This window comes from Arachis hypogaea, chromosome 16 (genome assembly GCF_003086295.3).
Source record: "Arachis hypogaea cultivar Tifrunner chromosome 16, arahy.Tifrunner.gnm2.J5K5, whole genome shotgun sequence".
NCBI lineage: Eukaryota > Viridiplantae > Streptophyta > Magnoliopsida > Fabales > Fabaceae > Arachis > Arachis hypogaea.
In genome coordinates, this window is record NC_092051.1 from 16,864,685 (window position 1) to 16,932,690 (window position 68,006).

At 32.5% G+C, this 68,006-nt stretch overlaps 4 protein-coding genes and 1 long non-coding RNA gene across 12 annotated transcripts; 2 read left to right on the forward strand and 3 right to left on the reverse strand.

The window, feature by feature from the left end:
- The first annotated feature begins 1,232 nt into the window (after nt 1-1,232).
- Nucleotides 1,233-1,892, forward strand: LOC140180018 (secreted RxLR effector protein 161-like). The gene has a single exon (XM_072220401.1). The coding sequence runs from the start codon at nt 1,233-1,235 to the stop codon at nt 1,890-1,892; it is 660 nt and encodes a 219-aa protein (XP_072076502.1).
- Nucleotides 1,893-7,516: 5,624 nt separating this feature from the next.
- Nucleotides 7,517-13,335, forward strand: LOC112758103 (uncharacterized). 7 transcript variants are annotated; one of them, XR_011873474.1, is made up of 8 exons: nt 7,519-8,197; nt 8,263-8,325; nt 9,258-9,356; nt 9,463-9,577; nt 11,897-11,935; nt 12,025-12,132; nt 12,777-12,864; nt 12,965-13,335. XR_011873474.1 is itself a non-coding variant. In XM_025806684.3 (7 exons), the coding sequence occupies exons 3-7, from the start codon at nt 9,266-9,268 to the stop codon at nt 13,018-13,020; spliced, it is 441 nt and encodes a 146-aa protein (XP_025662469.1). In that variant the 5' UTR covers nt 7,517-8,197; nt 8,263-8,325; nt 9,258-9,265; the 3' UTR covers nt 13,021-13,335. The 7 variants fall into 7 exon arrangements, 2 of the variants coding, with proteins under 2 accessions (XP_025662469.1, XP_072075380.1); XR_011873473.1 differs by having other exon boundaries at nt 12,777-12,852; XR_011873477.1 differs by having other exon boundaries at nt 12,030-12,132.
- A 60-nt stretch (nt 13,336-13,395) lies between these two features.
- LOC140179686 (uncharacterized) lies at nt 13,396-14,983 on the reverse strand. Its single transcript, XR_011873479.1, has 2 exons — nt 14,853-14,983; nt 13,396-14,253 (listed from the first exon to the last, which is right to left on the reverse strand). It is a non-coding gene; the product is annotated as an uncharacterized lncRNA (long non-coding RNA).
- A 1,735-nt stretch (nt 14,984-16,718) lies between these two features.
- On the reverse strand, nt 16,719-17,426 carry LOC112758104 (rapid alkalinization factor). Its single transcript, XM_025806685.3, has one exon. It carries the CDS (start codon nt 17,285-17,287, stop codon nt 16,895-16,897), a length of 393 nt encoding a protein of 130 aa, XP_025662470.1. The 5' UTR covers nt 17,288-17,426; the 3' UTR covers nt 16,719-16,894.
- Nucleotides 17,427-65,313: 47,887 nt separating this feature from the next.
- Nucleotides 65,314-66,916, reverse strand: LOC112758902 (uncharacterized). Of its 2 annotated transcripts, none has more exons than XM_025807689.3 (3): nt 66,612-66,916; nt 66,438-66,513; nt 65,314-66,309 (listed from the first exon to the last, which is right to left on the reverse strand). In XM_025807689.3, the coding sequence occupies exons 1-3, from the start codon at nt 66,720-66,722 to the stop codon at nt 65,462-65,464; spliced, it is 1,035 nt and encodes a 344-aa protein (XP_025663474.1). In that variant the 5' UTR covers nt 66,723-66,916; the 3' UTR covers nt 65,314-65,461. The 2 variants fall into 2 exon arrangements, with proteins under 2 accessions (XP_025663474.1, XP_072076013.1); XM_072219912.1 differs by having other exon boundaries at nt 66,438-66,498; nt 66,612-66,817.
- Between the last annotated feature and the right edge of the window lie 1,090 nt (nt 66,917-68,006).

A 68,006-nucleotide genomic window follows, 5' to 3' on the forward strand; every position in this document is an offset into this window, starting at 1 on the left:
TACTTTTGCATGTTGAGGTCATATGTTAATTCAATCACCATTGGAGATTTGGAAATCTTTGGAAGAAAAGTACAATACTAAACGACAAGTAACAGATAAGTTTATTATGATAAAATATATCAAATTTATTATGAATGATACTATGCCTGTTATGGATCAAATTCATGAATTACAAATCCTTGTAAGTAGACTTCATGATCTATAAATGGTGATCCCTGAATCACTGCAAGGTGAAGAATATTTTTTTTTCTTCTAATGAATTTGATCACTTTTGTGAATTACATAATATTGTGCATCAATCTTCCGCTCCATATACTCTGCAACAAAATGTTTTGGCGAAAAGGAAAAATCGTACCTTAGTGGATATGGTTAATTCAATGTTACTAAATGCAAAATTGGCTTACAATTTGTGGGTGAAGCATTATTGACATCATGTCATATCCATAATAAGATACCATCAAGACATAGAAAGGTTTCTCCTTATGAAATTTGGAAAGGAAAGAAACATAATTAAATTATCTTAAAGTGTGGGGGTGTTTAGCCTTTTATCGAGTTCCTGATCAAAAGAGAACCAAATTGGGGCCAAGAGCCATAAAAGGCACTTTTATAGTATATGCTCAAAATTCTAAAGCATATAAATATTAGACTTAGTGTCTAATGTATTTGTTGAATTAAGAGAGGTAGAATTTATTGAAAATAAATTTATCAATTATTCAACTTCTAATTTAGAATATCCCCAAAATGATACTAACGTTTCACAAAAAATATATATGGAGCAACTGGAAAGCTATGTGCTACCCGAAAATAAAAAGAAAGTTTTCAAATTAATTAAGTCTTTGTATGGATTAAAACAAGCGCCTAAACAATGGCATGAGAAGTTTGATTCAATGGTGTTATCAAATGGCTTCTCACATAATAGTGCGGATAAATGTATTTACTCAAAATTTACTAAAGATTATGGAGTAATCATTTGTTTATATGTTGATGATATGTTAATCATCGGAACAAATTTAGAAGGAATTCGTATAACGAAAGAGTATCTAACTTCTAAATTCAAGATAAAGGATTTGAATGAAGTTGATATAATATTACGTATAAAGGTGCATAAGAATGAAGTTGGCTTTACTTTAAGTCAATCTCATTATATCAAAAAGGTATTGGAAAAGTTTGATCATCTCACAATTAAAGAATCCAATACACCGTATGATCCTAATCATAAATTAGAAGGAAACATGGGAAGACCTATAGCACAATTAGAATATGCTAGTGCTATAGGAAGTTTAATGTATGCAATGCATTGTACTAGACCTGATGTAGCATTTGCTGTGTGCAAATTATCAAGGTTTACAGGAAAGCCTAGCAATCAACATTGGAAAGCTATAACAAGAGTTTTTGGTTATCTCAAGAAAACCATAAACTTGGGATTACATTATAGTGATTATCCCGCAGTTTTAAAAGGTTATTCCAACGCAAGTTGGATTACAAATCTTAGTGACAACAAATTCACTTTAGGATGGATTTTCACCATAGGTGGTGGAGCAATAAGTTGGGCCTCAAAGAAACAAACATGTATTACACATTCTATTATGGAGGCTGAGTTTGTAGCTTTATCAGTCGCAGGTAAAAAAGCAGAATGGTTAAGAAATCTATTATATGATATAAAGCTGTGGCCACAGCAGACGACAGCCATTTCAATATTCTGTCATAGTGAATCAACCATGTCTCGAACATATAATAAGGTTTATAATGGAAAGTCTAGACATATATGTTTGAGACATGAATTTGTGAGGCAACTAATAGATGATGGTGTAATTACCATTACTTATGTAAGATCTCAAGGAAATTTAGCAGACCCTTTGACTAAAGGTTTGTCAAGGGATAAAATCAAATAAACTACTGCTAAAATGAGATTAAAACCTATTATTGCTAAATGATGGGAACCCAACCTTATTCTAGTAGACCACTAGTTTCAAGGTTTAATGGGTAATAACAAGTTATTTAGCAATTGGAGCACTAAGGTATATGATTTAGTGCTATTTACAATAAATTAGGAGGGTGAGTTTAAACTCTTAATGGAATGATAATATTATCTATCAAAAGATTCCACCTACATGAATATAAGAGTGGTGCCGCTCTAATCGAGAATTTTAGAGGTTTTATTCTCGTAAATATTCATGAAACCAAGATGAGCACAAGGCCATATAAGTGCTTAAAATTGTAAACTCTTGAACTTGGAGGGTATAAGTAATGTGTGTGATTTTTGGTACTAGCATATGGAGTATAGGTTTAATCGATTAGACACCTATTACTTCGTTAGAACTTTAAAATTTACACTAAAAGAATGTTTAATCTTAGTGACACATTCTTTATACATATACTTGTATGACATTTAAATTTTGTAAATAGTGGGGAATTGAAGGGCATTTACAAATTTTATTAATCAATAATATTAATATTATTGATATTATTATTAATATTAATAAACGGTTACTAACCGTTTAGTACCATTTGGTTGAAGGGACACAATCTTTTAAGGATTGTGTATGTTCAAAATATTGTGCCCATTGGCTAAAGGGACACTACTCTTTAAGGATTGTGTATGTTCAAAAAATATTGTGTCTATTGGCTAAAGGGACACAACTCTTTAAGAATTGTGTATGTTCAAAATATTGTATCTATTGGCAATAGAAAAGACACAACCATTTGTATACGTAACTAATCATAATTACTACGTGCAATATGTATAAATAAGTCTTTATCCACTATTTCAGAAATAAAAAAGTACTAAGTGTACAATTTACTCAACTATTAAGAGATTTTCTTTGTTCAAGAGAGTTGGAAATTTCTTACTATTGCTAATTAAGAAATTCTTAGGTTTCATTGTATCCTGGGAGAGTATTGTCATCAACCTTATAGCAACTAAGTGTGGGGACAAATATCTCTCTAAAGAAAGCAATCTAATCGTGTCTTGAAATCACTACACAAATATAAGATTTGGCATTTTCTCATACTAATATACCCAACATCTATTTGATTCGTAGCCCAAAGGGAAAAGCCATGAACATAAAAAAAAAATGAGATGAACTTGAATAAACCCCTGACCAAAAAAAAAAAAAACACCTAGAATAAACCGTGTAAAAGTCATTATTAAAAACAACAGTGCAAAAGTAAAATAATTTCTCTAGTTATTGTAAGGTGCTTGTTATGGTACTTATATATAGTTATTTAATTTATTCAAAAATAATAAATATTAATAATCAATTTAAAAAATATATAATAAATAATTTTTAAATATTTAAAATTTATCATAAAAAGTAAGTTCGGTAAATTCCACACCAAACTTATAAACACTAAATAATTTGTCTTATTTTATTTAGTCATCCGTTTCTTCTTTATGCTTATTTTATTTAGCCATATGAATATTTTAGTATGGAATAGAATTATAAGTTTTAATAAGATTTTTTAATATAATTTTATTAAAAAGAATTGAAAAGACGCATTATTTCTAATATGCCAAAGTGTGAGCAAAAACAAAAATACAATAAAATGAATATGAATTTCTACTTCATTCTATCAGAAATTTTAAAATGTGAAAAAAACAAATTTTTTTGTCAAATAGATTGGATCGTCTCTAATCTTAAATATCATTGAAACATTAAATAATTTTTTTCTGTTTATTTTTCTCATTTTCTAATAGTTTATTGTTCATACCTAGACTTACCGAATATAAACTCACTCTGCATTTTTATTAGCGGACAAGTTATATTCAAAAATGGACCATGCAAAATCGGCCCAACAATGGCAAAACCAGCCTACATATCCTCATCCACAAAGTCGAACTGACTTAGATACATGTCCTCAAATCCGTATCAACCAAATTTGGAGAACACATTAATGCTACCTTAGTACTGTGGTTATCACCACTACAGGAATAATCACCCATGATTTCATAAGTCATCTTCAAAATATAATTAAAGTTTACTTTGTTACTCTACAAAATACCCTAACATTCAGATCTTTTTTTCAATTCATTCTCACTTTAAACCTGTTTAAATTTTGCTGACTTAGCCATCGAAATTTTTTGCAGGTGCTCCCACTGTCTATTCGAAAAAACTACCATTCCAGATTTTAGATAATACCTTAGAATGCTTACCTATATACATGGACAATGCTCTTTGCATGATGTAGCAAATGCAACAGAGTAATTCCAAATTATAATTGAAGTAAGTATTAAATTCAATAAAATTGCATCCATTAATTTTGTAGAGTAAACAATCAAATTGGTCTCTGAAAGATCACGTAATCTCTATTTTGCTCCCCAATTTTTTTTGAATAAAAATCATTCCTAAAAAATTTTAAGTTAGTCACATTAGTCATTCCGTCAATTCCATCGCTAATGCCGTTAACGGAAGCTGACGTGGAACGTTAAGATCTATGTCAACACACCCTCATATATCCCAATTATTTGCCAGCACAATAACTTTATGAAATTTCGTCAAATTAATCCCTATCTAATAAACCCTAACGAGTATCTAATAAATCCTAATCCTATCATAGTGCACATATACCCCTTACGTTGGAGTGAAGTTGCAGAGGTTCAGAGATTAATATTAGAGGTTGCCAGTATGATGGGTGGTGGAAACGGAGGTTGTCGTCATGGGGCGTCTTCTCACTCACTTGGTAATTATGGGTTCAGCTCGTTTATGCAAAGAAAGAAGAAGAATAAAGATCTAATATGTCATTGTGAGCTGAAGACATTGATTAAGAAATCTATTACTTTAGAGAACCCAGATAAATTTTCATGCATATCCAAGATACCGGGGAGTTGTTCTTATGAATTCCTTCATCTTCAATATTCTTACTAGTTGTGGGGGTTTCCAATCATAATAGTCCTTAAATTTCTGCAGAAGGACAGCCATTGTAACTTCCTCAAGTAGGTTAATGAAGATGAATATGATGGAGAAAATGGAGATGCAAAAACTAATGCAAAAGTTGAGAGCAATCATGATGAGTGAAAAGTGAACATTGCATGGAGAACAGGTAGTTTGGAAGTAGAAGTCAGGTTTATAAGAATGCTAATAACCTTTATGTTCATGAGGTTGATAATTATGATTTTAGTTGTGGATTAATTTGTATATTTTGTATTTTCAAGTAATAATGCTATAAAAATTTTAACTTTAATTAGGTATATAATGTGCTATGTACAAGAACGAATAGATACGTCTGATTTTATTCAATTTAGCAATGAATTGAGCAACTTGTTTATTAAATTTACTTTTAGCAAGATTATCCTTTAAATATTATAAGCTGCTTAATTGAACTTAAAAATAGGTATTAAAATTAACACTGTATGAAATCAGTTAACACATTACACAACTCTAATAAATTGCACAAGATTCCTATGATATATAGATAAATTAGATATTTCCATATAGTAAAATTGAAACAACAACATTGTTTGATTGTAATTATTTGATCCATATCCAAAATGTTAACCATATTGGTCTATATTACTATCAATATCTTAATCAAAGGGCTAAACCAAGAAAATAGTCTTAACAATAAAACCAACCACAATATTTTTAACGACAATAAGAGAGTCCTATACAAAAAAATGTTACTAGTCCTAATTACATAATGTTCAAAAATCAACATCAAGTAACTTTATCTTTCTTCCTAGGATGCTTGAATTCTGGAATAGGAATAAAAGTTATAAAGTCAACAAATTTTTTGACAGTGACAGAACTAATTCCCCTAATGATTTCAGTAGAAAGAGGAGCTGTTAATGCTGCAACAACTTTAGGGAAGCCATTTTCTCTGGCTCTTCCCTTCATAACTTTCAGTTTTTGGGGCCTTTCAACATTTTCTTACATAATCTCAGCAATAATTTTATCCAATATTTAGCAACATTTTCAGTTACAAAATTAAACAACAGTCCTCAAAAGATAACACAAATAATAAAAGTCCTTAAAAAACTTTTCAATAATCAAATTGGTCTTTACCTTCTGTATGTCCGAAATAAAATTCCATTTAAACTCTTAGTAGTCTCCAAGATTATATTGCAAATGTTTCTAGAAGCATTTTCAGTTGTCTTTATTCTCCACATCTATGATAGCATGTGCAATCACGAGTATGTGATTGTTGGCATCTTGGCCATATGTAGTGAGAATCTGTCCTTCATGCAAAGTCTTTAGAAAGGCACCACCTAAGCCTACTAGTGGTCTACATCCCGCCCTAAACCCTTTTTTACAAGCATCGAGGCAAACATAAAGTTGCTTAAACTGTGGGGTCCTCAGGCATAGAAATGACACCAACCTTAACACTAGAGCTAAGATTAGCTGTGAGCAACTCATGTGCATAATCCCAAATTCTTTCTTATTGTGCTATCTCATTACCCTGCATAATTTTTCTAGTTGTTTTCAAAGCCCTTGTAATACATGTATTGTTCAGTCTAATGTTGCACTTCCTAACATACCAAGCATACACATCCCTATGTTTCATTGTAGGATGCATTCTAAGCTTAGGATACAGCTTGTCAGCTTATTCACAGTCCACTCTTAGGTGACAGTCCTATTTTTTCGCTTTTTTCCACATGTATGGTTGTCTACGAGAGTCTTAATCTGCCATGATCCATCATGTTTGTTGACTGCATAATATACTAACCAAGGACAATCTTCACTCTTACAAACGGCCATACATCTAACTTTGTCATTCTTAATGAATGTTGTACTTCTACCCTATTGTTTTGTATAGTCCCTAGTGGCAGCCATAAAGTCATGTTTGCTCTTGAAAATCATACTAACCTCAAACTTCAAATCTCCAAATCTTGTTTTGTCATTGTATCTTTGAAACACACGTGGCTCCTCGTTGTCAGAGTCCAACATCTTGTCCGATTCTTTCGAGTGCCACGAGTTAGCATCAGATCTACCTTGATGATCCTCCATATTCACCTTCTGACAATTAAACATGGTATAATAAATTAACAAAGTATAATAACAACACAAACTTAGATTCAGTAAAGTGAACTAATTATAATTAACTACCATTATAATTAACAAATATGTGCTACTATTAAACAAATTCATAATATTAAAAAACAACAAATCGTCAAATGTTAACAGGAGTCTTTACCTGAATTAGTGCTCTCATCAAATTCAAGGTCCTCATAATTAGAGTTATTGGTATCAATTTCTTTATTCCGATCTCCCAATGAAGTAGATCCTTATTTTCCTGTGAAATTATCACTACAAGAAAAATATCCATTCAGCCACTTTTTTAAGCTACATTTGAAAATCGTAGTCTATTCTATGAATAGGTTACGCTTTTCTCTATGTTGCCTTTTTATAAGAGAAAAAGATACACAATTATAGCATCATTTAAAAAATGTAGCCTTAAGTATTATAGAAATCACTTATAAAACGTAGTCGTAGATTGATATCTATGAGTTCACTTTTCGTATAAAAAAAAACACTTTTAAAAAATAACTTATTTATTATGTTTTAGGTGCCTTTTAAAAGTGGTGCTAATGTATGTATGGCAAATCCCTAACACTTATTAAATTTTTTGTTCCCCTTTCAATTTCCTCCAGAAGAACACACCCACAAGCCACTTGGCGCACAGCAAACCCTCTTCCCTCCAGAAGCACACCCTTTCGCCATTCTCACCTTCGCGCATAACCCTCACCTTCGCCAACCCTTTCGCGCACAACACACCCTCAAATAAACACAGCAAAAATTTGCCCTCACCCAGTCACCCTCACTCCCGCGACATACACCCTCATCCTCACTCCACCCACACACGAAAGAGGGAAGAAATCTGAAAGGGGGAGAACGGGAAGAAGAAGAGAAGTGAGGGAAGGAAGGAAAGGACGACGCCGGCTAGGGCTCCGCCGCCGTCGTTGTCGAGCGCCAGTGAGAGAGAGAGAGAGCTCGAGGAAAAGAGAAAACACGATGGAGGAGAGAAGAAGGGGGTGCTCGGTCGCCACCGAAGCTCCATCGCCGTTGCTAGGGCTTGTTGCCATCGCCGTTCTGCCACCGTCGGGCTGCTGTGCTGCCGCGAGGAGCTCGAAGGGATTTCTCGCCACCGTCGTGCTATGTCGCCAAGCTGTTGCGTTGCCGCTCATCTCTTCTTCACCGTCGCCGCTCATCTCTTCTTCACCGTCGCCGCTCATCACCATCGTCGTATCCTCTGTCACCAGGTAAACATTTTCTGTTCTGTATCCTCCCTTTCTCGCTCATTCTCTAACTCGCTCTCACTTTTCAGTTCGAAAGTGGGTATGGTTTTGATAATGATGATGAACTGCAACGGCTAATTAAGATAGAGAAGGTATGTATCAATTTTCAATTGTTTCTGTGAATTTTTTTTGGGGGGGGGGGTTTGGGTTCGAATTTTAGGTTTTCAATTAGTTTAGCATCTTAAGGAAAAATTAGTGAAAAGAACAGGTTTCACACTGAAATATCTTGATTTATGTCTTGGTTCATACGCATTCCTTGAACATAGTGGTTGCTTTCAATTTCTAGCTTCAAGCTATATTCCTCTCTGATGCTTTTCAAATGCTTTTTTTGGTTATTTTTCATAGATGCTTTGAATTTTAGTGATAATAGCCAATTAAAATGTGTCAAAAAAATAACAGCAAATGGTAAAAAGGGAAAAACTTGGTCCTAGAATGTATAATACTGTTATTTGATGAAGCACACTGGAAATAGGAGTTTTATTAGCCAAGTTTTGAGTCAATTACATTACATATGGATAAAAACAGCTGTATAAATTCTTATGTAGCTTCTCCTTCTTGTTGCAATTAAACGGCCATTCCTTACAAAAAGAATTGTAATGTATTATTATTTAATTACGTATCCAGAGAAAATAATAATTGTGCAGGAATTCCGTTAAAATTAAAGGGTTACTATAAAACTAATGAGTGTAAATGAATAAAGTAGGAAGAATTGGACGGAAATATTTATCTGTGCTGCTGCAGTCTCTAGCCTGTTATCCACTCTCCTAAAATTATTTGATTCTGAGTACTCAGCCCCTTGCTAATTAATAACATGGTAGGGTAGGGTTCCACTGCAACTTTCCTCTTATTCCCCCCTGTATTGTCGTTTCTTTTAAATACTATATATAGTTAGTTAGTCCTTTATGGAAGACATGCATAACTTCCACCAAAGCTTCCAGAAATTTGATTCCTTGCCTATGACTACTACTATAGTACTAATTGTCAAGCATTTTTTGTGTTATTGTTAATTTCTTTTTCTCCAAAGCGAGCTTGATGCAGCTGCCACCAAGCTGCAGAAGGTTTATAGGAGTTACCGTACCAGAAGAAACTTGGCAGATTGTGCTGTGGTGGTGGAGGAACTATGGTTAGTTTTTCATGAAAACATGCCTTTTTTTGTTGGTGCGCCCTAGGTGTTTGATTAAATTTCTATCTTATACATGTAAATAATTAAATGTTTTTGAATGATGAAGGTGGAAGGCATTGGATTTTGCTGCTCTTAAAAGGAGTTCAGTTTCGTTCTTTGATGTGGAGAAACAAAAATCTGCTGTGTCAAGGTGGGCAAGGGCAAGAACAAGAGCAGCTAAGGTATGTGTCTTTCCAATTCATCATGATTAAATTCCAAAATAAAAACCAGGCTGCAGCTAACCCAACCAACAACACTAACTTCATCTAGTTCTCTTCTTAATCTTAATTAATTTGATGTGATGTTTCCTTATTATATATAGTTCTACGTTCCTAGTAATCTTAGTGGAAAGTAATTAGCTGAAGTTGCTGATTTTTTGTTGAAAAGTGGTAGTTAATTACTGCACTCACCTAACTATATCAGCTTATAACTTTCGAGAGGTAAAATATCTATATAAAGGTATTGATGCTTTATTTGAATGTATTGATTTTTGTTTATATATATAAAGACTTGTTTTTGTTTTTGAATGTTGGATGATCTGTTTTGTTATGGTAAGAAATATGCATGCTGAGATAGAGATAGGAAGCCTGCGCGTTTTGTTAATAATGTTGTTGGTTTGATTTATGAGCTTATTGATTGTGTGCTCCTTCGGGTGATTTTTGCACTTGAGCTGTTTGATGAAATGCGCAATAGGCTTATACATGTAAAATCCAAGTATGTTAGAGTGCAGAATTTGTTGAAAGGCTAAAAGCCAAGTTTCATGATTGAATTAATTGATGATACATGCTAATGATTATTTGAGATGATGCTGGTCTATTTGTTATATATGATGCAGTAAATTGATGATAATATATGTGAATTGTTTGAGTGATTTGTGGCTGGATTGCTATGTTGAGTAATGCAGAAATTGTTGATTTCATATGAGTATGCTTAAATGTGAAAAGTGACAAAAAATGGTGATTTATTAATCCTGAGCACTTGGGGCTGATTTAATCTTTCCAACAAGTTACAATAGGTAAAAGAAAGTTAGAATGCAAGGTTAGAGTGAGTGAAAAGCCAGGAATCAATTTTTGACCTCTCAAAACCCGAGGTTACATGTTGCAGAATTATGCAGTTTCGGCAGCAATTTGTGAACAAAACTGGGAGCAATCTAGACACTCAAAATGAGTGAAATTATTTTTTTATGAAACCTTAAGATGTCTAGATTATTTCCCTAAAATTTCAGAATTTTCCGATGTGTGGTTTGGGAGATATGATTTTTAGAAAATGGTCATTTTCTGCAGAAACAATGCTGTACGAATTCTGGAACAGCAACTTCAAAACCACATATCTCAATACTCTGAAACTCTTTGGAGGTGAAACCAAAGAGGAATGAAATATTAAGATGTCTAGTATTTTATGTCCAAATTTCAGGACAATTAAAATTTTATAGAGAAAGTTGTGTCTTCTGAAAGCAGGGCTGTTCACTGCTGCGACAGCACCCTTTTCTTAAAACAAAACCATATTTCGAGAGGCATAACTTTTTCTAGAGAAGTGAAAATGCTCTGGAACTTGAACTGGGTGAAAGATGGGTAAGTCTGGTTCAACCACACCAAACTTTAGGAGAATCCAACCAAAGATGGATTTTATATGATTTTTCTAAATTGGTTACTGCTTGCTGTTTTTCTGAAGTGTACTAAATCAGTAGCCGGTTTTTTAAAAATCATATAAAATTAAATTCTTAGAACGCAGTTGCAAAACCAAAACCAAAGTACACTTTAGGATTCCTATTTAAAATAAATAATAATATATTAGGATTTCTTTTGTCCCCTTTTTTTATATGTATAATATATTAGGTATATGTATAATATGTTATGCCTCTTATATTTGCATATGGTTAAGTTAATTGCTATGGCTGAAAATCATGTTGTGGGGCTTTATTGACACTTTAACACTTGAAGTTGTGTTGTTATGGCTGAAAATTGTTTGTGCAATTCTGGTTGTTGTAATTCTAGTTTTGTGCACTTCTCTTTGCTAGAATTCCTGTTTTTTTGCACTTTTGAATTTGTGCCTGGATTTGTGCATCTGTTTATCTTTGTCTATTGCCCGTTTATCTATTTATCTTTTCTCCTCTGCTTTCTCGCAAGACCCTTCATCATAGCCTATCATCCTGGTGCTAGCTTCTGTTCCTGATGTTGCCATCACTAATCCAGTGTGTTGATACATGTGTAAAATTCCCCCTGTATTTGTGATTCTCTTATAGCATTGTATTCAGTTTTGTTTTGAATTTTGAAATAGAAAACTAATTATGATATTATGTATTATTCTTGACATTTCTTTTTGTTCAATAATTTTCTGTTTCATGATGAGTTCTCACACTTGAAATAATTAGTGCTAAATTAAGACTTGAAATATGTTGCATTTGACTACTTCCTACTACAATACTTGTTATTTGTTATAGTGCGTATTCTTGATTTGTATGTGTTGAATTATGAAATTGAAGTGATCAATGTGACTAACAGGATTTGTTAAATGGCATTTGTGCTTCCAAGAAAAGCAAGGTTCGATTTAAAATAAATGACATTTGTGCTTCCAAGCTTCATTTGCAATTGCATTTTGCCATAGCCATTGCTTACTCTCCTTTATTTAGTGAAGCTTTCTTGGCCCAAGACATTGGTCAATAAGTGGTTCAATATCAAGTGCAAAACTGATAACTTTCAAGCAGATGATGACGTTGATGATGATGTCCTTTATCAAGGTAATTGACCAATTTTTCACATGGCTTCAATGCAATCTAGGACTCTAGAATTGGGATTCTTAGCTTTCATTTAAAAAGATTGTTTTTTATTTACTTTTTAAATGGCTAGACTAGTTAACTATACATATATCTTTTCAATAATACAACCTCAATTCTGTTTAGCTTTTGTGAGCAATGTTCTTTTCTTTTCTTTTCTTTGTTTATTTGATTTACCCTTAGTTATGTTGTTTTCCAGCTTCCATGGTTTTTCCTACCATTATTGGTATCCCCAAAAAATTTTTTTGTTTTGTTTTGTTGTGTTGTGTTTGATTGAGTGACATGATTAAATAACAGTGGAAAGAGCACAGTTTTATTTACTTTATGATTTTTCCTTTTGCATTTGGGATATTGGTGCAAAATTGATATATCTGTCTCAATTCATTTTTAATTTTACAATTTAGGTTGATGATTCTCACTTTACTCTTTGAAACAACGCCGTTTTCCCCTTTTGCACTAGAAATTAAGCTGATTGGCATGATTTTGTGAACTTAGCATTCAGCTTTAATGAGAATAATAAAAAAGCAACAAGTTTGTTTTCTTGTATTTTTAATCTTTAATCTGATACTTGCAATTGGAACACGTGCTTCATTTGTTGCTCTTGCCAGGCAGACTTTTCAGAATTCATTTGGTTCTATGATTTTGTTTTCTTCATGTGTCGCGAGAATGGTCAAAAGAATATTTGTAAGTAGCCCGGTAATTTTCTTCAACATAATCTTGTATTGATTGCGTATAGTGGTGAATCAGTATGCAAAATCCTTACATGCTTCTCTTTTTGAATTATGATAATCTGCAGCTGTAAGCAGGGCAGTAACTGCTTGGAAATTAGTTCTTGTTGGGAATGAATACTGATACAATTGTTAAGGCCAAGAGTTTTCTTGATGGTGATGAAGATCAGCATGAAAAAGATGTGTTTGAGAATAATTTGAAGGCATTTCAGAACATTTTTTAGTCATTATGCCAAGATTAGAAGATTAACGATTTTCTGTTTGTTAAATTCTTTTCGGATATAGAGTGCAAACTTTGCATTTTAATTGATATGTGATACAAGTTTCATGTGACTTAAATTATCTTAAGTTATATTTTGATTGTTAATTGCTTCTTAAGATTATGGCTTTGAATTGTGTAAGGATAATTTTTGTTATTTAAAAAAATTATTTAGTATAATTATGTGTTTAATTTTATTTTATAATATTTAACTCATTTAATTAAAAATGTAAAACTATATATGTAATAATATTATTAAATATTGTGTTGTATAAAAAATTATTAGAATATTATATATATATATAGAAAATTAAAAAAAAATAATGAGAGACCTAAGGCTACACTTATATAGAGCAGTTATGATTATACAGAAAATAAAAAAAAAATAATAATAAGGGATCTAGGGCTACACTTATATAGAGTAGCGTAGTCTACTCGGGTAAAATTGGAAGTTGAAAAGCGTAGCCTTTGGTCCTGCTTGAAAAACGCACTCTATTTCCAAACGTCAAAAGCATAGCCTTTGAGAATAGGCAACGGTCAAATAGGAATCACCCCAAAAAGCGTAGTCGTAGCTCAAAAAGCGTAGCCGTAGTCTAAGGCATAATTTTTTTTCACTTTTGACTACACTTTTCAAGTGTACCTGAATGAGTGTTTTTCTTGTAGGATATCCTTCTTGAAATTTGAAGGCTTGCCAATTTCTACACTGCTGTCACTGTCACCCTTACCGTTTTCGTTTTCCACACTTTTTTCAGGCTGGTATAGACTGTCTTTAGCATTCTTATACGAGTCATAAGAATCAGTATCAATATCTAGTATGGTTGCATTAACATATTTTTCAGATTTTGTTGTAGTGCCTTTCTTGACCTTCTTTTTGTTTTTTCCACAAGTTGGGATGTTGGAGGGCTTTAGGACATCTTTGCAAGGCTTTGGCTTGGGCTGAAAAGTAAGCTTTGGTTTGAATCGAGAGGAATTACTTTTTGAATTGGTAGTGGATTGTGGAATGGGATGTAAAATGACTTTTTGGGGGATTCTTTTCTTTTTATCAGTTTTAAACTTTTCACCATGGTGAAACACAAATATCATTGGAGATCCTTCCATCTATAAAATAAAAAAATAAAAATGTTAGCATCTATGTGTTATTAATAATAAATGTTAGTTATTGATTATAGAAAACAAATTACAAACTATTATTATGCATTTAAAAGATAGTATGGAGTCATGCAGAGACATATCATGCTATCCTGCAAAGCTAGTAAGCATATGAACAATAGAAAAATAGTCAATGGATGAAGAGATGCTGGAAAACAATACATTCCATCAAAATTCTTTGAGAAGAATGCAAAAACAAACAACTATGTTTTAAAAAACTAAGCTTAATACATGCTTAACTCCACCGATGACAGTACGTAAATCTTAACTAAATTCAAAAAATAACAAGCATAAACCATATTACCTACAAAATCGACCCTGAACATATTCAAAAGAGTTCACTCACCACAATAAACACATTACTCTCAATATATATATAAAAAAAACAGAGATACATGCTCCTTTGCTAACCGAAACACTAAGGCACAAATAACACTAGAACAAAATTGAACAACATTCCATTTAACTTAAAACAATCATCAAAATCTCATTCTCTCTTGCAATCAATGATAGGATATAGATTACACACAAAAAAAAAAGTTTTTTACATTCAAATAACGTCGGTCGTCTTCCACGGAGCGTCGTTGCTGTGTTCAAAGAGCCACAAAGAACAGGGTTTTTTTTTTTACTAAGAGTAAAGGAAGTGTGGTTGAAGTTGAGGGATTGACGTTTTGTCTTCGTTGCTAGAAATACAATGCCATTTCGGTTTCAACTCTCAAACACTTAAAACGACGTCGTTTAATATGCTAAGGTGTACCCCTAACATTCCAGGTCAACTTCCGACATTAACGATAGAATTGACAAAAGACTAACATGACTAATTTAAAATTTTTTACGGATAATTTTGATTAAAATTTTTTTTAAAAAACCAAAATAAAAATTAGGTGATCTTTGAGAAATAAATTTGATCATTGCCCAATTTTGAGCCCTCATGCTGATGGATTTGCATCCACAAAAAGTTAACGTGTGTCTCTAGAATGATAATGTTCGTGTCGGTGGAGTTTGCTAAATGACGAAGATTCCCTTTGATTCCAAACCGTGTTAGGTTATACGAATTACTGTACATGGTTGGTAAGTTGTAAGTAAGGGTCAGTAATGAATATTACTACCAAATTAAAATCATCGACCTTCCAAACTAAGGAATTTCAGGGTTTTGGTTGAACACTTGAACCCCCAATAAAAATCACATCATTTTGTGAAATTATTTGCAAGCAACTGCGTTGAAAGGCAATCTAGCCATCTAGGTCTTAATACTTAACATCTGCTTCGAATTCTAGAAAAAAGATTCCGATATAATTTGTGGGGCCATTATGTGTAAAACTATTACTTGGCCGGGGGACCACTCTTAGCTCTTTAATTTGGACTGTATAATTGGTACTTAAAATGTGATGGAACCCATCGTTAACAACCACAACCACTAAAACATAAGATAAAAGATGAGGGGAATTATTAATTAATTTGAAGGGGGAAAATAAGATAAATAAATCCTTCTGCCGGCAACTTGTTCACCCCTCGGATTCATCTCTCTAGTCATTCATTCTTCCATTTTAAACCCTATTTGAAATCTGGTAAATTTAAAAATTTTACTAACAAAATTTATATAGAATTTATAAGAATTTGGAATTATTCTAAAAAGTTTTGAAAAGAGTTAAAGCGTCCTAAAACATTTTAAACTTTTCTTAAATTCTATCTGAATTCCGGTAAAAGTAACACTTTAAAATTTGCATCCTAACCAAAGTCACCAAAGAGAAATCGAATTTAAAATCCCCAAAAACTTTAAGCTCGTTTAGTTTGTTCTTGCCTTTGTCTATTCATCCACTAGACACGAGTTAGGTAACGTTTATTCGTTTAGTAACGTTCAATTTTGAACAATTGGCCACACCGAACAAAAATCTCAGAAACACAGGCATTGGCAAAATTCAATTCCCAAGAATAAGAGATTATCACAAGGAAAGCAAAGCATTTAGCATTCTCCTCTCTCTCTCTCTCTCTCTCTCTCTCTCTCTCTGTGGGTCTGGGATACCACCGAGTAGGCGCGTACAGCAAAGCATTAACCACAAACCAAAGGTTACCAAAAATTATTTGAATTTCCCATCTTGCAATATTCGAGATATAGAAGAACCGCAAAAACAATATAGAAAAATAAAAGGATAATAAGGAAATTATTGAATATTGAAATGGTGAAAGAGCTGACATTCAATTATTCGTCACCATTCCAACACATAAACGGACAGGCTAGCACGTAGCTGGCCATAACAGAACCAAGGTGAAACGCAACGTCTCAATTCTAAAAGGGTAATTCCGCAACAACAAAACTATTCCTTTTTATTTTATTTTATTTTTTTACATAAAAGGTTCAAAAACTCAAAAATCAAAATCCAAATCCTCGCAACAACACCACCACCACCAACAAATAAACAATGTAATATTAATATAATAATAATGAACACAGTATATTCATCAAGTGTCACAGATGTGGCTCGCAAATCTGATTAATTAACATAAAATTCCTGAACTCTCCAAGTATAACAATGAAATATATGTAGTTTTATATATATGAAATGAAATGGAGAAATTAAATAATTTTAATTTAGCTCCTGCACCTTGTGATGGCGCTGCAGCCACGATTGTAAGGGTTGGCCTGAGCACCAGGGCGGCAATTGTAGTAGGAAGCGCCACGGCGAGAGCAAGGGACAGTGTTCCTCTGGAGCGCACCGTAGCTGATGTACTTGGTGGTGGCTAAGATGCGCCGGTTGATCTCAGAGTCCAAGTCAAACTCTTCTTCACCTGCTTCCATGCACTGTGCTATGGAGCCCTTGCAGGAGGAGCCTGAACCTTTCTTGGAAGCTACCCATCCTCCAACCATTCCCATGGGGTTGTAGTGGTCCCCTGCATCCGCTGTCGTTGTTGTCGGCGATGAAGCCATCACCACCAAGATGCTCGCACAAATCACGAGGACCACACACGAATTGAATCTCGCCATTGAGCTTGCTGTGATGATGTTGTTGTTGTTGTTGTTGTTGTTGTTGGCGGTGGTGGTGGCTGAATGAGAGAGAGAGAGAGAGAGAGAGAGGGAGGAGGCACAGGCAGAACGAGGAACAAGTTTAAAAATGAAAAAGACCTTATATTATGTGATAAAACAACGACACTCTAACAACTTGAATTTACCAATATGCCACTCACACTAACGCGTACACTCAATATCCAACCTGCTACATTATAGATTATACTAGTATTTTTATTTCAATTTTTGTCCAAATGAGAAAAAACGTGTTTTACTATATGTTTTGGGGAAGTTCTACGGTGCTTATCACACAAATAAGCATGATATACTGATCTTAGGTGTCAGTCACTGAAGATTGAAGGTAATTTTTTTAAAATAAAAATAAAAAAATTAAATTAAAGAAAAATATTTTAAAAAAGTTAGTCAAACATACATTACGTCAACCTGTAAAATTTTAATTTGAGACCAATTTTTTTAAATGAAAAAAAAATATTTAATTATAACAAAAAAATTTCAAATTCTAAAATATCTCTCGAACAGAAACTAACTATTACGTCTATATGCAGAATTTTTTTAATAAAAAAATTATTTATTACATTATTTTAATAATTTTATCATATTAATATAATTTTTAATGAATTTTATTTTATTTTAATTAAAATAATAATGTATTATAATAATACAAATTCTGGGAATATTTTTTTAAATAAATAAATTAAATATTTTATTTATTAAAATATATTATTTAGGAGAGATTTATTAATTTATGTAATATTAGTTATTTTTTTTAAGTTATTTTATTTTGTGTCAAAAATATAAAAATTAATAAAATATTTTTTTTAAAAAAAATATGTGTTCAAAGACTAATAGATTTTTAATTGTGGATATTTTTAACTTGCATTGTAAAAAGTTATTTCATTAATTTTAATATTTTTAAATTAGTAAAAATTTAATTAAAATTAAAAATAATATAAAAATTTAATTAAAAAATTATAATAACTTAATTATAAATTTAATAAAATTATAAATATTAAAAAATAATTAAATATTTTAATAAATATTAAATTAATGTATATTTTTATAAATAAAATTATTTTAATTTCAGCTTTTATTCAAATATAACTAATAATTTATCTATTTTTTATTTTATAATGAGGCCATAAATGCATCAATTCCAATAAAATTAAAAATGTTACAGATTGACGTGATGTATGATTGTATTTCTCATTAATGTACTTATATTAGAACGTTTTCTTTTATTTTAATTTTTTTCATTTTAAAAACAAAATTGCCTTCAATCCTCACTGATTAACACGTAAGGTCAGTATATTATGCTTATTTTTGCTATAAACACCATAGAATTCTCCTATATTTTGAGGATAAAGTACTTACATAAATCAAATAAATATTAATATTATATAAAAGTCTCAGAATAAAAAATGATATATATAAATTAAATTTATTGAATTCGAATTAAATTTTGTAATACTAAATCGAATTAAAAAAATATGAATTAATAGTGTTTCATAAATTTATATAAATCGAAGTAACTGAATTTGAATTAGTCATTATATATAGTGTTAAATCAAATCAATTTGTATCGATTTGCAATGAATCTTAGGAAATTGAATAGAATCATTTTGATTTACAATCAACTAGTAAATCGAATATAACGAATTTGATTTATAAGCAATGATAGTTTTTAATTCTGGTCCACTACAGAAGGTCGATTAAGAAAAAATGTGATCTGGAATAAAATTTATTGATAAGAATTTGCTGAGCGTTTTTCTCAAACCTTCTACAAGTTTTAGCAAGTTTCAGAATATTATAATCGAAAAACTTGAACCGCATGATATGAAACGGTGGAGAAGTTATTTTATAGAATTTTGATTTTCGTGTTACGTGATGGTATGAAATATGATTCTTTGTCATAGACAGTGACAAAGATTTGCAAATTCTATTCCATTGTCGTCGCCAACTTTCCGAAGTGAGGTCCCCTGAACTATTGGCCAAGCTTGTAGATGTGGGCTGTAGTTCAGGAAATTCGAACTGGAGTCGTCAATCATCAGCAATGCCAGCCGACTCCAGTTCGAGGCTGCTTGGTACCTTATCATTTGTGCCTGTGATTGTACCTGAGGCAATTCTAGTTGCATCTCTGTCCTTCGCAGTTGATCTAAACCACAATCATCACGGAGAAGTATGTGATAATTGACCCTTTGGTGAGCCTGCTATTGCCATAGCTGGTACTCTCGTTATGGTCCCGATCTTCGAAGAGGGTGGAGCACCAGATGGTGTCGAGGATGTACTGCGGGATGATGATAATGATGATATGGAGCCCGCCAAGATTGCTAATGATAATGATGATGACATCACAAGGAGTACTCCAACCGGGGGTGGTGGAGCATCTAGTTCTGGAACTCATTAGTACCCGCCTTTGGACTTGGATGCCATGACACAGCAGGAGTTACCGGGAGTACCTTTTGGATTTGGGGCCAGAGATGTACAGGATATAGGAGCTCTGTCTGAGTTCCAAGTTGGACAGCAGTTTTAGGATAAAGAGGAGGTTATGTTAAGCGTGAAAACTTATAACATCCGCCACGGGATTGAATACAGAGTGATGGAATCCAATCATCGCAAGTACCACGGGAAGTGTAAGAATTTTGGCAACGAGTGCACATGGTTGATTCGGATCAGTCTTCGCTAGTGCAGGGTATTTAAGAGGTAAAATAGTACAATGAACTTCATACTTGTCTGGCCACCACAATATGCAATGATCACAGGATACTTAATTACCATGTTATATTGGCTTTCATATTGCCTAAGATTAGAGCTAATACTGCCATGTCAATCAAGGTACTGCAGAATGTGACAGAGGCACATATGAATTTTAAACTGACTTATAGGAGGGTTTGGTTGGCTAAGCAAAAGGTTGTGGCATAAATTTATGGAGATTGGGAAGAGCCATAAAATGGGTTGTCGCGATGGGTGCTGAGTGTGCAGATCACGATGTCAGGTAGTGTCGTAGTGTTGAGGACGAGTCCTATGCGAGTTGGTGGGCAAGTTGATAAGTCATCACCTTATTTCCATCGGCTTTTTTGGACATTCCCACCGTATACCAAGGCCTTTCGGTGTTGTAAGCCGTTGGTTAGTGTTGATGGAACCCACTTGTACAGTAAATACGGGAGTACACTGCTCGTTGTGATTGCTCAGGACGGCAATTCCAATATCATTCTTTTTGTATTTGCACTTGTGAAGGGTGAGAATGCAGATTTGTGGTCATTCTTTCAATCTCACCTTCGGCAACACATAACGCCTCAGCCAGATATTCTAGTCATATCTAATAGGCACAACAGAATCAAGGCTGCACTGGAAGCTCCTGATAGCAGTTGGTTTCCATCTAGTAGTGCATACCGGGCATGTTGATAATAAAATTGGAACTGATTGAGATATATCACCGGGTAAGATGCAGTGGCGTTGTCCACTTGCTCTAGTTATAAATTGAGATACCGAGTAAAATGCCATGGCGTTGTCCACTTACTCCGGGTAAAGGTTCGAGATGTCAGGTAAGATGCAAAGGTCGAGTTTTGTTACCTTGCTCCTAGTCGAGAATTGTAACACCACCTGGGTAAGAGGCAAGGGTGAGGTTGTTCTCCTTACTCCAGGTTATGCGGGTAAGATGCAAGGATTACGATTTTGTCCCACTTGCTCTGTGCTATGGTCTTCCTGTCCAGGATTTGCTACCGAACATGTTGGGTTTACCTATATAACCGACAGATGAGACTCATCGGCCATAGGGTAGACATGAATCATATGCACTTGTATGAATTGTTTGAGTGTGCATTGTATTGGTTTACTTATTTGCTTAACTGTAATTAACCGCTACTTGATCTATTTGTTGTATCTGCTATCCACATCTGTATTTTTCTTATTTGTCTTGTATGTGTTTATTTCTGAGAGATCCCTCATGCTGGTGGAGGTGACACTGAGGATTGTTCCATTTGGTAAATTGGAGGTTTGCAGAGAACAAAAAACGAAGAGTTAGAATTAAAATCCTTAGATATAGTTACCATATTTCTGGTTTAGTGAAAACTTTAGGATATGAATATAGGTTGTTGAAGTTTTGGAATGCCTCTGGCTTCCTGAGACATTATTTATTATTTATATGGGCACATTTACCATACTGAGAACTCCCGGTTCTCATTTCATACATATTTTATTGTTTTTCAGATGCAGGATGCAAGGCACTGTATGTATGTATGTATGTATGTATGTATGTATGTATGTATGTATGTATGTATGTAGTATTCTCCACCTTTGTATAAATTTTTATTTTGTCCCTCTTAGATGTTGACTTTGGAAAACCAAAATCTGTATGTATGTTTTGGTTTATTTTGGGTGGTATATATATATATATTATCTATCCGGCCTTTGCTTCGCAGGTGGAGAATAGAATTTGTTATGAAATCTTGTTGGAACTCTTTATCTATGTATATAACTTGTCTCTTCTATTTTCCGTTATCCCGCTTTTATTCTTTTCGATTCGTGCGCGACACGGTTTCTGATTGTTTTGTTTAACTTTTTCTTCAAGGTTTCTAGTTAAATTTCTTTTCATATATGCTTATGTATGCAATTTTACTTTTAGAGGTTGTAATATCTCACCACCTCTGATTTACGAACTTAAGCATAAAGTTCTGTGTGGTAGAGTGTTACACAATGGCTATAAATTGAAGCCATCACATTCGATTTAGTAGGAACGTAAATCGAAACCACTTGTTTCGATCTACTATGGATTCAATTCGAAACTCATTGATTCGAATTACCATGTGCTAGTTAAAACAACGTTTCTAACCAAGTAAATCAAAGCTATATAAGTCGATTTAACATTTTATCTACTAAATCAAATAATATTGATTCGAATTATATTGACTAGACCTAAATCAAATATTATAAATTTGATTTACATATAAATAGACAAAAAGACATATATATAACGTTATTTATTTTGAAATTTTTATGTAATATTAGTATGTGTTGATTTTTTTACGTGTCTTTCTCATATTTTTATGAGATTTGTTTTCTATTATTATTTTTTATAGTATATTAAATAAAAAAAATTATGCTTGTATAGTTTTATTAATTTTTATATACATTTTTTTGTATTTTTATGATAGAAAAATAAACTTTTTGTTTCTATCTTTTATTAATTACTTTTAATATAAAAATAAAAGAAATATAAAAATATGTATATATAACATTTCTTATTTAATAATATAATAGAATTGTACAAAATTATAGTAGTAGTTGATGGCCCTACAATTTATTAGTTGTCTTTTCCAATATCTTATGTAACCATGTAAGCCTGTTATTGTGTGTTTAATTTTCGTTTCTCTCCTCTAAATACTTATTAAAAGTAATTAATGATTGGCTTTTATGCATTGTTATAAATTAAGGAACTAATTTAAAAGTTAAAACAACTACGTCCCGTATACACTTGATTTTGATGAAAAGTAAATTGCATAAAATTAATTTTATAAATTTAATTTTGATAAAAAATAAGTTTGTGTTAAAGTGATTTATGTTTAGTAATCTTTATATTAAAATGAATTATAGTAAAGTAAATATTATTTAGATTACACTATTCAAAATTATTTTTAGATAAAAAATTACTAAAATAGACATCAATTTAAATAATTTTTTTATATTATTCTATTATTTTAATTTAGATATTTAAATAGATATTATTAATTAATTTTATAATAAATTAATATTTACTTACTAAAATAAAAATCATATATAAAAATTGGCAAAATATATTTTTATATCAAAAGCAAAAATAATATATGAAAAATATATCAAAATATACTTTATTATATTATATTACTTATAATTTTTTAGTATTCTTGATACTCTTTTATTTAATATTATTTTAAACTATAAATTTTAATTATTTATGACTTTATTCTTAGTTATAATTAGTTTTTTATTTATTTTGTTCTTTTTAATGGGATTAATAATTTATATTATAATAATAAATTAATAGAAAATGCTATTTGTACACCAAAATCAGCTACTAAAATCAGCCATCAATGTATAAATACATGTATGATTTAATTTATTTTCAATGTATATTTATATTCCAATATGTATTTTATACTGGTGGCTGACTTTGGTGGCTGACTTTGGTGTATACGTAGCATACCCTTAATTAATATACAAGAATTATACTTACAAATTTTAACAGAGTCAAACAAAAAATAATTTTTTATACAAGATCTAAAATAAAAATTTAATAAAAAATATAATTATATATTTAAAATATTTGAATACTAAAAAGACTACAAACAAAAAAATAAAGGGTAGAATTGATAAGAAAAAAATAAATTCAATGTTAACGTGATTTTCTAAACGCCGAAACTACAATTTCTAGCTTCTTGTAAACGCACGTTAAGAAGTAAAACTACGTTGGCGTTTAAAGAAATTAAAAAAAAAGTATCTAAACATAAAGAGAAAGCGTTCAATTCACTCAAACGTGTTTCTCTTCCTTCTAACGCTAAACCAAACACAATCTTATAAAGTCTGGATACATCATACATAACATGAAAACACACTAATTTTAATAAATTAATCTTTTAACAATTTTTAATATCTTTTTAGTTATATGAAGTATTTAAAATAATTTTTAGTTTTAATAAATAATAATATATATTATTTTAAAATATAGGTTAAGAATAAGATTGGACATGCTGATACGTGATGCAGTGATGACGGTATATCCAAAGTTCCAAACATATTTGATGAAGTTTTTTTTTTAATTAAACCATGTTGGACACGCAAAATATGTGTCAGACGAGTGTCGAGTATCGTATCTAGACACGGTAATTCAACAAAATATCCATACTTTATAAGTGTACACTAAAATCATCTATTAGTATAAAATATATATTAAAATAAAATATAAATTAAAAATAAATTAAACAATATATATATTTATACATAAATAAATAGATAAGTTACTAAAATAAATTGTTTACAAATCAATATTATCGAATTACAACTTTTAAACCTTGCATATAAAAATATAACTTTTATAGATTTATAGAAACCGCGAGACTGTGACACTCCTCTAACAATTTTTTTATGAACGTCAAAATTGCATAAATTGCGAGAAGGGTATAATAATTTATACTTGCCTAAAAATATATGCGTATAAATATAGTTGTGGTATAATCCTAGACATAAGCCATGCTTTTGTTCAATTATACAGTTGCAGTAATAATGTGATCTTTCATGCTTGTTTGTTTATCTTTTCGCTACGAATTAATCTACAAGCTAACTTCCTTCAACAAAATTTGAATAAATTTATATATTAATTAATCAACAAAACTCGTGATACATGCTACTATAGTATAAATTAAAGAAGCTAGAAAGTTGATATAAACGTTGAAGAAGATAGCATCTATGTGATTATAGAATACAGCAAGAAAATTAATAAGATAAACGTTTTAAAATAGATTATAATAAAATAAATATTATTTAAATTATATTATTTAAAATTATATTTAAATAAAAATTATTAAAAAAGACATAAATTTATATCATTTAAAATTATATTATTTTAATATTTTTTACTATAATTTCTTTTGAAAATAATTTAAATTTATGTATTAAAATTTAATATTCTTTTAGTTATAATTTTTTAGTACTCTTTTTTAGTATATTTTTTTGTATTTAATTATATCAATCTAATATAATTTATATTATAAAAATTATCAATAATAAATAAAATATATACTAATTTAAGAATATAAGTAAAAAATGTACAAAATAAAAAAAGTTCTATAAAAAAATATATATTAATAAAAATGATTTAAAAATTTATATGAACCATGAATACTAAAAATTTTATTAAAAAATACAATAATATATATCAATGAACACAAAAAAAAAAACTCTAAAAAAATATTCATACTATTAACCAAAAAAATAAATAAAAATTTGATAAAAATTAAAATTTAACAAAGAGTACTAACAATAATATTAAAAAAATATTTATTTGTAAACCATAGTCATAAAAGTTCAAGAGTTCTGATGATTATTTTTTAGTATCTCTTACGGTAGATGAGATTAAATGACAAAATTGATAAAAAATTTTTTTTTAGTAAAATTTACAAGAAATGCACAAAAATTCCACCATCATCGTCAACTCACAGTAACAAAAAGAAATAATCTTCATCTTCATCTTGGCCTAGCAGCCTTTAATTTGTTTTGCAGGTATTATAGGCATCTTTAAGCAAGCATAAATTGCTATAGTCCTCTCAGTTTATGCAGTTTTAGCGTTCGTGAAGAGACCGAGGGAGGGGTGCTGCAGTTTTTTGTTTTTTGTGTTTTAACGTAAACCACTATACCCCTCTAGCAGTTTACGTCTGTAATTTGTATAATGTTTAAAAGCTGTAATTCGATAATATTAATGTGCAAATAATTTATTTTAGTAACTTGCTCAAAATAATAATAGCTATTTTAATATACACAGTAATTTTTATTTAAAATTGGGTTTGGTAGGCATTTATTAAGAATTTAAAATGTATTAAATTCTTAACTAAAATAAAATGTATTAAATGCATAAAAAATAGGATAAGGTATTGAAATAAAATGTTTGAAACCAATATTGTCGAAATACAAATTTTAAACATTGCAAATGCAAATGTAACTTTCATAGATTTATAGAAATATTGTTGTGTCCCGAAACTGGATGGTCCCTGATGTGAAGGTGAGTTCTTCGGAGTATCCTCATCACTGTCCCCCACGATATGAGCAGGCTTTTCGTTCGAATCATCCTCTCGCATCGCATTTTCAACTAGATCCGATTCACCGTCACCTAAAATACCTGGAACCATAGGTGGTGATCTAGCTATTCCAACTGCAACAGATAGAGGATCAGCCAACAGACAATCAAGTGCAACGACAGACATCGAGGTAGAGGCACCCATCATGATAGTTGATTGAGAATTTGGCGCCGATGCCCTATAACTGTCAACGCCATCTTCCAACTTGGCATATAGCCCGTGTATTCTCACTTCCAGAAAACTTCGCTGACAATGAAACAAAACCTGCATATCTTCATCTGATCGTATCATAAATGTTTCATACTTCACACCAGTTAACACAACCGCAATGAGAATCTTGTAGAACAATTTCTTTACCTACTTTATCCCACGCAACCCCGCCTTTTGTAATATACTCATTTTTAACTCTGACAACGTATTTGTTGACCGGATAAAAATGCTCACTGGTTCTGTATCAGTGAACTTAACATCGTGTCTTTTTTTTTTTTTTTAATTTTTCCATGAGAATGGACTAGAACCAAAAAACTTTTCTCACTATCCTTTTGTGAAAATGATAATCTACTACTACACTACTGCCTCTTGCTTGATATTTATAGGCATTTATAACCAAATAGAAACCGCTATAACCACACACGGTTTTCTAGGTGTGACATTTGTGAAAAAATCAGAGTGTCGTGGGTTTTTTTTTGTTGTCTTCCCTCAAAAATCGCTATAAAGTGTAGTAGTTTCTACTAGCACGCGTCACAACGTAAACTGCTATATCCCTCTCGCAATTTTCATAGATCTATGAAAATTATATTTGTGTGTACAATGTTTAAAAATTGTACTTCAATAATATTGACTTCTAAACATTTTATTTCAGTAACTTATCTTAAAAAATATAGTATTCTTAACTAATTAAAGTAGTACTTATTAGATCATTTTCTTAAAAATTTAATAGAATATTAAAATCAAATTGTGTATACGGTTAATCATAGTTGCACTGTTAGGTTGTCTTCTTCCACTTTTAACAAAGTTGCAACCATTAGTTCACACACACATATATATATATATATATATATATATTGCCAATTCTTTATTTAATATATAATGGTATTAAGCCTTTCTTTTCTTCCCTTTCTTCTTCGGCGCCAACTTTATATTTAATTAAAATAAAATTTGGACCACATCAAACTTTTACTTTTGTATTTATATTAGTTAATGTATAACTTTAATTATATCTTTATATTTGTCATTGTCTTTTGCTTGTTTTTGAGGAATTCCTAGCCGGAGAAAAATGATCCAGATTCCAGTTCATATATGCTATTTGTTTTTGTAGGCCAGTGGGCGAGAGTTCCCACTTCCCAGCAATCTTGAATATTTCCAATTTTAACAAAACTAATTGAAATCTCCTTCTTCTTTTTGCTTTTCATTAAGTTAAAAGAATTACGAAATGCTTAATAGTCACCAGTTGTTAATCTCAATTAAAGAATTTTGAGATGTTACATAAGTTTGAAAAGCATTTACCAAATTATTATTCTTTGATTTAAAAATACAACTTGGACACGGTTGAATGCGTTTATTAGGTAGAAGAAGAGTCAGAAGAGCGAAGGTGCATGGTAGTTTAAGATGCTGTTTTAGGTATCAGTGTTGATGGATGCACCAAAAAAAGAGTGCGGTTGTTACATACAATCTTTTAATCAGAAAAATGACACCGTAACTGTCTTTTGCATTAGAAGCAACTATGGCCTACACATTTTTATTGAATTTTTTCCTCTCTGCTTGTACTATAGCAACTGAAACTTCATTATATTATGTGCATGTTTGGGCGCCATTATTTTGTTAAAAAAAGATCTTTTTTCAATGAAAAAAGATCTTTTTTTATTTTTTAACGTGTTTGACAAATTTCTAGTAGTAAAAGTAAAAGCACTAGTAAAATCAAAAAAAGATCTTTTTTGAGAAGCTGTAATTTACATCTTTTTTTAAAAGATCTTTTTTTCTTAAAAAAAAGATGTTTTTCATGTAATAAATAAACAAAAAAGTACTTTTATATTGTTATACCCAAACATAATTGATTGATAAAAAGACCTTTTTATATGAGATATCCAAACATAAAATTACTTTTACTTCTCTATAAGATCTTTTAAAAAAAGATAACTCGAAAAAAGATCTTTTCTTAGAAGCTCACCCAAACAAGCTCTATAGGTATAATACAATGCCCTGTTCTAAGAAACATGTACCATAACTGATTTGTTCATTTACTATAATAGCATAGCTTACAATAGTTTCTCCTTGGCGTGAAGAATTTTGCCTTTGTTTATAGCCCTTATATAGTTCAAGTAATAACATTCTTACCCATATTTTGTTTGAAGAGCTCTATCGGTTGAAAAATAGCACCTTAATTATAATTAAAAGAGAACAACAGCAACAACAACAACGATTAATAAAATTTTATTCCATTAAATATGATCGGTTAAATAAATTGGATAACATTATTGTATTTTATCATATGTTATATTTTACAATGAATTTGTTTATATTTTATAATATTATATATAATTTTTTTTTTATTATTTCGTGTATGATTCCTTTAAGTCTTTTTTTTTTTTATTTTTTATTACTTGCATATCTTTCATTTGAACTGTCCTTTTAACTAAATACTTTGAACATTTTTATCCCACATATTTATATTATTTAAGGCGAAATTCTATAAATATTTTTAACAATAGATATTAGTCTAATTTTCTCTCATATTTATTATTGTTTATCCTATTCATACATATTTAGTATTGTCTAATAACAACGCGATAAAATTTATTCTTTTAAGTTTTGAAATTTTTTTTATCACATATAAAAATAAGACGCATTATATTATTTTGATGAGTCTACTTAATTAAAATAGAATATTAATAAAATAAAAATAAAATTAAAGATTTTAGCATTTGAAGATAAATAGTCAAAAATTATTTTTAATATGAAAATAGAGACGAAATTTTAGTTGAATATTGACATTTGAAATGTATTATAATATTATGAAAATTATTTAACATGCTTTCTGCGTGTTGACCTAGATGTTGCCACGTGGATAACACGTCCCCACATGTTACAACATGTCCTTATGGTAACGTTTGGTGGAGAGATAGAGACGGAAAGATTGAGAGTGAGAGACAGAGACTAAGAGACAGAGATTAAAATAAATCTCAATATTCTGTTTGGTGTAAAATAAGAGACAGAAATTAAAACAAGAATGAAACTCTAATTTAATTTGCACAAAGGGTAAAATTGAAATTAATTAATTGAAATGAGCATATTTTAGGTATAAAATGTTATTAAAGTTTCAATCTCTATCTCTAAAAATTTTAGTCATCTATGTTCCACTTTTTTGAGGTACTGAAATACTGAAATTTTGAAAACAGAGGCAAAAATTTTAGTACCAGTCTCTAAATCAACAAACATTATACTGAGTCTCAGTCTCTGTCTCAGTACCTCAAAATAAACACTACCTACGTATTAATTCTCCATCTATAAAATCTACCTACATATAATTATACCAAATAATTTTATTTTCAACAATAACGTCAATATTTTTTTTATATAAAAAAATTTAACCATCGGAGCAAAGATTTAAATAACCCGGCCCTTTTGGCAGGTCTATTATGCAGCTTCATCTAAAGCTACAAGGTAATCCCCCACTAAAATGTTCCACGCTTGTATTATTCTTTACCATATTCTCTTAATTATTCAAGTTCACTTTGCGGATTGTTAAAGCCTATGAATATGAAACTCACTCCAAACACCATTAATTCTTGTCGCACATAAGAATGTTTGATTCAAATGTTAATATAATCATCAATTGAGGCGTCATGAGTTTTGTTTTGTTACTATATATTTAGATTTAGATCCAATAATGATCCAAGAGACCTCAGAGAAAAATGATGAGCATGGGGAGTGTGCCAAGTGGCAATAGACAAAGTAATATGAGAGGGACCCACTTTCAAAGTAGATACATCTTCTCCTCGCTAAACGACGGCGTTTCCGCGTACCAAAGCCACCTTCCACTTCCCCCACCAGCTGCCATCTGACCAAATCAAAATTCTTCTCCATCATCCAACCAATGTCATTTAAGTATTAGTTTATGCGTATTGCATAAGTTGGTGTATTAGTAGTAAAATAAACCTTGGAACACACAAAGTAAATTATTGAAAACCTTCACTAACACGTGATAAGGTCAAATCTTGAATCTTCTAGAATTTGGTGTTGTAAGTGTGAACCATTCCCTAGAATTGGAAGTGAGTCAAGCAAGCTTATGAGGTAGCTCAAGCTCGACTCGTTAATAGTTTAATAAGCTGAGCTCGTAAGCTAGTGAGCCGAACTTGAGCTTGGAATTGAGCTCATAAATTAAATAAACCAAACTTTTTTTTTATGGAATAACGGGGTTAGAAATCCCAAAACAGCAAGCAAAAACTACAAGTCTCTAAGCCTAAAAGAACCATACATGTCAAAAGCTAAAGCTGAAATAATATCAGGTGTAGGCGCATAAAAAATGTGGAAACCCATGGGGAGATCATGCCCCTTCTTGACCATTATATCTGCAACTGCATTGGCCTCTCTTAAGGTGTGATTCCAATCAATATTTTGCACGTGCTTGCTTAGGATTAGGATATCTTGCACAAGAGCTGCACAAGGATGAGAGTTTGGACATCCTGTTTTAATAACCTGAAGAGCCATTAGAGAGTCAGACTCCACAATAATATTCTGAAAATCAGTAGCAACTGCTATTTGGAGACCTTTAATAATTCCCCAAAGTTCAGCATGCATAATGGTACAATTACCTAAATTACAGGAAAATGTTTTCATAAACCTTCTCATGTGGTCTCTGAAAATCTCCCCCGCAAGAGGCACTATCACATTGGGAGAAGTAGGACCCATCAACATTAATCTTGACATAGTGCTCCTGTGGTTGGTGCCAGCGAATGAGATTTTCCAAACTATTATGATTCTCCTTTAGAAGGTTAGTCTTCTTTATGGCTTTAATAATATCCCTTGTACGTGCTCTAATGCGGCTCACAGTAACCCTTGGGTCGGTGGCCTTTGTAAGGACCCAATTTCTGGTACGTCATGATCATACAAGAAATTGAGTGCTACCAACTTGTCTTCCTAATTATTATCTATTATTTATTATATGAGCCTGATTCGTTGTTAAAAACGTAGTTATTTTGCGATGTACATTTTTTTAAAAAAATGTTTGGATTAATAAATAGAATCATTCATAATCAATTCACAAATAATAATAGATAAAACAGTTATAAACAACCACCCATAAATACATCTCAAGCAGTTGATAACATTCCGTGATCCAGCCTTTATTAGAGTATAGACTTTTAGTTAGAAGACCCCTAGATATAGCTAAATAATATCTATATACATATATATACATACAACATCCCAGGCCCTAACCTGTTCAAGAAGTCCCTAAGCTGGCACCCAGGCTAGCCTAGACTCTATACTCACATAGTCCCTCTAAACTACTAAAGCGAGGAAAAGTACGTTCTAAGTCTTCAAAACTCAAGTAAGGTGGAACGTCATCAAAAGGTGGAACACCATCTACTACTCCTCTGCACGATCAGTTATTGCCATATGACGTCTCTCTGGTACCTCATCAAGTAGTCACATAATAGGAGTCTCGTACACAGGATTTAAGTAAAAGTTTGCATACAAACGGGGTGTAGACGTTGGTTGGTCTCACAGTATATACATATAAACAGGTAATAGAGTTCACTCTAGACTCAGAAAACTACTTAGAGCGGAACCCTCTTTGCGGAACGATCATCAACGAACTTCAGAAGGGTACTCTTGCTTCCATCTGGAGTGGGAAGGGAGAGAAAAGGGGTAAGAACTGGGGAGTTCTTAGTAGGGTCGGGGTTATTAGTTACGTTCATTTATTCGGTGTCGATTAGCAAACAAGTAATAGAATATAGCGAATTAGTAAACAGAATATAAAGATAGATAGAGAAAGTAGAGAAAACAGAAAGCGGAACACAAACAGAAGAATACAAGAAAATAATACACAGATATAGCATACAAGCAGACAAACATAAAGAAATAGATCACACACAGAAAGGAATACAACAGAGAATGATGCACAGACAAGAATGATGCATGTCTAGCCCTAGCGCAGGCCATGAGCTCATGTGTCGGTTGGCTTCCCGCAATCCCGACATTTATCCGGTCACGAGTAATCCCGATTTTCCGGATACGATTTTTCGTTCCTAAATAAATGCGCATATAATAATAGCCGCTCATTTGAGACAGCCTCTGCTTACTGCAGGAATATATATATATATATATATATATATATATATATATATATATATATATATATATATATATATATACTCTGCTCTGCTCTGAGGAAGCGGAAAATGGCTATAGGTAACTTAGTTTTTCTACAGAAGCTCTGGGTTGCATTAAGCAACTAATATATATTTATAAATATAGCTCTAGGTTGCATCAAGCAACTAATATATATACAAATATTTCTTTCTTATATTACTTTTCTCTTTCTCTTTACTCGTTCTGGTTTCTCTTCTCTCTGTGATCTTTACTCTGCTCTAGTTACTCTGTTCTCTGTATCTCTTTACTTTTCTTTGATTATTCTTTCCTCTATATCTATATTACTCTTTTTCTCTTTATCTCTTTACTTTACTCTGGTTATTCTGTTCTCTGTGTTTATTTATTCTGCTATGATTTTTCTGTCTGTTTTTCTGTTATTAAAACTTTACAGACTTTTCTTTGGTTTTTATCTTTTCTTTAACTTCTTATCTTTCCTTTATCTTTGCCTCACTAACATGTTATTACCACTTCCTAAGTGTTTTATGAAGGTAATTATGAGATTTTACGCTTAAAGTTGTCTTTCTAAAGCTTTTACAGAAAACTCCCTTTTTCGTATTATTTTATTATTTTTATTAAAATATTATTTTTAATTAAATATTATTATTTAATATTTTATTATTTATTATTTTATTAATATATTTTCAAAAATTAACTTTACTTTTACTTTTAACTTTGAAATTCACTTTTTACCACCTGTAACTTTTAATATTTCTACTTTAACCACCCTAACTTTTGGAAATTACAAAATAATCCCCCAAACACCAAAATATTTACTTCCTTGCCCTTTTTAAGATCTAAAAAGTGTTCTTCATTGTTCTTCACCACACTCAAAGTGTTCTTCGTATTCTTCGTAAATTCTTCAGATTCTTTCTCTATTTTTACCCGTTTTTCAATCTTTTCAGCAACCGATTTTTATCATAATTCAAAATAAAATTGCAGCCACTAAAGCCCCATCTTTTTCACATAATTTCAATACAAATTGAACCCCAATTTAAAGGTTAGGGTTTCGTTTTCCAGCAGCCATGAAGAACATAAGTTCAAAGTTGAATATCATCAAATTTCATCAAATTTTCACCAAAATTTCAACAAGAATCACTCATATAAACCATCAATTTCAAGCACAGCCAAACCATATCATAATCACACAACTCAAACACAATAAATCAAGATTAATTTCATCAAACCCTACCTGATTTTGCTGCTCCTAATTCGGTTATACTTTCAGGTGGTCCTTAAACACTTTTTCCTCCTAAATCACATCAAGAACAACTTTAAATCCACAAACCCTCAACTGACCAAATCTTACTCAACATGTTAGGAAGGGATTTTTCACCTTAGACTTGCTGGAAATTAATGTTTCTTGGCCCTCAAGTCAAGTTAAGCATGATTCCTAAGGAAGAACATAAAGAAAACACATGTTTAAGCATGTTTCCTTGAAACCAAAGCAAAAGGGAGATGGTGCAGCCAACTCACCTTGATTCCAATCTTGATAAGTCATATGATTATGTAGAGAAAGAAGAGAGGATCATTTTGGTTGGATTAGAATTTTGATTTGAGTTTTAGTTCAGTAGAAATCAAGCTTTGCAGATTTGGAACTAAGAACTTTTCTCTCCTTTTTCTCTTGATAATTTTCGGCCGCAATGAGTAAATGAGGCAGCCTTGGGTGTTTTGGGGGTGTAGGGTGAGTTGTTATTGGTTGGCTTGGAGGTGGTTTAAAATAATATTAAAATATCTCAGGTGTATAACTACTAAAACTAGATGTATCGGAACACTTGTAAAAACATCTCTAAAAATTATTTTCTGAGCTACTAGCATAAATGAAACTAGTAACATATTTATTATGAGAATAAAACATGTATAATGAGGCCTTAGTATTGCTAAAGTCATCAGAGAGTGCTGGTGCTAAGCTGCACCAGTAAACTGTGAACCCGGTTAAACCGATTTTCGGTTTTTAACTAAAACTGACCAGGTAACCTTATAATATCATTCAAGAAGCCCCTAGTACTCATATAATGATAATATTATCCTATTACCTCTCTTCTCTCATGAATCGAGTCTGGTTCGTCAAACAGAGACTATTTACGAAAAGCAGAATCAAAACTCCTAACCGATACGGTTCAAAAACTAGGTTCTTCGTGACTGCGTTATCGAGCTTGCCTCAGAAAAGGTTCTAGCTTAAAGATAACATAATGACAATGATGATTGAGATACTTGATGATATATCAGAGGTTCTCCCCTTACTGATCTTCCAGAGAAATCTGTACTTTCAGAAAAGATCTCGCGTACTCCAAAATTGGGGTTGTTACAGCCTTGCCTTCAAAGACCAATTTATTTCGCAACCACCAAAGAGAGGAGGCACCCACTCCAAAGTAGTAAGTCCACTCCATTTTCTTACTAAAATTTGAGGTGAGCCATTCTCTCATACTTCCGGTAAAAAAAATTCCCAACCTCTCTCGCGGGAATTAGAAGCTTCCAAACTTGATTTGCAAAAGGACAGTCACGAAGAACATGGACAGTGGATTCCTCACCCGACTGACATCAAGGACAGCTGGGGTTCAAAGTCATATGCCTCTTGAACCTTTGATCATTTGTCAAAATGGCATCATTTTCACAAAGCCAAAGAAAGGTGCGAATTCTTTCTTGGCCCTTCCAGTTCCACGCAAGCTTGAAGATTTGGTCTGAGTGGTTCTGGTTGGTGTGAAGGGATTGGTAAGCAGACTTCAGGTTAAATGCCCCATCCGATGATAAAGCCCAAGCAATCTGATCCTCATTCTTCCTAGGTGATGGTGGAGCCATTGCTAAGACTCGTTGGACAACCTCATCCGGGAGCCATTCTCTAAGCTTCCTATCATCCCAATACCCTGAAACAGAGAGAAAATCATTTAGAGAATTAGGTGAATAATTGTTATCTCTTACTTAGGTAGCATGCTGGTCTAGAGTTCCAAATTTTGGAATCTATTGATGACTCCAAAAATTAATTTTGGATCCATCACCTATCCTCCATATGGCATTGCTCTCAACATCTTTCCAAGCACGGCAGACTCCTTTCCACAAATTAGAAGCATTATTTATCCTTCTAACATTAGGAAGAATATTAGTCCCACACCGGTATTTAGACCTTAGAACTCTGGCCCAAAGATAATCTCTTTTGTCGACCAGTCTCCATCCAATCTTCATTATAAACGCATGGTTAAGGTCTTTGGCATGTCGGATACCAAGACCACCTGCATTTTTGGGTTTACAGACATTATGCCAGCTCAGAAGGTGGACTTTCTTTGTCTGGTTAGTGTCATCCTAGAAAAAATTTCTGTATTTAAAATCAATTATATTACAAGTAGAAACAGGTAAATAAGCAGTTTACATAGTATAACTAGGTAAAACAGAAAGGACAGATTTCATCAAGGTATTTCTCCCTACCAAAGATAATGATCTAGCTTTCCAACTGCTGAGTCTTGTATTTAATTTGATATAAGCCGAACTTGAGCTTTGTTAAGCTCATCTCATTAGTTCGTGAGCTAGCTCGATTATTATATATATACATTAAATTAATAATATATAATTTTACATATATATTTTGATTTGTGTGTTTGTTAATACAAAAAAAGTTGTGAATTTCCAAAATGAATTTTTATCAAGTTTCAATCCTAATTTCTATTTTTTAGGAACAGAAAATATAATTAATTGATGCGATCTACTCATTTAGATTTTTAATAAAATAGAAACCCAAAAGATAAACAAACCTAAACCGATAAAAATCATTAAATAAAGTGTGGCAACACAGAGTACCTTTATATTCACAAATCACAATGGTCAGTGACAATGAACAGAGAGAACTAGAAAGAAATAGGAAGAGTTTTTCCCAAAAGAAAACCTCTTGACTTGCAGTAAATCGGTGATTTACTTCATTCTTTCAAATAGCAAATTAGTTTGTTCGTCGATCTACTTTGAAAAAACTTGATTACTTTGATGTCTGATCTTTCTTTTTCTAGGAATCAATTATCAAGTAAGTTATATTTTTTATGTTCTTTCAATTTTTGTTTTTCTCTTTTTATTGATTTTTTTAATCTTTAGAGTTTCTTTTTATTTATTGTTCAACACATTTATTTTTCTAATGATAGTATTATGAAAATTTTTGAACCTGAAAATCAATTGTTAGTGTCTGCTTCAAACGAAAACGCAAATAATATACAAAATGAAGAACTACTTTCTTTTATTGATGGAATATAGAAATACAAGTGGAACTTGAAGCAGAAGCTTTAGTCAACAATGAAGGAGAAAATCAAAGTGGAGAAGATGAAGAGGATAATGAAGATGAGGGTGTTATTCACAAAAATAAAAGGAAGAAAACCTCTTTTATCTGGTAATATTTTAAAGAAGTGAAATTGTCTAATGGGGTTGTGAAGAATCAATGTGTTCATTGCAAAAGAAAATATGCTATAACTGACTCAAAACCAATAAGTCAATTGAATAGGCATTTAAAGAACAATTGTCCTAGCTACAGAAAAATGGTGTTTGCAAAACAAAAAAAGTTGAACTTTCCTAAAAGCAATTCAACAGAGCATCAAAATGTCATTGATCCTATTTTAGTAACTCCTCGTGGAAAGTATGATCATGCAAGATAAAGGGAAGCAACAACACATTGGTTAATGATGCACGAGCATTCATTCAACATTATTGAAGAATTTGGTTTCTTATTGACGATGAAGTGCAATAATACAGCTTATGAGAAGATTGGTAGAAAATCACTGAAAAGTGATTGTCTCAAAGTGTATGAAGCTGAAAAGAAGAAGTTAAAGGCAAGTTTAAAAGATATGAGTAAAATCAGTTTAACTACTAATTTGTGAAAATCATAAAACTAGAAAATTGAGTATATGGTGTTGGGAATAATACACCATTTTCCCTTGAGAAAACACCTTTGACAGAGAAATAAAATAGACACAATCACAACACAAGAATTTAACGTGGAAACTCCAATTACCAGAGAAAAAACCACGGCCGTTGTCAAATGACAACCAAAGAATATCACTATGTGAAAATTGTTACAACACATAGACTTCTTTCTCTCACCGGCACCCCAGTACACCCACACTCTCTCAAAGCAAATATCTAACTACACCTCACAACACTCTCTAATAAAGAGTACAGAGAAAAAGAAAAATCAGATACAAGCTTAAAGTGTTTCTGACTGGTGCAAAAACAAATGGAGAACTTAGCCTCATATTTATAGCCTAGGCCACCCACTCCATTTGCTATCCTAAGCAATGTGGGACTAATTCAACCAAATCCTAACAATCTCCACCTTGATTGAAATAGTCACACATCTTCAGCTTCCATTGTCAACACCGACAATTCTTTGCTGCCATTGTCTATACCGACAATCATAGTTCAAAGAACTATCATACTCCACCATGAAAGTATACTCACTTGGAATTAGACTACTCCAAGCATTTCGCCTTGGTACAGATCGAAACCTTGCTGAAAATTCATGGTGCAACTTCCAAATTGGCTTTTCCTGGAAGTTCTTCAGCCATCGACCTAATTCCGCCACACACCTTGCATCTCAACGCCAACCAATGTCCGTGTGCAATTGTGGACCCGATTGCCACAACTTATTCTTATCCATGGCAGTGCGGTAATACCATAAGGATACTTCTTGTCTTCTAGAGAACATCATCTTCTCTCATAGAGAGAGCAACCAGAGATCTTCTCCTTCAACGCCTTGTGCAAACCTGATTGTATCAACACATCCTTGACTTGTATTTGCCACAAGCCAAAATTGATTCTTCCATCAAATTTCTCTATTTCAAGCTTCACAGCACTTGAATATCCTGACATTGTTGCAACCGTATACTGGAATAGTATAACTCAACTGTGCACTAGGAAGGGTCCCCAGGAAAGAGAGGTGGGTCACAATGGACACACTTAAATACCAAGTCTTTTCTTAGCCAGAACCTTTCCAAACTGCACTCTCACAGTGTCACACTGCCTTCCAGCAACAACAACAGCAACCAAAGATCAACCTCAAGCCACAGGACAAAATTCTTTTCTGATGTGGAAGGTCAGATTAGGCTGCAACCACAGAGCATACTAAGAATAAATCCCACCGAACCGAAGCTCTTGATACCACTTGTTGGGAATAATACACCATTCCCCCTTGAGAAAACACCTTTGACAGAGAAATAAAATAGACACAATCACAACACAAGAATTTAACGTGGAAACTCCAATTACCGGAGAAAAAACCACGGCCGTTGTCAAATGACAACCAGAGAATATCACTATGTGAAAATTGTTACAACACATAGACTTCTTTCTCTCACCGGCACCCCAGTACACCCACACTCTCTCAAAGCAAATATCTAACTACACCTCACAACACTCTCTAATAAAGAGTACAGAGGAAAAGAAAAATCAGATACAAGCTTAAAGTGTTTCTGACTGGTGCAAAAACAAATGGAGAACTTAGCCTCATATTTATAGCCTAGGCCACCCACTCCATTTGCTATCCTAAGCAATGTGGGACTAATTCAACCAAATCCTAACATATTGTTATCACAGGTCATTACGTTGATACAAATTGGATACTGCAAAAACGAGTTTTTAATTTTGTTCATGTTCTTCCACCTCGACGTGGTGTTGATATTGCAGATGCCATTTTCAAATGTCTTATGGAATGGGTATCGAATCAAAGATTTATTCTATATATATAGATAATGCATCCTATAATGACTCATGCTTAAGGATATTGAAGGACATGATTTCAAGGCATAGAAAATTGCTTTGTGGAGAAAAGTTGTTTCATGTGCGAATTGGGGGAAATAGTAGGAACAATTGAAAATATACGTGAGAGTGTGAAGTTTATCAATTAGGCTGAGGCAAGGTTGCGAGCATTCTCCGAGATTGTTCAACAATTCCAACTTCCTGAAAGAAAAGTGATTCTTGACTGTCCAACACGATGGAATTCAACTTATCAAATGATATTTACAATAATGCACTTTAAGGAAGTCTTCCCTCGATTCCAAGATCGTGAGCCAAATTATAGATATCTTCCTTACCACGAAGAATGGGATAAAGTTGAAAATATAGCTGAACTTCTACAAGCAATTGTGCAACCAATATCATATCTGAAAGTGAATATTCTACTGACAACCTTTATCTTGCTGAGATATTTCGCATTAAATTAATTTTGAATGAAGCTGTTAACAGCGGACCTTTTTTCATCAAGGAAATGGCTGCCAAAATGAAAATGAAGTTTGATAAATATTGGAGTGAATGTAACCTTCTCATGGCTGTTGCTACTGTTTTGGATCCTAGATGTAAATTGACAGGTCTTAAAATGTGCTTTCAGCAGATATATGGGCAAGAAGCTACAAGAAATATGACATTGGTGCATCAAATCTTGACAGAAATATATCAAGAGTATGTCATTCTATCCAACGAGCAAGAACGGTCAACTTCACCGAGTGCAAGTGGCAAAAGTATTATCAACTCTATAATGTAAAGTTCAAACTCCTCACAAATTGGGTGGTCAATAATGATAAATTTTGTAAAGGATGAAGAAGCAGTTCCAGCTTTAAAATCTGAATTAGAGATTTACTTGGATGAACCAAAATATTTTCAAAGAGAACATGATGCAACTAACTTCAGTGCTTTAGAAAGGTGGAAGGTAAATCGTGGAAAATATAGAATATTATCTAGAATGGCAGCTGACGTTCTTGCTATTCCAATCTCAACTGTGGCTTCAGAATCAACTTTTAGTGCTGGTGGAAGGGTAATTGATACATTTCGATCCTCACTAACTCCGATTATAGTTGAAGCTTTAATTTGTGGAGGAGATTGGTTTCGAGTTTTTTATGGCCTAAGAAACAAGTCTAAGGTCGAAGATAGCTTTGTGGAGATTGCATTACTAATTTAAGTTATCAAATAAATATTTAAAACTTGATAGCTGATAGATATAAGAATTAATGTTTTTAATTTGTTAAATATATAGATGCATTGTTTTTTATTTTTTTATATTAAAATTATAATATTTTTTATATAGAACCATAGATTATCTTCATGTTATTTGAGTCAGCTCGTGAGCTCGAGCCAATTCATGAGCTTTCGGTGAGTTTAACTTGAGTTTAAGAAATAGGCTCGATTGTTAATGAGTCGAACCGTGAGCCAAACTCAATTTTTATGAGTCGAGCTTGAACTTAATCTAACTCGACTTAACTTGACTCACTTACAGCCGTAATTCAGTTCAACTCCTCATAACTAATCTAGCATTAGTTTCTCTTCTTCCTTCCAACATATATGTGCCTAAAAATAAAGGTTTCATTAATTAGTGCTTCAAATTAATTGTCCCATTTACTTTCCCGGTTCATTAAAAAGTTAATATATCTTGTTAATTTAGCAAAAATAAAAGCATATATATCAGTTTAGTTGACCAAATTACTATAATATTTTGCTCTCATTTTAAAAATGTGCACTCACAGTAATATTATTTTTTTAATTTGCATCACAAACATTTATTATTTCGATAGTAATAATGAATTAGGATATGCATTAATCCCTTGGATAGTAATAACAGAAAACATATTAATAATATATAAATTATGTTATTAATTATTATGGTGAAAATATTATTTACTAATAGTAATTTCACTAGATTTGAGATATTTTTTATTATTTTTCATATGAAAGTTCCATCCTAATATGCATATAATTTGTTTTAATTTATTTTCTTTTTGTTTTTTCATTTCTTGTTTAATATAATGGAAGTAGTTAAAATATTTATAATTTAATATCTATAATTTTATGTACATATAATATCTATAATTACACATATATTTAATTAAATATAACATTCATAATTTTATACTTGTATATTTAATTTAACATATATAATTTCATACATATAACATCTATAATTATATATTTATTTAATTAAATATAACATCCATATATATATATATATATATATATATATATATATATAATTTAACATTCATAATTTCATATATTTAATATCCGTATACATATATTTAATTTAAAATTTATAATTTCATACATATAACATTGATAAATATATACATTTTTAATTTCATATAACATCTATAATTTTATACATATATAATATTCATAATTGTATATAATATCATAGGATTTTTTATTTTTATAAATTAAATAAATATAATAATTACTAAAATAAATAATTTAAAAAAAAAGATATTTATTTTAATAAATATTTTTAAAATTATTTATTTCGATAATTATTATATTTATTTTATTTATTAAAATAAAAAATCCTAATATCATACATATAATATCTATAAATTTAAATATATAACATCAATTTAGATGATCAAATAATACAATATTATAAATTGGACATATTCCAAGAAAATCATGTGATCTAAAAAATAAATAGAATCTAAATCCGTATTTTTCTCACATAAGTTATATATAACTATAATGACATATGCATTGCCTAATGAAAAAAATGAATATTAAAGAACAACAAATAACAAATTCAATACGGATAAATTAAAAATACTAAGTATATAACCAAACAATACTAAAAATAAAGTAAGATATCTGACGATAAACAAAACTAAAACCAATTCAAATTATTAATGGGTAAGTTACTATTATTTCGATATGAAACATAATGTTTAGTATTGAAAACCGTTGAAGGTAAGTTAATTAAAAAAGCGTTAATCTCTATTATTTTAAGATGCAGCGCATGTGAGCAAGAATTAATTGTCCATTTATTAATTGTATTAAAATTTAATTAAAAAAGATAAAAGAAAGTAGTAATGCTAGACTCTCTTCTTTTGTTCTCCAAATATTTCTGTAATTTGAAAAGGAGAGAATATTGGCACTTTTTAATTTAGATATGGAAGGAAGAATGGTGTAGGACACAATTATGGAGTGTATGGGTACTTTACACAGTTGTGGTATCTAAGAGTAAATCGGACCGTTCGATTTGTGTTTAAAAAATTAAAAAAAAATTGCATTACACAAATCGGACCGTCCGATTTGTATTTTAAACAATTAAAAAAAATTAATATTGAAATCGGACCATCCGATTTTTGTTTTTAAAATTAAAAAAAAAATTAAAAGTACAAATCGGATCATCCGATTTTTCCTCCCACACAAATCGAACCATCCGATTTGTGTTCAAAAATTTTTTAGCAAAAAAATCGCACAGTCCGATTTCTTCATTTTATAGTTCAAAAAAAATTATCCCACATTTATGTCTAGCACCACCCACCTCCACACCCATACACAACACACACAGAATCTGCATATCCAAAAAAATTAGCCGAGAATATTCTCGTAAGTATTAGAAACAGAAAATGATTTAGCAAAAAATCTAAAGATAAATACAACTAAAGAAGAACTACATTTCTTTCCTTATCCGTAAGTGTGGACGAGTTTAGTGGTTAAGTTGAGTGGTCCAACCCCTCTCCTCTCTACACGGTCAACCAATCTAGCTGGCAAATGGAGAAGCACAGAGGTCAGAGATAGAGTGGCAAATAAATCATATCTATAATTCCAATATATTAACAAAAATATAATCCCATAATAAGAAGGATACGCATCACGGCATTGAACTTCGGCCAATCACCCATTGAGATAAGACTTGTTTCTGAAACATCATTTTCCCCTTGTATTTTTGGATGTGCAAAGAATAGGCAAAGTCACAGTGTTAAGATCGTTTGGGAAGCTTAAAAGTAATTTTGTCGAGTTTTTTATTTATAAAAAATAATAGTATTAATATTTAGTATAATTTTTAAAATTAAATTATAATTTTTTAAAAAAATTATTTAAGAATTTATAAAAAAATTAAAAAAAATAATTTTTTATGATATTATTATTCTTTTATTATATTTTTATAAAATAAATATTTTTAAAATTAAAAATTTAAATTCAAATAACTTATTTATAAACTATTTTTAATATAAATTATTTATTATTTAAATTATATTTAAAAAAAAATTAATTAAACTATTTACTTAAACTGAACCTAAATATCACATTCCTAGAGAGTAAAAAATCAAATAAGGAGGATTTTAGCCTAGGGGGGTAACTAACTTTTTTTTTTCTTCTTTGTTGTTGGGGGTAACTAAACGTCTACAATAAAATAAATAATTATTTCTAACCATAAAAAATAAAAACCCCAACAATATTGAGTATAATTAATTTAGACAAATTTTATAACCATAAAAAGTTAATTCACGGACGTTCATCGCTTGCAAGTGTGGCCAGTACAATCGCCGTCACAGCGGTACTTTTCGTTTTTCCCCATTCTTCGCAGTGGTTCATCGTCTGTGATCATTCCTCATCTCTTTGTAGTGCTTCTTCATCTGTTCCGATTGGTGTAGTCCTCCACTCCACATTTTTCCATTGCTGTGTTCCACTTCTACATTTGGTTTAGGACATTTTGCTATTTTGCTGCATTTCTAATTTAGTAATGATATTTGAGTTCAAAATTTTAAAAAGATTTTGCTAATTAAGTTATTAATTGCTAATTAAAGAGTTGTTTGGATAGTGGGTTCGAGCTTTTGTTTTTGAATTATTTGAGTAAACTGAAGCCAACTTTTTCTGTTGTCTTAGTTTCTTCGTTTTGTTTTCCTAGATTCTACATTCATGAGCTTGGTCTTATAGCTTCATCCCCACCATGTTGTTATGCAGTGGTAATCAATTATAAAGTATTTTATTTATTCAGCTTATTACTTGTCTGAATAAGACCTAGAGTTCTAACTGGCATTTCTTAATTATAATTATGTGTCCTGATTTGGAATATTATCACAACAAAAATCTTGTTTATGATAAAAGTTTTGAATTTTCTTTTAATTAAATTTTTATATCTGATTTTTGTTTTAATTAGATATTGCTACCTGCTACGTAGGAAGCTAAACAAATGGCGTCACCGAAAAAAATTAACTTTTGGTTAGAATGGTCAGGAAACTCGCAAACCTCTGAGTTATAAGTCGTTTGTAAAGTTTATATATTATAAAAAATATAAATTTGATGATGATTGAATTTTTTTTATTATTTACTAATTTTTTAAAGGATCTAAAAAATATATCGACAATGCATCAGCCATTATGACATTATGCAATAATTTTGGGGGTGTTTGATAAGAACGGGAAGAAATCAAATCCTTGAGCCCAAACAAAAAACCCGTGAGAAGCCCACTTAGAATAAATACCAAAAAAAAAAAATTAACACACTATTTTAGTATGGAAAATTATAATGCACATATGCAAGTGTTTAAAGATTTACAGATATTTTTATTTGGGTTAATAGTTAAATTAGGCTCTAAAAGATCAGATATTTTTTAAATTTATCTCTGAAAGATTTTTTTAATCAAATTGATTTCAGTCACTCTATAAACAATTTTCTTCAAAGATTGATATTGTAAAACGTTAATTGATAACATATATAATACCTGATATGTCTAATTGGATATTGACCAAATATGTTTATGAAAATTTATTAATTTAGTCATTTTTTCCAATTACAAAAATTCTATTCCAAATATGATTTAGTGACTAAATTGTTTGATTTTCGTAAACATATTTAGTAATCGTCTAATTGAACATGTTATGTGTCATGTATGCTATCAATTAACATTTTACATCATCAATCGTTGACAAAAATTATGAGTAGAGTAACTAAATGACAAATATGACTAATTCATAATCTTTAAAGGACTAATTTAATTAAAAAAAATCTTTTAAAAATAAATTTAAAAAATATTTTATCTCTCGGGAACTAATTTGATGACATTACAAGAAGGCAATGACAACACGTGTCCATGAGCCATGAGAGTGGGAGCAGCGTTGAATTGTGTGGAAAAAGCTTAGTGCAGAACCCACCACAAAGCCGAGCTTCCTACGCTGAAATGGTGGACGGCTCCATTTGGTTTTAATTTTTTTTTTTTTGGACTATGTCCAAATGGACAGTTGGACCAGTGTATGCCTTTGCCTTTGCAATGAATGGTCTCCAGAACAAAAACGTAATCAAATGAAGGCCTTAAAGAATATTTAATTGAAGAGCTTATGACCCAAATGGACCAATATATATATGTGTGCGTGAGAGAGAGGCAAAAAAAAAATTTAATATAATAAATGTGATTAGACACTGTTGTATTGATAATAGAGGTATGACCAATTTATATTGTCAAAAAATTGTAATAAATTTTTATTGAAGTTAATATACTTTAGAGTTTAGAATTTAGAGTTTAAGATTTTAATTTTGAAATTCAGGGTCTAGGGAATAGAGGATAGGGTTGAGGATTTAGGGTTTAGGAACATAAATTATTTTAATATTTTCATATACTACTTTTTGCTCCGGAGTCTAAATTTTTCGGTGCCTATCACTGGTTGGTGTTATAATTACTGAATGCAAAACTCTTAGTCCAATGTATTGTATTCCAGTGTCTTATTTTTTCTTTCTAGTTTTACTGTTAATTAAAAGAAGGCAAAAGAAAAAATTATTTTGGTTAGAGTGGATGTGGGTACACCTCCATGTGGAAATAAAATTGTTGATGCGTAGAATGTAAAATAAGAAAACAGTTGGTATTCAGTGTATTTTGAGTGGAAGTTATGAAATAGTGAAAGAAGTAAGGATGAGATAAAATAAAGATGAGACTCATGAATAATGCAAATGAGTTGTTAATTCGTTGTGTTAAAACTAAATCGTCACACTAAATCGTAACATTATAACAGTAAACATGAAAGCGTAAACGCTGAACCTTGAACTTGAGCCAAGAAACATGAACCATGAGCCCTGAACGCCAAACCTAGAAGACCCAAAGAACGAAAATCGTAACCCTGATCCATAAAACACAATTCATATACCCGTGAGAGACGAAACGATATAGACAAATTCCTAGAAGACAATCTTGAACTGTAAAAAAGTCGGTTAATTTGGTTATTCCTTTTTGGGACAGTACACGGCAAGATTAATTGTAAGACCTGAACCCCGTAGGCCGAACCTGGAAACTCGCAATCGTGAAAACGGTGAACCATGGTCTGGAAATCGGAGAACCAAATTCCGTAAACACTATACCCGGAATCGTAAATCGTAGTTGATGTGTTTATCTCTTTTGGTAGAAGGACATCGTAATAATGTACACTGAACCGTGAACCGTAAACCCTGAACCATGAAGGATGAGATGTGAATGTTGAATCCAAATCTGTAAATAGGAATTCATATTCTGAAGTCCATCAACCGTAAACCACAATTCAATAAACTGGTCAGTAGAGTTGGTTGAATCATAGTTGTAAGAATCGAACCAATAAAATTATTGGTTTATTATTTGTTTGGTTTAATCGATTAATTACTGATTGAACCGACAGAACTGGTATTGCGTGTATAAAAAATATAAAAAAGTCAAAAGTGTGAAACTAAAATTTAAGATAGATGTGTTCATTAATATTTGTGCCAATTCAATCAACCTTCACTAAGTTATTTTCAACAAGTTATAATTCAGCTATCACTATGAACTTTATAAATTTATAGTATTTTTCATAATAAATATTTAGTAAGTTTGTTATCGTATTGAAGTAAGTATTTTAGATTCTAGTATCTGACCTAGTTTATAATTATTATATTATTTTTATTAGAATAAAAATTGACGTAATTAACAGAAATAAATTGCATGAATTGACAAACGCGAACTTGTTGCTTTTTTTTTTCTTTTTTTAGATGATATAAATTACTGTTGGTACTATAGTGATTAACATTGAATATCAATTTGTTCCGTACTTGCAGTTGGTCACCAGTGAATTTTATCACTATTAATATGTATAACAATTAATATATATTGATATTGGAAAATAATCTCACCAAGATTTTTTTATTAAATGTTAAAATAATATATATTGATATAAGAAAATTAATAGTAAAATATAAAAATAATTGTTAATAAAAATTTTGATAAAATTACAATTTAATAATTAAAAAATTATTAAAAGGTTTCTTAAAAAAATAATTTAATTATTAATTTTTTAAAAAAATATTTTGATAAAAATACAATTTAATCAATAAAAAAAATTATTAAAGAGTATTTTGGTAAGCAAAATTTAATGACAAAATTTTTTTTTTGCTAAAGAGTATTTTTGTAAAAAAAAAAGATAAAATTAACATTAATTAATACAAAAAATTTAAAATAGATTAAAGAGGAGATTTTTTAAAAATTTCGAAAAGAATATATATTTTACAAATAGAAGAAAGGAGAGTGTCATTTTAACATCTCTTAACAAAAGATAGTAAAATTTTCTCTAAATTAAATTATTAAATTAACGTAACTTTGGCATGCTGTGGAAAGAAAATACTCCTATCTTTCACATTGATAAATCATTTGGAGCATAAATCTCTCACAATCAATACATACATATAAGTGGCACTTCAAACCAAGGTTGCGAGAATCGGACCGGTCAATAAATCGGTAAAATAACTGGTTTACTGGTTTACTGGTTTGACCGGGATTCAACTGAGATTCAATCAGTTTAATTAATATTAAATAAAATTATCAAAAATTTAATATATAATTTTAAATATTTAAATTTCAATAAAATTTAACCTAATAAAAAATTTTAAAATTTAAAATTTAAAATTTCAATTTATAACCTAAAACTCAAAACTAACAAACAAATCAGTAATAACCACTAACAATTGAATTTGCAAACATAATCATAATTTAAATTTGGAACAAACATAATCATAATCTGGAACAAACAAACTATGAAATCAAATTGCAGTAACAAATTAAAAATAGAAGACAACAATGAAATTAAATGCAGAAGACAACAATGAAATATAACAATTAACCCAGACAAACAAGCAACAATCAACATAATCAAATTCCAAAAAACAGCAATTAATTTCCAAAAATGAAAACTAAAGCAGGGTAGGGATCTGCTTACAAACTCAGACATTCATAAACTCAAGCTAAGCCGAAATTAGCAAACTCAGAATCAGAAATCAGAAACCAAATAAAAGTACAAATACAAGCAAAATTAAATTGAAGACTGGCAGCGAAAAAGGAGAAATCCAAGTGACGGTGATGGAAGAGGGGAAGTGAGCTCGGGTCAGAGGGGATTGAAGACAGGCTTGACGTGTGAGAGAACCTGGAGAAAGTGACATCATCAAGAAACTTAGTAGAAAAAGAGAGAACCTGGAGAAATAAAGGAAGAAGCTCGACTGCTCGAGCGTTCCACAGAGGTGAAAGAAAGGTCCCGGTGAGAGGAGGTGACGGCTGAGCAGTGGAAAAGAGGTGACGATGGAGAGACGTTCGCGATGAGAGTGAGACGAGACGCCACGGTGGGGAGAAGAGCTCCGCAACGGCTGAGCAATGGAACAGAGGTGACGACGAAAAGACGTTCACGATGAGAGTGAGACGAGACGCGACAGCGAGGAGAAGAGCTCTGCTGGCGTTAACGCTGCCGCTGGTTGTTGCTGCTGAAGTGTTGAAGATTGAATTTGGGGCTTGGCTTCATTGCTTCTGATTTAGGGTTAAATGGGTTAAATAGGGTTGAGATTGAGAGAGAGGGAATCTGTTTCCTTTATATTAAAAAAAAACTAAATGGGTAAAACGGCGTCGTTTGGGAGGAGTAGTCAGATAAGAAAAACCGCAAAAAAAAAAAAAAACCGACCGGTCCAATGAAGCAATGAAGCCAAGCCCCAAATTCAATCTTCGGCCATGCCTAGACCTTTTTCTCTTATGTATTTTCCAACGGTGGAGTTTCTACACCTCATAGATTAAGGTGCGGAGTTCTGCTGTTCTTCATGAATTAATGCAAGTACTATTGTTTCTCTTTCAATTCACGCTTACTTCTTCTCCAAGATATACTCTCGTACTTAATTCAGTTAAGTCAGAATGAAGGGGTGACTCGTGACAATCACCCACTATCTTCGTTACTCGCTTAGCCAAGATCCGCGTGCCTGACAACCACAAGCGGTCTACATGATGTTCAACGTAGTCATTGAACGACAGCCGGAGTATAAGCTCTTCGGTCTCTGATTCATGGACCGAGTCCGTGAGATTAGAACCTTCATGGTATAAGCTAGAACCAATTGGCAGCATTCCTGAGATCCGAAAAGTATAAACCTTGTCTGTGGTATTCCGAGTAGGATCTGGGAATGGATGACTATGACGAGCTTCAAACTCGCGAATGTTGGGAGCAGTGACAGTGTGCAAAAGGATAGAGAGATCCTATTCTGACACAAGTGAGAACTGACAGATGAGTAGCTGTGCGGTAGCTGTACCTGGTATTTTTCATCAGAGACGAGAAATTCGATAGTTGATTAGCCGTGCAGAAACCGTACTTGGACCATTTTCACTGAGAGGATCCTACAGCTTGCCATGGAAGGGAACACGCATGATTGGATGAAGAAAATAGGAAAGCAGAGGTTCAATTATCTGAAACGCTTATATGAAATTCCCACCAATGAATTACATAAGTATCTTTATTTTAATTTACGTTTTATTTATCTTTCAATTATCAAAACTCATAACCAATTGAATCCGCCTGAATAAGATTTACAGGATGACCATAGCTTGCTTCAAGCCGACAATCTCCGTGGGATCGACCCTTACTCACGTAAGGTATTACTTGGACGACCCAGTGCACTTGCTGGTTAGTTGTACCGGAGTTGTGGAAAGTGTGATCACAATTCCGTGCACCAAGTTTTTGGTGCCGTTGCCGGGGATTGTTCCAGTTTGAACAACTGACGGTTCATCTTGTTGCTTAGATTGAGTACTTTTATTTTATGTTTAAGCTTTTTATTTTTATTTTCGGAAAAAAAATGTTCTTCAGAGTTTTTAAGAATGAATTCTAGAGTTTCATGAGATATGTTGAAGCCTGGCTGGCTGTTAAGCCATGTCTAATCTCTTGGACTGAGGTTCCCACTTTCCATTGTAGAAAGGACATGTCTGTATTTGTTATGCTAAAGCTTGGCTGGCCATTTGGCCATGTCTAATTCTTTTGGACCGAAACTTTAGACTAACATTGCATGAATCTTGGAATTTTTATTAAAAATTTTGAATTTCTTATTTCTCTTTTTCCAAAATAAATTTTCGAAAAATATACAAAAAAAATAATAAAATCATAAAACCAAAAAAAAAAATTTATGTTTCTTGTTTGAGTCTTGTGTCAAATTTTAAGTTTGGTGTCAATTGCATGTTTTTAATTTTTCTTAAATTTTTGAAAATTCATCATGTGTTCTTTCTTGATCTTCAAGTTGTTCTTGATGATTTTCTTTGTTTAATCTTTTGGTTTTCTTGTTTTGTGCTTTTTGTTGTTTTTCATATGCATTTTCAAATTCATAGTGTCTAAACAAAAATTTTTTTTTCTAAGATTGGTGTGTTGCATGTCTTTCTTTTCTTAAAAAATTGTCAAAAATATGTTCTTGATGTTCATCATGATCTTCAAAGTGTTCTTGGTGATCATCTTGACATTCAAAGTGTTCTTGCATGCATTATTTGTTTTGATCTTAAATTTTTATGTTTTGTTTCATTTTGTTATTTTTCTCTCTCCTCATTAAAAATTCAAAAGTCAAAATAATATCTTTTCCTTATTTTACTCATAAATTTCGAAATTTTGGGGTTGACTTAGTCAAAGATTTTTAAAATTTAGTTGTTTCTTGTTAGTCAAATCAAAATTTCAATTTAAAAATTTTATCTTTTCAAATCTTTTTTAAAAATTCAATCTTTTTCATTTTTTTCTTCTTAATATTTTTGAATTTCTTAAATAAATTTTTAAAATTTTTTTCTTAATTTTATTTCATATTTTCGAAAATATTTACTAAACAATTAATGTTTTGATTCAAAAAATTTCATGTTTGTTACTTTCTTGTTAAGAAAGGTTCAATCTTTAAATTCTAAAATCATATCTTTTAGTTTCTTGTTAGTCAAGTCATCAACTTTAATTTTAAAAATCAAACCTTTTTAATTTCTTTTTCAATTCTTTTCCAAAATAAATTTCAATCATATCTTTTTAAAATTTTAATTTCAAAATCTTTTTCTAACTTATTATCTTTTCAAAATTTATTTTCAAATCTTTTTCAACTAACTACTTGACTTGTTTGTTTTAATTTTAAAAAGTTTACTATTTCTTATCTTTTTCAAAACCACCTAACTACTTTTCTCTCTCATTAATTTCGAAAACTAACTAACAAATTTTTCAAAAATTTTTTTAATTAATTAATTTATTTTGTTTTCAATTTGCTTGTATTTCTTTTCTTAAACTTCGAATTCTAACTTATAATTAAAATAAAAACAAAAATATATTTCTTTTCTTTTAATTAATATTCGAATACTCTCTCTCTCTCTCATCTCTTTCTATTTATTTATTTAATTACTAACACTTCTCTTCTACTCATAATTCGAACCCCTCTCTCTTCTCTTTGTTCGAATTACTCATCTCCTCTCTCTTCTCATTCTTCTATTCTTCTATTCTTATACTCACATAAAGGAATCTCTATACTGTGACATAGAGGATTCCTATTCTCTCTTTGTTCTCTTCTTTTTCATATGAGCAGGAACAAGGATAAGGACATTCTTGTTGTAGCTGATCCTGAACCTGAAAGGACTCTGAAGAGGAAGCTAAGAGAAGCTAAAGCACAACACTCTGGAGAGGACCTTACAGAAGATTTCGAAAAAGAAGCAGACATGGTAGCAGAACCCAACAACAATGGTGGAGATGCAAGGAAGATGCTTGGTGACTTTACTGCACCAACTTCCAACTTCTATGGAAGAAGCATCTCAATTCCTGCAATTGGAGCAAACAACTTTGAGCTTAAGCCTCAATTAGTTTCTCTAATACAGCAGAATTGCAAGTTTTATGGACTTCCATTGGAGGATCCTCATCAGTTTTTAGCTGAATTCTTGCAAATCTGTGACACTATTAAGACCAATGGGGTTAATCCCGAGGTCTACAGACTTCTGCTTTTCCCATTTGCTGTAAGAGATAGAGCTAGGATATGGTTGGACTCACAACCTAAAGAAAGCCTAAACTCTTGGGAAAAGTTGGTCAATGCTTTCTTGGCCAAATTCTTTCCACCTCAAAAGATGAGCAAGCTTAGAATGGAAGTCCAAACCTTCAGAAAGAAGGAAGGTGAATCCCTCTATGAAGCTTGGGAAAGATACAAGCAATTGATCAGAAGGTGTTCTTCTGACATGCTTTCAGAATGGAGCATCTTATGTATATTCTATGATGGTCTATCTGAATTGTCCAAGATGTCATTGGACCACTCTGCTGGTGGGTCTCTTCATCTGAAGAAAATACCTGCAGAAGCCCAGAAACTCATTGAAATGGTTGCAAATAACCAGTTCATGTATACTTCTGAAAGAAATCCTGTGAATAATGGGATAACCCAGAAGAAAGGAGTTCTTGAGATTGACACTCTGGATGCCATATTGGCGCAGAATAAAGTATTGACTCAGCAAGTCAATATGATTTCTCAAAATCTGACTGGAATGCAAGATGCATCCGGCAGTACTAAAGAAGCCTCCTCTGAAGGAGAAACTTATGACCCTGAGAATCCTGCAATGGAAGAGGTGAATTACATGGGAGAATCCTATGGAAACACCTATAATTCTTCATGGAGAAATCATCCAAATTTCTCATGGAAGGATCAACAGAAGCCTCAACAAGGATTCAATAATAATAATGGTGGGAAAACTCGATTTGGCAATAGCAAACCTTTTCCATCATCTTCTCAGTAACAGACAGAGAATTTTGAGCAGAGCCTCTCTGACTTAGCAACCATAGTCTCTAATCTATCTAAGACCACCCTCAGTTTCATGACTGAAACAAGGTCCTCTATTAGAAATCTGGAGGCACAAGTGGGTTAGCTGAGTAAAAGAGTTACTGAAACTCCTCTTAGTACTCTCCCAAGCAGTACAGAAGAGAATCCCAAACGAGAGTGCAAGGCCATAACTATATCCAAAGTGGCCGAACCTGGAGAGAGTAAAAAGGCAGTGATTTTCAGTGAGGAAGACCTTGCTGGACGTCCATTGACCAATAAGGAGTTCCCCATTGAGGAACCAAAGGAATCTGAGGCTCATACAGAGACCATAGAGATTCCACTGAACTTACTGTTGCCATTCATGAGCTCTGATGAGTATTCTTCCTCTGAAGAGGATGAAGATATTGTTGAAGAGCAAGTAGCTCAGTATCTAGGAGAAATCATGAAGCTGAATGCCAAGTTATTTGGTAATAAGACTTGGTTGGATGAACCTCCATTGCTCATCAATGAACTGAATGCCTTGGTTCAACAGAAATTACCTCAGAAGAAACCGGATCTCGAAAAGTTCTTAATACCTTGTACCATAGGTACCATGACCTTTGAGAAGGCTCTGTGTGACCTGGGGTCAGGTATAAACCTCATGCCACTCTCTATAATGGAGAAACTAAGGATTTTTGAGGTACAAGCTGCAAGAATCTCACTAGAGATGGCAGACAAATCAATAAAACAGGCTTATGGACTTGTAGAGGATGTCTTAGTGAAGGTTGAAGGCCTGTACATCCCTGCTGACTTCATAATCCTAGACACTGGGAAGGATGAGGATGAATCCATCATCCTTGAAAGACCTTTCCTAGCCACAGCAAGGGCTGTGATTGATGTGGACAGAGGAGAGTTAGTCCTTCAACTAAATGAGGACTACCTTGTGTTTAAGGCTCAAGGATCTTCCTCTGTAACCATGGAGATGAAGCATGAAAAGCTTCTCTCAATACAGAGTCAAACAAAGCCCCCACACTCAACTTCTAAGTTTGGTGTTGGGAGGCCACTATTAAACTCTGAGTCTCTGTGAAGCTCTCTAAGAGCTCACTGTCAAGCTATTGACATTAAAGAAGCACTTATTAGGAGGCAACCCAATCTTATTTATCTATGTTAATTACTTTTTCATTTCATTTTCCATTGTTATTTTATGTTTTCTTTAGGTTGATGATCATGTGGAGTCACAAAAACAGCTACAGAATTAAAACGGAATCAAAAATAGCATTACAAACAGCGCACCCTGGAGGACAGGCTTAAACGCCAGTAAGGATAGCAGAATGGGCGTTTAACGCCCAGTTTGGCAGCATTCTTGGTGTTAAACGCCAGAATTGGCAGCCAGACTGGCGTTTAACGCCAGAAAAGGGTGTCTGGCTGGCGTTAAACGCCAGAAATGGCAGACAGACTGGCGTTTAATGCCAGAAAAGGTAGCAGATATGGCGTTAAATGCCAGAAATGGCACACATAGGGCGTTTAAACGCCAGAAAGGTGCTGGGACTTGAATTCCTTGACACCTCAGGATCTGTGGACCCCACAGGATCTCCACCTACCCCAACTCTCTCTCTCTCTCCTCTTCACACCTCTCCATAACACTCTTCCCCAAATACCCTTGACCAATCACATCAACACCTATTCCCCAAAAACCCATCATAAAACCCCACCTACCTCACCATTCAAATTCAAAATATTTCCCTCCCAAACCCAACCCCTTCATACACGACTTCCCTCTCTCTCTTACCCTATAAATACCCCTCCTTACCACCTTCAATTTCACACATCATAAACACTTAAATCCCCCCTTGGCCGAACCCAAAACACCTCTCTATCTCCTCAATTTCTTCTTTTTATCCTCCTTTCTTTCTTCTTTTGCTCGAGGACGAGCAAACTTTTTAAGTTTGGTGTGGGAAAAAGCTCTGCTTTTTGTTTTTCCATAACCATTAATGGCACCTAAGGCCGGAGAAACCTCTAGAAAGAGGAAAGGGAAGGCAATTGCTTCCACCTCCGAGTCATGGGAGATGGAGAGATTCATCTCAAAAGTCCATCAAGACCACTTCTATGAAGATGTGGCCAAGAAAAAGGTGATCCCCGAGGACCCCTTCATGCTCAAAAAGAGTGAATATCCGGAGATCCGACGTGAGGTTCAGAGAAGAGGTTGGGAAGCTCTCACCAACTCCATCCAACAAGTCAGAATCTTAATGGTTCAAGAGTTCTATGCTAATGCATGTATCACTAAGAACCATGATCAAAGTGTGAACCCGAACCCAAAGAATTAGCTCACAATGGTTCGGGAGAAATACTTGGATTTCAGTCCGAAAACTGTAAGGTTGGCACTCAACTTGCCAATAATGAGAGGAGATTCTCATCCTTTCACTAGAAGAGTCAACTTTGATCAAAGGTTGGACCAAGTCCTCATGGACATCTGTGTGGAAGGAGCACAATGGAAGAGAGACTCAAAAGGCAAGCCGGTTCAATTGAGAATGCCTGACTTAAAACCCGTGGCTAGGGGATGGTTGGAGTTCATCCAACGCTCTATCATTCCTACTAGCAACCGGTCCGAAGTAACTGTGGATCGGGCTATCATGATCCATAGCATCATGAATGGAAAGGAAGTGGAAATTCATGAGATCATACCTCTAGAACTATACAAGGTGGCTGACAAGCCCTCCACTTTGGCAAGGTTAGCCTTTCCTCATCTCATATGTCACCTATGCAATTCAGCCGGAATTGTCATAGAGGAAGACATCAACATCGAAGAGGACAAACCCATAACTAAAAAGAGGATGGAGCAAACAAGAGAGCCCACTCATGGACCTCAACAAGAGCATGAGGAAGTCCCTCATCAAGAAATCTCTGAGATACCTCAAGGGATGCATTTCCATCCGCACAACCATTGGGAGCAACTCAACACCTCTTTAGGAGAATTGAGTTCTAACATGGAGCAACTAAGAGTGAAACACCAAGAGTACTCCATTATCCTCCATGAAATCAGAGAGGACCAAAAGGCCATGAGAGAGGAGCAACAAAGGCAAGGAAGAGACATAGAGGAGCTCAAAAACTCCATTGGTTCTTCAAGAGGAAGAAGAAGCCACCATCACTAAGGTGGATCCGTTCTTTAATCTCCTTATTTATTTTCTTTTTTGTTTTCGTTTCTATGCTTTATGTTTTATCTATGTTTGTGTCTTTATTACATGATCATTAGTGTTTAGTGTCTATGTCTTAAAGCTATGAATAATTCCATGAATCTTTCACCTTTCTTAAATGAAAAATATTTTCTGAAAAGGAAAAAGAAGTACATGAATTTCGAATTCTATCTTAAAATTAGTTTAATTATTTTGATGTGGTGGCAATACTTTTTGTTTTCTGAATGAATGCTTGAACAATGCATATTTTTTATAGTGAAGTTTATGAATGTTAAAATTGTTGGCTCTTGAAAGAATAATGAAAAAAGAGAAATGTTATTGATAATCTGAAAAATCATAAAATTGATTCTTGAAGCAAGAAAAAGCAGCGAAAAACACAAAGCTTGCAAAATATATATATGTGTGTGTGTGTGTGTGTGTGTGTGTGTGTGTGTGTGTGTGTGTGGAAAAAAAAAAGAAAGAAAAAGAAAAAGAAAAAGCAAGCAGAAAAAGCCAGTAACCCTTTAAACTAAAAGGCAAGGGTAAAAAGGATCCAAGGCTTTGAGCATTAATGGATAGGAGGGCCCAAAAGAATAAAATTCTGGCCTAAGCGGCTAAATCAAGCTGTCTCTAACCATGTACTTATGGCGTGAAGGTGTCAAGTGAAAAGCTTGAGACTGAGCAGTTAAAGTCGTGGTCCAAAGTAAAAAAAGTGTGCTTAAGAATTCTGGGCACCTCTAACTGGGGACTCTAGCAAAGCTGAGTCACAATCTGAAAAGGTTCACCCAGTTATGTGTCTGTGGCATTTATGTATCCGGTGGTAATACTGGAAAACAAGATGCTTAGGGTCACGGCCAAGACTCATAAAGTAGCTGTGTTCAAGAATCAACATACTAAACTAGGAGAATCAATAACACAATCTGAATTCTGAGTTCCTATGGATGCCAATCATTCTGAACTTCAAAGGATAAAGTGAGATGTCAAAACTGTTCAGAAGCAAAAAGCTACTAGTCCCGCTCATCTAATTGGAACTAAGCTTCATTGATATTTTTGAAATTTATTGTATTTTATCTTCTTTTTATCCTATTTTATTTTTAGTTGATTGGGGACAAGCAACAATTTAAGTTTGGTGTTGTGATGAGCGGATAATTTATACCCTTTTTGGCATTGTTTTTACATAGTTTTTAGTATGTTTCACTTACTTTTTATTATATTTTTATTAGTTTTTATGCAAAAATAACATTTCTGGACTTTACTATGAGTTTGTGTGTTTTTCTGTAATTTCAGGTATTTTCTGGCTGAAATTGAGGGACCTGAGCAAAAGTCTGATTCAGAGGCTGAGAAAGGACTGCAGATGCTGTTGGATTCAGACCCTCCTGCACGTGAAGTGGATTTTCTGGAGCTACAGAAGCCCAATTGGCGTGCTCTCAATTGAGTTGAAAAGTAGACATCTTGGGCTTTCCAGCAATGTATAATAGTCTATACTTTGCTCGAGATTTGATGGCCCAAAATGGCGTCTAAACGCCAGCCAAAGACTATTTTCTGGTGTAAAACGCTAGAACTGGCACCAGAACTGGAGTTAAACGCCCAAACTGGCATCCAAGCTGGTGTTTAACTCTAGAAAAGACCTATGCACGTGTAAAGCTCAATGCTAAGCCCAAACACACACCAAATGGGCCCCGGAAGTGGATTTCTGCACTATCTGCACTTAGTTACTTATTTTCTATAATCCTTAGTAATTAGTTTAGTATAAATAGCACTTTTTACTATTTTATTCGTACTTTTGGACTTTTTTATAGATCTGGGAACACTTTGAATCACTTGAGGGAGGCTGGCCATTCGGCCATGCCTAGACCTTTTTCTCTTATGTATTTTCCAACGGTGGAGTTTCTACACCTCATAGATTAAGGCGCGGAGCTCTGCTGTTCTTCATGAATTAATGCAAGTACTATTGTTTCTCTTTCAATTCACGCTTACTTCTTCTCCAAGATATACTCTCGTACTTAATTCAGTTAAGTCAGAATGAAGGGGTGACCCGTGACAATTACCCACTATCTTCGTTACTCGCTTAGCCAAGATCCGCGTGTCTAACAACCACAAGCGGTCTACATGATGTTCAACGTAGTCATTGGACGACAGCTGGAGTATAATCTCTTCGGTCTCTAATTCACGGACCGAGTCCGTGAGATTAGAACCTTCATGGTATAAGCTAGAACCAATTGGCAGCATTCCTGAGATCTGGAAAGTCTAAACCTTGTCTATGGTATTCCGAGTAGGATCTGGAAATGGATGACTGTGACGAGCTTCAAACTCGCGAATGTTGGGAGCAGTGACAGTGTGCAAAAGGATAGAGAGATCCTATTCTGACACAAGTGAGAACTGACAGATGATTAGCCGTGCGGTAGCTGTACCTGATATTTTTCATCCGAGACGAGAAATTCGATAGTTGATTAGCTGTGCAGAAACCGTACTTGGACTATTTTAACTGAGAGGATCCTACAGCTTTCCATGGAAGGGAGCACGCATGATTGGATGAAGAAAATAGGAAAGCAGAGGTTCAGAAGCAACAAAGCATCTCCAAACGCTTATCTGAAATTCCCACCAATGAATTACATAAGTATCTTTATTTTAATTTATGTTTTATTTATCTTTCAATTATCAAAACTCATAACCAATTGAATCCGCCTGACTAATATTTACAGGATGATCATAGCTTGCTTCAAGCCGACAATCTCCATGGGATCGACCTTTACTCACGTAAGGTATTACTTGGACGACCCAGTGCACTTGCTGGTTAGTTGTACTGGAGTTGTGGAAAGTGTGATCACAATTCTGTGCACCAGGTCCTAATTGAAAACCACATGCCAAGTACTCCTGGTACTGAATATTCCGTCAAATATAAAAGGTTGAAACAGATGGGTAGATCAAACCATGGATGGATGGAGATGCTGTCCAAGACTAAAAGAAAGGCGAAAGATGAAGTGGAGATAGTTTCAGAATCATTAACCGTAAGAGTTATTGGAGATATGGATCAAGAGTCATAATGTGGAATTGTCGGGGTTTGGGAAGACCCCTGACAGTCCATAATCTTGAAGGAATATGTCAATCCCACTCTCCCGAGGTAGTTTTTCTCTGTGAAACTAAAAACCAATCTCGAATAGAGGAACGTAAAGTCAGATCATGCAGATATCAAAGTTTCACATTAGTAGACCCGAATGGAACATCAAGAGGATGAATGACTCTAACATGAAAAGATCATGTGGAGGTACACATTCTGTTTCAAAACTCTTTTTCCATAATTGCTTCGGTTAAAAATGAGGATAAGAATGTGAGTTGGGGGTTGGTTGGAGTTTACTTGAGTACTAATGAGTTGACTCAAATCAATCAATTCGAAGAGCTCTCTTCTCAACTTCAGTGATTTGAAGGTAGCTTTATCATCTTGGGTGACTTCAATGCAATTACAAATTATGGAAAAATGGAGGAAGGGAATATGAGGTCTGATGCCTCCATTAAAAATTTTATTGGTTTCATTGACGATAATCAATTGGTTGATATTGGGATGATAGGACAGTAGTTCACATGGTCAAACAGAAGGGCTGAAGAGGTATTAATTAGGGAAAGACTTGACCGTTTTATGGCTAAAATGGTTTGAAGGGAGACTTATGTAGATGCGGTGGTAAGAAAATTATCAGAAAATGGTTCAGACTACACTCCTCTCTTACTTGATTTGGATCCTCCAAGATAGTCTACGAAAAGAAGATTTAAATTTCACGAGCGGTGGTGTGAGGTGGAGGATATAAGGGAACTGATAGTGTAAGAACCGAGGTTTTTCACATAAAATTGTTTTTATAAAAATAATAATTTAAGTTTTCGAGATAGACTCAAAATTTAGAAGTTTTAATTTGAAAATAAAAAAGTGAAATTTGGTTTCAATGAATTTTTCTGAGTCAATAAATATGTTTTCTACAAAAGACCGAGAACCGACAGCCGAACCGGTCGAACTGGTTTAAGCCTGCCCGGTACTGTGTTTTAAGAAAAAAATAAGATTTAGAAAATTGGTTTATTATTTTGAAAGGACAAAAATAATTTTAGAATTGAAAACCGAACACCAATCTTAAAGATTTTGGCTCAAAGTGGGCCAAACGGGCTAAAAATGCTAACGGATTGGACCGAACCCAAACCGGGCCCAAGGTCCAACATATATAAGCTCACTTAATGAGCTTTTCAGCTCATTCTCCTCCCCAAATGAGAGAGAGCTCGGATTGAGAGAGAAGAGAGGTGAGGGTGGGGTTTTACTATTCACCTCCACCTTTCGGGAGCCATAACTTGAGCTACGGAGCTCCGATTGATGAGCCGTTTGTAGTCACGTGAAGCTCTCGACGAGCTCTTCCTTTCTATCTAAGAAAATCTAGTAAGGGCTTGCATCTCACTCCCCATTTTTGTGCCCTAAGGTTCTGCGCGTTTTTGGGTTTGGTTTCTTAGCAAGTTTTGTGGTTTTGCTTGTTTAGGTGATCTCTAGTAGCGAGTAATTGATGGATTTTATCCCTAATCTCGTTGGATAAGGTAAGGAACCTCTTTATCCTTGTGGTTTGGTATAGTATGAGCTTTATTTGTTGATGTATGGTTATGTTGTATGTATGAAGCTTGTTTTTGGAGTTGATCTTGGCTTTTGGTTTGGCTTGATGGTTTGGAGCTTGGTGGCTTCGTTGTGGTGTTTGGTGCGTTTGGGAATCGGCCAAGGTATGGTTTCAGTTTCCTTTATGTAATATGTAATGTTTATGGACACTTAGGCTAGTGGCCCATAGGATAGGATTGAATTGGATATGTGGTTGTTTGTGGTATATGTATGATGATGGTGATTGTTGAGGATTATTGGTGCTAATGATGTAATATGATGTTGGTTAATGTTAGTTATTGTTTGGTAATAAATTGTTGGAATTGATGAGGATTTGTAGTGGTTGTTGATGTTAGTTGGTTGATGATGCTTGACGAATTGATTTTGTAAATGTTATTAAATAATGATGTTGATATATGATTTATATTGAATTTGAATGAATGCATATTGTTGATTATTGGTATAAAGCATGAAGGAGGTTATTGATGAAGATTGATAGTGAAAGAATGATGATTGGTGAAGGTGTTGGTGGAGGATTAATTATAGTGTTTTATATTTGATGTTTGAATTGATGAGTGCTAAAGGAGTTGATAATTTTGAGATATTAAATGTTGGATGTGGTATAGTTGGATAATGATGGAAATGGTGGAAAGTTATATTGATGTTAATAAGGTTAATGGAAATTTGGAAACTGTAAGAAGGTAATTGAAGAACTAAATCTTAAGTTGGAATATTTGATTACATCGGGTTATTTTGGTGGGCCAATGGTGTTAGAGGTAGAAAAAAAATTAGAAGAGGAGCTATCAAAAGAAGAAAGTTTTTGGAAGGAAAATCAACAAGCAAGTGGCTGAAAGAAAGGGATAGCAATACAAAGTTCTTTCATCAGAAATTTCAAACTAGAAATTGAAAAAATAAAATTTGTGGACTACTTTGGAACGATGGTGAGATGGCTTCAGATCCACAGAATATTGCTCTAGTGGCTGAAAATTATTTCAAAAAAATATTTTCATCTGCTAACCCATTAGAACCTGGTGACATATTCAGCGATTTTAGTCCTCCGGTTATAGCTTTCGTGAATCGGAGACTAATAAGACCAATCTTTATAGAGAAAACCAAGAGATCCACTTTCAACATTTGTCAAAGTACTCCAGGTGAGGATGGCTTCACAGCACGATTTTTTCAATTTTATTGAGACATTGTAGGTGGTGATGTTTTTAAGGTGGTTCGTAGCTTCTTTGATGGAGGTAAAATACTTAAGGCGTTTAACCATACACAGATTTACTTAATCCCTAAGATTCCAAATGCTAGAGACATGTTACAGGTCAGACCTATTAGTTTACCCTAAGTCTTATAAGATTATTTCTAAAATTCTGGTACATAGATTTCAGGAGTTTATGAATAATTTAATAAGTTCAAACTAAAGTGTATTTTTAAAGGGTAGATTAATTTCTGACAATATTCTAATAGCTCATGAATGTATGCATTACCTCAAAACTAAGAGGTGCAGATTGGAATGTGAAATGATTATTAAATTGGATATGAGTAAAGCATATGATAGAGTTGAGTAGAATTTTTTATGGTTCATCATGGAGAGAATGAGTTTTGGAACCAAATAGATTTTTTGGATCAGAGAATTAGTCACTACTGTTTTTTACTCTGTTCTTGTAGAAGGTCAACCTTATGATTTTTTAAGCCAACAAAGGGTATCCGGCAAGGAGATCCCTTGTCGTCTTATCTATTTCTATTCTGTGCGAAAGAATTATCCTATCTCTTATACAAGGCAGAGCAAAACAGATCCATTTAGGGAATTCAGATTCATAGAAGGTCTCTAACAGCCAATCATCTTCTCTTTACTAATGACTCTATCTTATTTGGGAAGGCTAATGAGGAATCATGCAACAATATTCTATCTCTACTCAACGAATATGAGATGCTTGGTGGGCAAAAAGTTAACCTCCACAAACCAACAGTTTTTTTTAGTCAAAATACCCCCACTTGCCAGAAGACAACAACTAGCGGAGTTACTTAACATAGACCATGTGAGAGACCAATATAAATGTCTAGGCTTCCATCCATTATTCAGAGATCTAAAAGGGCAACATTCGGTGCAATAAAGGATAACGTTTAGAAAAGAGTTTAGGCTTGGAAGAGGAATCTGTTATCAGCAGGTGACAGATATGTTTTAATCAGAGTTGTCGGAAAAGCTCTTCCAATATATACGCTTTCATGTTTCAAGCTTCCAAATTCTCTAGTGGAAGAAATACACAGGATTCTAAGACAGTTTTAGTGTGGTTCGAAAGGAATGAAGAAAAAGATGACTTGGGTTAGTTGGGATTGTATGACCAGACCCAAAAAGAAAGGCGGATTAGGATTTAAAGATCTCAGAACCCAGAACCTAGCCTTGTTGGGTAAATAGTTTTGGCGAGTTACTACTAAGTCCAATCTACTAGCACGTATGCTTAAAGAAAAATACTATAGATACACCAACACCCTTTTGGCAGATAAAAGAAACCAACCTTCCTGAGGCTGGCAAAGTCTGTTGGAGGGAAAGAAAGTGGTTGAAAAGGATTTGAGATGGAGTATAGAATTTGACACAAATATTCGTATCTGGGAGGACCCATGGTTACCCCCACCCTACCACTTTAGATTTAGTAACAACAACAATCTAGTAACAAATATCAATTGGGTACATAATTTACTTACAGTGGATGAAAGATGGAATAAAGAGTTAGTTGAAGCAGTTTTTTTCCCTAAGCTCAGTTTGCGAATTCTCTCCCTGCTATTGAATGACGATGGTGAGGACAAGCTTGAATGGGCCTGGAACAAGAGGAAGCAGTACAATGTGGTCTCGAGGTACTGGGTGGCTTATAATTTTTTTCATGTGCTTGAGCACCTTCCAACGGTGATAACGAATTCAATGCTCTGGAAATCAATTTGGAGTTAAAATTACCATCCAAAGTAAAAAATTTTCTGTGGAGATCATCCCATGAAAAATTACCTATACTCAATTTGATTAACCAGAAATTTTCAGATACTTCTGCAATGTCCCCAAGATGCAGAAATAGCAACGAAGCAATCCTTCACGCCTTGGTGCAACGTGGTCCCGCTCCTAAGATGGATAAAAAGTGTTAAAACATTTACTAATATCACAAAAGGATGGATAAACGTTTTAAATTGAAAGAAATTTAAGTAGAGTGATATTCTAATCGAACACAAAGAAGATTAACTTTTTGAGATTTCTTTATTTTAAATGTTTTTAGCAAATGTGGTGAAAGAAGATAAATTAATCTCCATGCCTTAAAGTAACACTTCTAACATTGCTCGACTATTCTTTAGAAGAGTGTAAAAAAAAAAACAAATACTTATAACATGTAATATTAGTTGAAGAGAAATTTAATTTGCTTCATCTTTAATTTAGATGACTTTTTTTTTATATTTTTTTTAATAAAAAATAGAAAGATTTGAATTCTGAGTATGGAGAAATTATATCTTTTAAAAGATTTTTTTTTACACTTTAAATCTAATTAATCTATTTTTATCAATTTAGTTTTCATGTAAACAATACACTCAACTTTCTAAACCTAAAGTATACTTTTGGATTTTCATCTTTTAAACTTAATATCTTTACAAAAAAATTTATTCTTTCTTTTCCTATCATATTTTAAGTCACATATAATTATTATTTCCCACATAATAAAATTATATTATTAGAGTACAATCAACGTGAAACACAAATCACAAATCATATATGCAGTAATTAAATTGTTAAGTAATGTTATTAAATAAATAATATGTCTAATTAGTATAATACAGTTACATATAATAAGTTGAGGTAAACGAAAACACGATATATTCAATTCAATTAATCTTTTGGACCTCTGCGGTGCAAGTGAAAATTTATTCAGTTATTCTTAAAGAAGGGTTGCTGCAACTTGCAAGCATGCCTAAGCAAGGAATAAATGTTCTTTTATCCCCAAATATTACCACTTATATTCTCCTCTCACCAAAGAATAAGAATAAATATGTATAGAGTACTGGAGTATTAAAGTTTGATTGGCTAAAATAAAATAATATATATGGGAATTATGAAAAGACTTCAACTTGACGATAGAATCAATAATCAAACATAAATGAGCAATTATTCGAAAATATAATCTAACTCTTTATGAAAAAATATTCGAAAAAAGTTTGATCCACAAACATAAAAACAATTTTCGCAGTCACATATATAGACACGTAGTTCTGTTTTGTTCTCCTTGGTCCACTTTCAACCAATTGTAACGAATAATTTATCTCTTCTTCATAGATGCCATAAGCATCTATCTAGCAATACTTTATTACCACTAAATTAAAGTGAGAGATGGGAAAGTAGACTAACATATGGATCCATACAAAAATTACTCCATATTCGTACGTACATGAATCATACGATGTTACATCCGTTTGGATTTTCATCACTTAAGAACTCGAAGGAATTATATGACGGTAAGGATGTATAAGTATAATAATATGGTTCTAAATCGTATGGTGAAGGATCCATCTCTGTCACGTGACCGTTCGAATACGGTTGCGTGGAGGTATAATAAGCAGTAGCTGCACCGTGCCTCTTGGCATTAGGATATGCTGTATGATAGCTCACGTTATACATCGAAGGTGTGGGTGCATAGTAATGTGGTGGTGGATGCTGATAACAAGTGTGATGATGACGTGGTGGACTTTCGTTGGATGCCATGTGGTGATGGTTCGAATCATCAAGAACTGTTACACCTTTCATTCTCACCTTTCTGTCTCCACCGCCAAGCTCATTCTCGTCATTTCCATGGACGGCGATAGTAACCTTTTTCTCTGCCATTGGCGGCGGCGGGTAACCGGCTGGGAACATCACCGTCTGCCTTATCTCTGGCTTTGGTTCTGGGTAATGCACACCGATTTTACCGTTGGTGGCGCCACCTTCGAGGACGTTATTTTTTGCTGTGTCTTGAACAACGAGCTTAACAGTTTCTTTTTGATCATTTTCCTCGCCGCTCTGGTTGCTTTCGTCCCCACTTTCTTGGTCACTCTGTTTCTCTTTGTTCTGCTGTGAAGAACTATTAGGATCTTTCTTCTTTTTCTTCTTTTTCTTTTTCTTCTTCTTTTTTGGTTCTACAGTATCTGGCCACAACTCTGCATGTTTTCCTGTCTTGTTCAATTGTTTGATCATAATCTCGCTGTCCACTATCCCCTTTACTGTAACCTTTTGTTGCCTCAAATCGATGTCTATGTTATAAATACCTGAGGTATATACACCAATAAAGAACAAAACCATGGGCTATATTACAAGTAGCAGAGTGTACAAATTATGTGAAGAGGACCAGAAGAGGAGTAGAAATAGAATTTAAAAAAAGGTGGTCAATTATTACCATCTATGTTCTGTAGAACTTTCTTAACTTTCCTTGCACAACCTTGACAGTGAATTGAGACCTTCAATACAACAGTCTGATGATAAACACATAGAAACGTAACAAAGGATTATTGAACAGAATTGCTAATACAAAGGAATCCAAAGAAATTGTTTTGATATATATAAATGTTACCTTGCATATGAGAGATTCGAAACCTGGTTGTGGTTCTTCTGGTGGTGACGGTGGTGGTGGTTCTTTATTAGTTTCGGGTTTTACTATTTCTGTTGGAGGTGGTGCAGTCATTGTAGGGTTAGAGTTTTCCAGAGAGAAAACTATAAAAGTGTTGGGATGTCTATAAAGGCATAACAAAATGAGCTAGTCCAAATATGAACCACAACGCCTTCCTTAATTTTTTTTTCATGCAAACAAAACATTGACTTGCAAGATTCTACGTTTGATGGATTTTTTTTAAATAAATAAATAAAATAATTATTGTCACATATATATATTTTGCAAATTAATTATACTGTTCATTCTATTATTCACAATAAAAACTAGAAGTTATAAATTCATATTATATATCTTATTTATAATGTAAATAAGATATATAAACAAAACATGTATATATTCATTTGGTTCAGATGAAATACATAATAAAAAGAAAAAATATAATTAATTTTAAATAATATATATATAAAAATAATTAATTACGTAAAGAAAACGTAAGAGTACTTTACAAATTTTTATGGTACTCATAATCTTTTGTAACGAATTTTAAAATCTTATAAAAATATTTACAATAATTATAAAAAATATTTACAATAAAAATTGTAAACTTTTATAAAATATTTAATTATAATAGTTATAAAAATTTTAGTAATATATATTATTTTAGTTGTACTCATTATAAAATGAATAAATATAATAAATATTTTTAAAAATTATAAAATTACTTAAAATAGTGGTAAAAAAATACTTACAATCAAAATTTGAGTGTTTATTTTTCTAGTTTATATTATTTTTGTTGATTCTACTTATACAGTCAAGCCTTAAAATATAAACGTCTGCTAATTGATTTAATCAAATAAAGTATATCACAATAAAAATTTTAGTATTTATTTTTTTAGTTTATTATAATATATTTTATCCTATTAAATCAGTTAGCAGTGATATTTAGTAATTTATTTTTATAAAATTATTTTTGTAAAAAAATAATTTAAACATGGTGAAAAATTTTAGATAATTATAAACGGTTTTCTTTAACATATAAATATTCTCGCATTCTAACAAAACAAATTTATCATTTGATGCCTCTCTACCCTTTTATCTCTTGCCCATCACAATCAGTGCCGGATTCCTTTAGAACACCGAATTTTTTTGGTGTAACCATTTTTTTTTATTTAATGTAACCATTTATATATTTAATTATTGAAAAAGATGAAGAAACAATTTTTAAAGTATATAATCTTTCTTTAAATAAATGATATACACTTCAAAAATTGTTTTTGATCAGTTGATTTTGCACCCATGCTTACTTATCTCTATTTTCTTTGTCTTTAATTTGAAGAGCTATATATGTGAAGTATC

Bases quoted from the DNA above. Each gene is read 5' to 3' on its own strand.
- LOC140180018 (XM_072220401.1), top strand. From the start codon at position 1,233: ATGGGAAGACCTATAGCACAATTAGAATATGCTAGTGCTATAGGAAGT.
- LOC112758902 (XM_025807689.3), bottom strand. From the start codon at position 66,722: ATGACTGCACCACCTCCAACAGAAATAGTAAAACCCGAAACTAATAAA. The intron at 66,514-66,611 runs GTAACATTTATA...GTTTATCATCAG, and splicing joins TCGAATCTCTCATATGCAAG to ACTGTTGTATTGAAGGTCTC. The intron at 66,310-66,437 runs GTAATAATTGAC...TATATACCTCAG, and splicing joins AGTTCTACAGAACATAGATG to GTATTTATAACATAGACATC.
- LOC112758103 (XM_025806684.3), top strand. From the start codon at position 9,266: ATGCAGCTGCCACCAAGCTGCAGAAGGTTTATAGGAGTTACCGTACCA. The intron at 9,578-12,029 runs GTATGTGTCTTT...TATTTAGTGAAG, and splicing joins CAAGAACAAGAGCAGCTAAG to CTTTCTTGGCCCAAGACATT. The intron at 12,853-12,964 runs GTAAGTAGCCCG...GATAATCTGCAG, and splicing joins GAATGGTCAAAAGAATATTT to CTGTAAGCAGGGCAGTAACT.
- LOC112758104 (XM_025806685.3), bottom strand. From the start codon at position 17,287: ATGGCGAGATTCAATTCGTGTGTGGTCCTCGTGATTTGTGCGAGCATC.